The 72,089-nt window shown below is 36.0% G+C and overlaps 1 protein-coding gene across 2 annotated transcripts; it reads right to left on the minus strand.

Moving 5' to 3' along the window:
- Positions 1 to 42,027: 42,027 nt before the first annotated feature.
- Positions 42,028 to 51,101, minus strand: LOC109151901 (protein NETWORKED 1B-like). 2 transcript variants are annotated; one of them, XM_019299498.1, is made up of 5 exons: positions 50,713 to 51,101; positions 50,023 to 50,107; positions 49,668 to 49,914; positions 44,296 to 48,533; positions 42,028 to 43,494 (listed from the first exon to the last, which is right to left on the minus strand). In XM_019299498.1, exons 3-5 carry the CDS (start codon positions 49,765 to 49,767, stop codon positions 42,247 to 42,249), a joined length of 5,586 nt encoding a protein of 1,861 aa, XP_019155043.1. In that variant the 5' UTR covers positions 49,768 to 49,914; positions 50,023 to 50,107; positions 50,713 to 51,101; the 3' UTR covers positions 42,028 to 42,246. The 2 variants fall into 2 exon arrangements, with proteins under 2 accessions (XP_019155043.1, XP_019155044.1); XM_019299499.1 differs by lacking the exon at positions 50,713 to 51,101 and having other exon boundaries at positions 50,023 to 50,168.
- Between the last annotated feature and the right edge of the window lie 20,988 nt (positions 51,102 to 72,089).

Here is a 72,089-nt window from a genome sequence, read left to right on the forward strand (position 1 = left end):
TTAAGTTATCATTCAATTTGGGACAAATATTAAGTTTTAATTTTCTATTTGAATTTTAATTTAATATTAAGGTGCATATTAAATTTCCTAAAGTATTGCAATTTATTTCAGACATGTGGATTAATAATATATTAATTTCAAATCCAAGCATGCTTGTATATTTATAATCATTTTACTGATTAATTATGCATTTACAAAAGCATGTTTTAAGGATGAATTTAGCATATTATTAATTCATTGTATATAAACTTCATTATTAAATATCACTCAATTTTAGATCCTTAGGTACTATGACCTATTAAGGTAGCTTGTTTTGGTTTCCCCTTAATTTTATGCACGTTTTAGTTTTATGTGTCTCTAAGACTTTAGAACCTATTTTGAATAAGCTAGTTGGTGCCTATCTTGGGTCATTAAAGTATGGATCCCACCATTTTGATTGAAATTTAAATAATAATTGTAGCTCCTTTTGATTATAACATGTTTATTTAGTTTTAATTATTACTAACTACGATGATTCATCATTGGTAATAATATTAAGTTTTGAGTCTATTTCAGTATTAGACCATTTTTTCCATCCATGTTATAATTCACTTGGGTCATTGAGGTCTATGAGTCTAATTTGAGTGATTAAGTGCTATAATTATTGTCTTGGTCTGTTTTGAGACATTAAGGATTACGGATTTAATTGTTATTTTGGCCATTAAGAATTGCAAACTATTGTTTAAGTTGATTAATTTTTAATCTATCAATAGTTTTCAAGGCCTTAATAATAATATTAAATCTTTAATTTATGGCAAAAACAATATAGTTGGTATATTGTTTGTTTAATGGTAATTTGGTTATTACCTTAACTTCAGTCTCCCTTAGTATCATAATAGTCATGGTTAATTATTATGTGGTAAATTGAGATTAGTATTTGACATCCCTTAATTACTGGTATTAAGTTCAAGGACTAATCTCATTTTATTACTTTTCATAATAATTATCATTTCATGGTAATATGCTATATTTGGTACATTGGCATGATTACCACTTCATTTTACATGACTATTAATGTTGGTAATTAAGTCTTACCAATAAATTTTTTAACGTACCATTGGACGCTGCATCGAGGCTACTAACACCGATAGTGAAGATTGGAGAATTCTGGAGTTTTTTTTTTTCTCTTGTGGATCATCATCGTTGTTAGCTCAATGGGGAGATGCGGTTTGCATCATTGAGGTTAGCTATTAATTATCTTTTAGGGTTGTTATTGATAATTAGTGCTGCAGTTACAGTTAACCGCTAATTTGGACTAGTCACATATTTTATTCTTTAGAAAAATAAAAACATTTAAAGGTGAATTACCATACTTCAGTTTGTCGTTTTAATGTTAGTAGTGATTATAATGTTACCTATTACTATTAATAATTAATTAATGATGACATTAATATTGTTATAGTATTCAGCTATATACCTTGAACTGTTTCTAAATAAATGTGACAATACTCCAGTTAAGAAAATATTTTTCTTGACATTAATGTTTTTCGGACTTCAAATTTTATTTAGTTTTCAAAATTTCCTAAAACGTTTATAAATGTTAGCGGTTTTAATCATTGTTTTTCTATATTTAGTCTCCTACATAATGTGATAATATTATTATGACTATTTATTGCTATTTTTGTTATTTGTAATTTTGCCATTCATAATAATATTATTATTATCTGGGTTATGGAGAGTGATTTTGAATCAATTTAGTAATTTTGGAAAAACATATTTTCTAGGCAATTGACTTTTTCTATTTATTCCATAATTCATTTAGTTATTTGAATTATGATTTTAGTTCTTATTGCCCATATTTGGTTAAGTATGAATAGATGGATATTTGGTTTAAATTCATACTCTTTAGTTGGTTCATGCTCTTTAGATTGTTTTATGCATTCGATCACATTAAGTGCATAATATTAAGTTTAATTATGCAATTAGGGCTTGTGAGATTTTAATTTACAAATGATAGCATATCCTTTTGGTTTGATATTGTTTGAATTTGTAAATTCAGTTATTTCTCATGAATTTGATCTTTATGCATTAAAACATTTTACCATGGGCTTACTAAAAAATTTTAAAGTATATATTCAGTACATTATTATTCAAAATGTTGGGTCTCTTTTGGTTTGGACTCATTGGTGTTTGAATATTAAGTTTATACTTTGAAATCTCATATTGTAAATTTGCCTTAAGTTATGCAATTTATTTGGAATATACGAGTTTAATGTTTAATTTTATGCATATTTGTCCTAAGCATAATATTATGTTTTTTTTTAATTATGCAATTTTATTATGCCTTTAGCAAATGCATACTTTGGGATGGAATTATATTAGTTCCTATTTAAGTTGGACTTATGCATAAACTTTAGTTGCGGTAGTGCCTGAATTTAAGCACGTTTAGTCCGCTAATTTAGTTCACCATTTAAGCTTCAAACATAGGTGAACCTTACAGTTTACTGGTGTATACCCTACAGTTTCAGGTTCATACCCCCAAACAGTTATACATAATATTGTTAGACTAAATATATCACATGCATCATATAGTATGTGATAACAGGACCGACTAACCTCCCGCCATAGTTCTTGAGACGGTTGAGCGATCCGGACTGCTGTAGAGATAACGAGTATTTTGTCTCTCACTTTACTCAGCTCTCTCTAGATGGTGTATGAGGTACGTAATGTGAGCAGTGAGAGGACTAGTGACCTTATATAACCACGGACCATCATTGTGTAAAAATCGAAGTGTCCAACATGGAAGTAGTTATACCTACCCTTGTAGAAACCAAGATCGGGAAAGTTCGAAGCAACGAATTTGGAAGTAATAAGATCAAGATGGCCATACCAAGAAAAGCTTGGGCATTCAAGGTACCTGGAAGGGATGAACATCGTTGTTGGCAAGTTGTCCGACCCTGCGAAATGAGAAGAGGTTGAGAAGTAGTTGGTAAATGAGGGTAGCGTTTATCCTATCCGGCATACCTGGAAAGTTATGGTTAACATGAAGACTTTGGGTAAGGAGGTTCGACAACAAAGAAGAAATGAAGCCGTAACCGAGTTGCAAACAACCATTGGGGCCACCAGAAGGTTAGAACTGACAAGAGCGAAGCAAAGACGGATCTGATCACCGAATGCTCTTAAGTTGCAAGTGAGATGCTGTGCCAAAGATTCTTGGTAAGAGATCTACCTAAAGCCATGAAGGAACAAGAAGTAGCTAATTTTGTGTGGGAAGTTTGAACAATAAAAGAAAGGGCAGTTAGAGATCGACCTAAGGACCGATTCTACCGTTGGACCTTCATAAGTAGGTCATGCTCGTGTGGCAACAAAGTCAGGGAAGGCCTACCGTTAATCAAGACAAGAAAAGACCAAGTGGTTGTAACCGACTACCTTATGAAGATTGCAAGTATATCAACTGTGAACAAGGCTCGACCTACTGAGCTTCTGGTAAAGACATGAGCAAATCTTTAAGTAAGGAACCCTGGGTTATCTCAAGATATTGGCTTGGTAAAGACTTCAGATTACGAAAAGGTTCTACCGATTGCGCTTGGCTTAAGGTTGCAGTTGAGCTCTACGATTCAATCAGCTAAGAGGTGGTTAACGAGAAGGAACCATACAGATCAAGTAGGCAAGTTGGGAACTTGTGCTACAGACTTACGAATGCCGTGGATTGTGCTCTAATGATGGATCAAGTTTCCCTTTCAGTGATGGTTGTTGTCAAGCATTCAAGGGACTCCTTACAAGATTTTTGTGAGACTTAGAGTGCCAAAGTTCACGATGCTAAGGAAGGTGCAAGGAATACGTGGGTGTTTAAACCTCGATGGTCTTCAGGTACAACAAAGACGGAAGTTGGGTTTGTAAATCACCGAAGTCCTGAGATGACAAGAACAGACAACCGGGTGCGCTTAAAGAAAGAAGAAAGACTTGATCAGTGCTCTAACCGATAATGGTTTAGCAAACCTCAAGTCGAATCTCTAAGAAGATCAAAGAAGTTTGCTAAGAGCTTTGTTACCAACGCAACGATGAAGACCGATAAGGGAAGCAAGTCAACTCACAGTTGCCTGGTCCGTGTGAGTTTCGTTCGGCTGTAACGAAGTTGAAGAAGAAACCAGCGTTTGAAGAAGGGTTTGTGGTGAAAATGTTTGTGATCTCAGCTTACGAAGAGGGTCCGATAAAGATCTTAGCTTTAGAACGCGTCAGAATCAAGGTGAGGAACCTTCAGTTCGTCAAAGGTGCAGTGATCGAAGCGTCAAGTCGAAGAAGTCGCCTGAATCGAGAATCCTTAACCCTCTTTAAACCGTCTTTCTATCCTCTTCTTGTCAAACCAATTGTCTCTTTCCGAGAAATCTTTCCTATCTCTTCGAGCGTCGTTCTTGTTTCTTTCTTAATTTGATTCTGTACAGGGTGACAACCTCGTTTTCCTAAGTTGTAACCTTGAAAATCTCGATTTCCTCTCTAATCTATGCTATCCTTGAGCCTAAATCTAGTACCCTACGTTAGGAAATCCTTAAAATTCGTTCAAACCTCTTTCTTGACCCTTCACTTCAAACAATTTTGTGCAAGGTGGCAACCTTATTTCCTAAGTTGCAACTTTGATGACTTTGATTCTATTCCTAATTAACGTTGTCCTCAAGTTTGGAACCTAAACCCTCATCCTCGTTTCCTTTCCAACCGTCGTGTCCTTGAGTTTATTATCTAAACCCTACATCCTTTCTAACCTATCGAACCCAATCTTTTCCAAGACCTAGAGTATATATATATATATATATATATATATATATATATATATATATATATATATATATATATATATATATATATATATATATATATATATATATATATATATATATATATATATATGCCCGAAAAATATTTTCTCTATATACTATCGTATTTTTGTGACACTCGTAACCCCAAAATGATTTTCCAGCTTCGGGGATGAAGCTTCTTTTAAGGGGGTGAGGATGTGACACCCCGTATTATCCTAAAAATAAATTATAGTCCCGATATTAAATATTTTAATAAAAATAGTTATATAGCTATTTATTTTAAAACGGGCTCGGGTCTATCTAGTATTGTGAACTAGTGTTTAATACCCAAATATCCTGAGCCCAAATTGGTCTTAAAATCCTAAGGAGCCTATTATTTATTCTTGACCCAAAAGATTTACCCAACCCAAGTTTAGCCAAACCCATGAGTATTTGTAAATATATGTGTGTGATCATTTTTGTATGCCCAAGATATATGTATATATATTATATGGTCCTTGACCCAAAAAGACCTCCCTAACCCAATCAAGCTAAGCCCCAACCTAATCTCATACCTACCATCCATAGTGTGTGTGCTTGTAGTGTATCTTTCTTTTCCTAAATCTCAGTAGCAGCTTCACCGTCCATCTCCTTCATGTGAGTTCCACCGTCTTTTTAGCTAAGTCAGCGATCATCCTCTCCCTCTCTCTCGTTCTTTATCTCTGGCAACCAAACCCCCATTCCCGTTCCTTTCTCTCGGCCAAGAAGTGTTGGTGGAAGTTAGAGTGTCGACAAACGAGCGTGAGAAGCCGCATCGCGAGTTAGAGTAAGCACCTCTAGCGGGTAGTGTTCCTCTGGCGTGAGTAAAGCAGCAAGCTTTCCCCTCCGGCAGCAAGTGGCTTGGACGAGGTGTAGAGCTCTCCGGCGTTCCCTCCTTCCCCGACAAAGCAGAGCAACGAGTTTGGCGGTGGTCCCTTTCCTCTCCGGCGATCCCTATTCTTCCGGCGAAGCAAGTAGATCGGCGGCGTGGGAGGCTTTTCGGTATGGTTTGTGTCTCCATGAAGCAGAGAAGACATGGGCAGTAGCTTGGGCAGTCCGAAGAGGCTCCCGGCAGTTCATGGTGGTGTAGATGCGTGACGGCGGCGGAGCGGCGATGGTTCTCCTCTCTGGCGTCCTCCGGCTGTGTCGATGCTCTCCTCCTCTCCCAGCGTGTTAGGAAGCTCCGGTGAAGCAGAGTAGGCACGGGTGGTGGCAACACCCGTGTTCCACCCGCGGGGTGGTGTGCAGGCAGAACGAAGAAGAAGATGGCGGTTGGTGAGCTGCTTCCTTCCTTGTTCTTGTTGTTTAGTTTCTTATTAGATTAGTTTTGTTAAGTTAAATCCTTAAGTGTAGTGTTGGTTTAGTGGTAAGGAGAGTGGTTGTATTAGTGAGTGTGCTAGGGTTTAATTCTCTCTTTTAGCTTAATTAGTCAAGGTTTAATTATTAGTTTTACCTTAAGTCTTGGTTAATTGGGTTATCATTAGTTTGTTAATGTTGTGATTAGGTTAACAAAAGTATACCTAGTTTAGATGGTTGAGCTTGGGGTTAATTTTGAGATAAGCTAGGGTTCAAATCCCTTTAATGGCTATTAATGTTTTAATAGCTTGTTTTAATGAGTAAAGGACCGTTTGATTCATAGGTTCCCGGTAGCTTGGTTTTTGTGTTGAGCCTAGCCTATGTTGGCGTTGGTTTTTGGTTGGATAAGCGAATGAGGTAACCCATTCTCTACAAAATCTATTTTGCTTACCTATATGATGATGTATTGGATTCTACATGTGATTTTGCTATGAAATGTGAGTGTTGATGCATTGTCTTGTGAAAATGCATATCTAGAGCTTGTTATTAGGGTTCATGTATGCCATTGCTTGGCTATTCCTTTTGTTCAAGTCATTTTGTTGTATTTGGTGAGATTTGGCATGTTTTGGACTTGGAGTTGAAAATCCCCGAAGGGATTATTTTGTACAGGGTAGTGTACCCGCGGGCGGAACGGCGGGCAGAGCTCCGTGGTGTCTTGAATCGTGCTAAGTGTTCAACCTTATGATTCGTTGAACCGTGATGAGTCTTGTGTGTTCTTCGGAACTATGTTTGGTTTACCCGTTTGATAAGCATGCTAGTTTGGTATTTAAATGCTAGCGTGTGTGTTGTTTGTCATTTCCTATTGTCGATGATGACTTGTGTTAATCATCGTTGTTGTTGGACTGTGATCCATTCCTTGATTGAGTACGGTTTCATATCTTCGTTGTGATCCGTTGATTGATTCCTGTTGTGGTGTGGTGTGTGTGGCTGTACCTGGATTGCAGGATTAATGGTATGGGACATTAGTCTCCAAGGTACGGCAGTGGTCCTCGTGGTGGCCATGACGCGATTATGGAGTTTGTGACCATTGTTAAGGTTCACGTATTTCTTGGGTGGCATGTGTTGCCGTGTGTGTGATCGGTACCCTCGTGTACTATGAAATTGGTGGTCTTGTTGGTGGTTGTTGGTGGGGGATGACGGTCCCAGGAGGGAAAAGGTTGGACTTGGATGTACAGGGGTCCTGGAGGTAATGGTTGGAACTGGACATAAGGTTGGGTGTAGCCGTAAGGTTGGAACCGGGCATAAGGAAGGCATCTCAATTCGTGATGGGTGATGTCACGAAGGCTTGTGTAGCTGTTGTTGTGTATTCCTCTATTTGTGACATGTGTTGTCACAAAGGCATGTGTTGCCAATGGTCGTGTCCTTATTCTCTGGTGTTATGCATGTCGGGTGTTAATCTACTGTGTGATGGTAGATTATACCTTGAGCCGTTGTTGTGAGTCGTTATTGCTTCTTGGTGTCTTGGGATGTGTTCCCTTATCGTTATTGTGAGTGCATAGAGTCTTGTGTTGACTTCTGCTCTTGGTTTTGAACAATTCTGTTTTGCAAATGATTTTACATACGTATATCCTACCTATGTATGATATTTCACAGGTATTGGTGGGTTACCAGCATTATTCGCTGACCGGGCATCGTCCCATTTCTATTTGTTGCTTTACAGGTTGGGTAGCTTTGGAGAGCGCGCTAGTGGCCTGTATATAGATTAATCTCTTCCTTTAATAGTTGTTGAGGCCTGTGCGCCTAAGTAGTTGATTTGTTAGACTGCTGTAGTTGTAGTATCTGCAGGTGCACCTATGTTTGTTATAGGTGTGGCATAGCACCTTCCGGTTTGTTTAGTTAGCTTCTGCCTTGTTTAATCTTAATGAGTAGACTTTATCCCTTTTCTAAGCTTTAATTGGTTTTAAAAGTTGTTGAAAATCGGGGGTGTTACAACAAGAATCTGACATAGGGGCTGAAAATGATCCTGAAACATTCTCTCAAGCCACAAATTGTGCACAGTCTGACTTATGGTTAGAAGCCATGAAGGATGAAATGAATTCCATGAAGGACAATGGAGTTTGGGATCTTGTTGAGTTTCCTAATGGGGCCAAGGCCATTGGCTGTAAATGGGTTTTTAAGACTAAAAGAAACTCATTAGGCAACATTAAGAGATACAAGGCCCGGCTTGTTGCCAAGGGATTTACTCAAAAAGAAGGAATCGATTACAAGGAGACCTTTTCTCCTGTATCAAAGAAAGATTCACTTCGGATTGTTCTGGCATTAGTTGCACATTTTAATCTTGAATTGCAACAAATGGATGTGAAAACCGCTTTCCTAAATGGTGATCTAGAAGAAGAGGTTTATATGAAACAACCTGAAGGTTTCTCTTCTAGGGGTAGTGAGCATTTAGTATGTAAGCTTAAGAAATCCATATACGGTTTAAAACAAGCCTCCCGTCAGTGGTACATCAAGTTCGATGGGATAATTTCTTCATTTGGTTTTGTTGAAAATCCCTCAGATAACTGTATATACCAAAAGGTGAGTGGGAGTAAAATTTGCTTTCTTGTTTTATATGTGGATGACATCTTACTTGCCACCAATGATAAGGGGATGCTTCGTGATGTGAAACAATTTCTTTCTAAGAACTTTGATATGAAGGATATGAGTGATGCCTCTTATGTTATTGGCATTAAAATTCAGAGAGATAGGTCCCGGGGTATACTGGGTTTATCTCAAGAAACCTATATAAACAAAGTTTTAGAGATATTTCATATGCAAAATTGTTCACCAAACACTGCTCCCATATCGAAGGGGGATAGATTCAGTTTTGACCAATGTTCGAAAAATGATTTGGAGAAAGAATCCATGGATCGGAGAACATCCCTTATGCTGCAGCAGTTGGATGTCTTGGATATATTCAAGTCTGTACGAGGCCGGATATTGCTTTTGCGGTTGGAATGCTAGGGCGTTACCAGCAGAATCCGGGGTTAGACCATTGGAGAGCTGTAAAGAAGGTTCTAAGGCATCTCAAAGGAACCAAAGGTTACAAGCTTGGATTTAGGCAGATGAACAATTTAGATCTTATCGGTTATTCAGACGCGGACTTCGTTGGCTGTGTTGATTCTCGAAAATCAACTTCTGGGTGCGTCTTCATTTTGGCCGGTGGGGCTATCTCATGGAGAAGTGTTAAACAGTCCTTAATAGCTACTTTTACCATGGAAGCCGAGTTCGTTTCCTATTTCGAGGCTAATTCAGAAGGTGTTTGGCTAAAGAATTTTATCTTTGGGCTTATAATTATGGATTCTATATCTAAGCCATTGAAAGTCGACTGTGATAACTCAGCTGCAGTCTTCCTAGCTAAGAACAACAAAAGTGGAAGTCGAACTAAGCACATCGACATCAAGTTCTTAGCAATTAGGGAGCGTGTCAAAAATAAAGTTGTATTCATTGAACACATTCATACTGAGTTGATGTTAGCAGATCCCTTGACTAAAGGCATACCACCATTTAAGTTCAAGGATCTGGTTCAGAAAATGGGACTTTCGCCCAATTTGTAATTTGTATATATACATTCAGTTTAATAAAATTCTTTGACATTCAGACATTTTCTCAATTAAGTGTGTACACCTTCATTTGCTTTATATTGATGAGAAAATGTACTTCAGGGACTTGGAATAAACATAGGGTTTATTTCGTTGGGTTTTGTTTCCTAATTAAGTGCTCAATGGCAGATTGCATTTGATCATAATGGATACTACTCGTACTAATGAGAACATATCATTATGGTTGGTGTTTTTCTGTTATTGAGTGGTAGTGCTTGCACCAAGTGGGAGAATGTAACGTTTATCCGTTACTATTATTATAACATTAGGATAAGTTATGATAATATTAAGTATTTGATATGTGGTGCAACACTAATAACCTAATAGCTAGACTACCATTATGATTAGAAGTCTAGTTAGGGTTTAGGAGACCTAAAGACAATCAACCACAATGATGGCCAGTGGTTATATAAGGTCACTAGTCCTCTCGCTGTTCACATTACATACCTCATACACCATCTAGAGAGAGCTGAGTAAAGTGAGAGACAAAATACGCGTTATCTCTGCAGCAGTCCAGATCCTTCAACCGTATCAAGAACTATGGCTGGAGGTTAGTCGGTCCTGTATCACACAGTAATATGCATGTGATATATATTTAGTCTAACAGTTGTATCATAAAGTGATGAAAGTTTTGTTTAAGTGCACCATTTATGTATTACTCTTTTAGCATTAAAGAGTGAGATAGTATGATTACATGATAGTATATGCATTGAGTTATTATCCCACTATCACCTATACCCAAACCTATGTTTTATGTACTTAAAACTATCTATCCATATTTGAAAAACCTATATCCGTGACTCAAAACTCTTATATATATATATATATATATATATATATATATATATATATATATATATATATATATATATATATATATATATATATATACATACATGAAACCTATTTTGAAAAGAAAGGTTTTCAAATGCTTATACCACCCTATTTTAAAAGAGTGAGGAAAATGTATATTTTTGGAGGACCCGATTGGACTATGGTCCCTTTCAGCTGAAATGATGGAAAGAAATCAGGAAAAGAAATGATGAGATGATATTATGAGAAAGAATGATTGAGAATGATTAAGATTGATATGAGTTTCCTCTAGTAATATAAAAAGAATATTATTTTCTTGAGAGTGAGAGTGTTTATACCGAATGATATATTTGAAACTATCTTATTATGATACTCCTTTTACTCATGACTACGAATTAAATACAGTTATTACTTAACCTTATTGGTTTACTTATAATGATGGTATAAAACTAGTATTCTATACTTATTTTCTCACTTATGCTTTCAATATAAACTACCCCTATTTACCCATTCTCATTACTTTGCAATCATGTGTATATATATTGTGGGTAATTGATATTTACATGATAGAGCATGTGTGTGGTTATGTCAATATATATATAGTGAGTATATATATGTAAATATGTGACCTATCTATATCTATACTTGTATGATCCTATTTGATCCTATGTGTGTTGATACGTGTTAATATCAAAATTACTATTTTCCAAACCTATATTATTTTACAGGGTTGAGTGAGTTATACTTAACATTTTGTGCTAACGGTTATTTTCTATGTTTTTCTTATAACCCTTTTCAGATTTGGTTTGATGCATGACGAGAGCACGAATAGAGGCTTATTCTTGATAGTTTTATTGTTTTAGTTTGGCTATTAGTAATCCTTTGAGACTGGTGTTATGTTGTTAGTGATGTGACCTTTAAGTCTTTGTTTATAGACTTGAATAGATGTTAATGAAGTTAACCTTTTAGATCGATTTGTGTAGTAGAATGGTTATGAAATTTTAAGTTAATCTATTGTTGAGTTGTGGGTTGTTTAATGATTAGAAGTTTGGGCTTGTCTAACCCTTATTGTTAAATATTGATTAAGTTGGGATCTTAGTAGTTTAGCTTGGTAGTCATCCAATAATGGGTGGCTACGACGGTAGCATTCCCCGTTTAGTGTTTATTCCGTTGTGTAAGCTTGTAATTTATCTAGGCTCTAGTGTTAGAAAACGGGGGTGTTACAATCATAGTCGACAAATTAAATGCAACCCTAAACTTCAGGAAATAAGCAATAGTACAAGCGAAACTACCAATCATAGTCACCTTGTTTTTGCATGGTAAAAGACACTCCTCCACAAGTACTATCAAAATTCTTTGCTCCCCATTCAAGGTTGATTTCTCCGGTCGAGTTTCAGACGTGATTCCTTCGTTACTACCAACATATACTGCAAATACTGATAATAACCTGTCGTTTCAGTGGCAATGTGACACCCCGAAATCCAAATTCGATTAAGGGATTAATTATGTAATTAATCATATTTCAATTTGTAATTTAATTCCTTAAATTCCTGAAATTCAATAGTCGGGGACTAGTAATTGACTAGTCAACACCAAAGTCAAAGTTGTACCTTGAGCTTTGTAAGGAGTTCCCTTGTTTCCTTACACCCCTTCATGTTAGTAAGGGTATTCTTGACCTTTCACCTTGTGTTAGTATTGTAACCTAACCTAGTAAGAACACCCTCATTTCTTTCCTTACACTTTCCAAATTCTAGCTCCACCTTCTCTCTAAAAAGGTGGGTAGCTTTTCTTCCAAGCCAAGTTGAAGCTTTGCCAAGACTTCAAGAGTTGTCTCCAAGATTCTACCTTTCATACATTTGGGCATCTAGGAGGGTAAGATCCATGGTCATCTTGTGTTTTTAGTGTTTTCTTAGGTGTCTTTTCTTAAAGATAGAATCTTTATGATCTTTTGGTGTGTTTTTGAAGTGGGTTTGGAAGGTGAGCTCTGATAGGAGCTTGGTGAGGTGTTAAGTGAAGGTTTTTGGTCTACAAGAGGTAACCCATGCTCTACAAAATCTATTTTGCTTACCTATGTGAATATTTCTTGGATTCTACATGTGTTTTGCTATGAAATGTGAGTGTTTATGCATTGTCTTGTGAAAATGCATATCTAGAGCTTGTGTTTACGGTTCTTGTATGCCATTGCTTGGCAATTCCTTTGATTCAAGTCATTTTGTTGTATTTGGTGAGATTTGGCATGTTTTGGACTTGAATTTGAGTTTGGAGATGAAAATCCCCGAAGGGATTATGATAAACATTATTTTTAGTATAATTTTAAATAATCTTTTCATAGTTAATTTGCAATAATTGATTAATTTATATCTATTTCTATTTATTATTGTCATACGTGGCTTTGTTAATATTATTCTATTTTAGGATTGTTTTTATTAAATTTGACTATTATTTGAATCAGAACAATAATTTCTTACCCTCTATTTAATAAGATTATTATTATTATTATTATTATTATTATTATTATTATTATTATTATTATTATTATTATTATTATTATTATTATTATTATTATTATTAGTTTGGTTAATAAAATAAGTTAGTCATTCACGCATTCCCTAAACATCTTCGACGAACGAACGAGAGAACCGGAACTTCCGTACAAACTCGGTCATCATGGAGATCCGAATACCTTGGAGACGCGGTTGATAAGGGAGCTCGGAGAAGCCGTTGTGTTAAAGCACTATAAGTTCATGTTTGATTGGAGGAGGAATCATCAAATTCACCCCGGAGCGATTCCGAAGACGAAGGCGGCGAACCTGGTTCGGCGTCAAAACTTATGCTCTCTCGGCTAATCTGTCTTCGGCGTAGCAGTTCTGGACAACTTTATTTCTAGTGGCGTCATTCTGCTCGGCAGCAGCACACGTACAGTTCATAGCAACAATACCTTTTCTTTAATTTATGCTTTACTATTGGTATTAGTTTATAGTTTAATTGAGGTAATTCTTAAAAGATGTGCTTTATGAGTTGATTACTGCTATATATTTACATGCATTGCTAATTCATCTTTATTGTTTTTAACTTCTTTCCTTTTGATCTTTACTGGTGGCAATTCACTTTGGATTACTCTTTGGAAGCTGCAATTGCATGAAACAATTTCATTTGGCTTAGATCTCTTTAATTCTTTTTAGTTGTTTAATTTATTTTGTGTTCTTTTTATTTATTTAATTTATTTTGTCTTTAATTCCTGAAAGATGATGTTGCATATATAAGATAAGTGTTGCAAATTTCTTTATGTTTTGCTAAATATTTTATTCTAGGAATACGATTCTTTTTGCTATTAAAACTTCGTATTAATTTGTTTAATTTTGCTAATCAAATTAAGTTTTATCTTTTAATATATTAGTTTGCATTTAAGCTGATTCTGATCTTTTATATTCGTTTTTAGCACTTTTGGAGCATTAAAGTTAATTGTTTTATATTCAATTTATTAAATTGCATCGTACAATTCCCTGTGGGATCGACCCTTGCCTTTGCACGCTATTGCTATAGTGACTCGTGCACTTGCGAGGACTATTTAAAATTGTCCATCAATTTTTGGCGCCGTTGCCGGGGAATTGTTTATTTTGCAATTTAATTTTCTGTTTTTTTTTCCTTTCGTTAATTGCTTGATTTTGTTCCCTACCCCTTCATTATTGTCCTTGTTTTCATTTTTAATCTTGCGTTTTATTTAATTCATTCGTCTATTTAAACATTGCTTTACATTTGTTTTTCTTTCCATGCTCTTTCATTTTTAATCTTGCATGATTCATTCGTCTATTTAAACATTGCTTTACATTTGTTTTTATTTCCATGTTCCCTTTATTTATTACATTTCTTAATACTAGTTGATTTTTTTTTCCAATCTCTTAATTATTATTGTCATTTGATTTTTTTTCCCTTCAATTTAATCTTACTCATTAATTTGATTCATTAGTCCATTCTACTTTCTCAAAATTCATTTTCATTCTTAATCACACAAATATTTGAAAAATTTTACATTTTCATATGTATTCTTTTTTGTCAAACCAAAATAATTCTTATAATAATGATTTTGGACAGGAAAATCCAATTAATGTTTTTAATCAAAGGCCTGTGCCCGACTCATTTTATAATTCTTATAATTCGAGTTGGGAAAATCATCTTAATATTTCTTGGGATGATAATCAAAATAATTTTCACCCTAATCATCATAATTTTTATTTTGATTATAATCAAAATGATTTTCAACCGAGTCATTCTGATTTTTATTGGGATAATAATCAAAATGACTTTCAACCAATTGACCCACCACAACCTAAAAAGCCATCTTTGGAAGATTCTCTGCAGGAGTATATACAGACTTGCAATAGGCGGCAAGAAGAACATGATCAATGGTTCTAGATGCAACAGATGAAACAAGAAGCTTATGAGCACCAAATGCAACAAGAAGCTTATGGGCACCAGATGCAACAAGAAGAAGATGAACAACGATTCCAAGAAAATGAAGCTTGCTTTAAAAGAATAGAAGCACATTTAGAGCAAATTGCTAAATTTGTGCAAGGGCACGTGCCAGGTAAGTTACCTAGTCAAACTGAAGAGACTATGAGAAGTGGTGAAATGATTGAAAACAAGTTACACGATAATATCACTTCTAAACAAACTGAAATAATTAAAAAATTACATAATGATGTTGATATTATTGTTGAAAATGATGAGCCTCAATTGCATAAATCTGATAATCCTTATCTGCCTCCCATGCATTATGTGCCCCCAATCCCTATTCCTGTTGATGAAAGCTTTGAAAACACCAAACCGTTGCAAAATGAATATTTTGAGGTAGAGGAGCCTTATGTACCACCCGAGCCTTATGTACCCTCAGTTCCATTTCCAAATAGGCTCAGAAGTTGTGTGCATGAAACGATAGGTGCGGAGCTACAAAACGAATTGCCCCTAATCCCTTTTGATGTTCAAAACGATAAACTGACCAAAAGTGTGCTTGATGAAACTGTTGAGTTTTCAAATTTTAAATCTATGAATTTTCCTGTCAGATATAACCAAGTTTTTGCAGTTAATGGGTTGAATTTTGCTAATGATGGTAAGTTGGGTTTCGATAAAATTCAAAAAGAAAATCTTTTGAATGGCGTTGATAAATCAGTTTCTTCTTGTTATTCTCAAATTACATGGCTGAATGAAAGTTCCACAAATAAAAAATCTAATAAAGGAGGACTCTCTTTGTCTTCTTTTCTTTCCTCTCACAACATTGGGGACAATGTTGAAAATAAGCGTGGGGAAGGGTTTTTACCTACAAATTATAAAAAATTGAAAATTTTCAAAATTTTTAATTTTCTTATGTTCATTTTCTTAAATCTTTTTATTTTAAAATTTTAGCATTAGCTTGAGTTTTACCCTTATAAGTCTTTTAAATATTCGTTGATAAAAAAAATGCAGGTTTTTGTCAACTCTTAGTGTGTATATTGCTTTTGACTATTGTTAATTTCTTTATATTTTGAATAACTTTGTCAAAAAAAAAAAAACCAAAAAAATCAAAAAAGGAAAAAAAATATAATTTGAAAATCACAAATACCTTTGTGTTCTATACAATTTCTTTAGTAGTTAATATGTGTCTTTCACCTTATATTACCTTTATCAAATTCTTAAACAATTGTTGAGTGCTTTAAATTGTGGTGTAGTGTGTTGGTTCAAGGATCATCTGTATGGCATAAGTGAGGTGAAAAAAAAAAAATTTGAAAAATATGAAAAATAATAAATGAGAGTGTTTTATTTATTTATTTATTTATTTTGTTTGCAATAAATAAGAGTTTCTACTCCGCTGAATCAGTCACCTATACACATGTACCATAAATAAATAAATAAGTATTGTGGCCTGGTTTATGAGTACACACAAAATTGAAAACCCAAACAAATCTGGCGTAAAATGGCGAGGTTTTTGGGGAAGTTCTCTTTGGAAAAAGTCAAAATAGAAAAATAATGAGTGAACTTTGGAAGAGACGAGCAATTGCATTTCAATTTTAATAAAGGCCTTGATCCTTATTTCCTTCATGTTTTGCACCTGCACTGTGATAGAATATTTCTGAATTTGATTTAGGTTGCATTTGGTGAAATTTTTCATAGTATTCTATTGAGTTTTTGTATAGTTCAGATATGGGGTGTCAGCACACGAGTACAAGTTTTATATTTATTTTAGTTGTTAAAGTTTTTAGTTTCTAGTGAAATGTTTTATACATTCTTTGAGTTGGCACTAACTCTACATTGTTCAATAAATTTGAAAGACCATTCGGGTAAAAGCTCAATCTAATACTTGGTATGATTTTTAATTTCTTTTCTTTCTCTTTAATAAAGATTTTGCTTGATGACAAGCAAATAAATAAGTGTGGGGAAATTTGATAAACATTATTTTTAGTATAATTTTAAATAATCTTTTCATAGTTAATTTGCAATAATTGATTAATTTATATCTATTTCTATTTATTATTGTCATACGTGGCTTTGTTAATATTATTCTATTTTAGGATTGTTTTTATTAAATTTGACTATTATTTGAATCAGAACAATAATTTCTTACCCTCTATTTAATAAGATTATTATTATTATTATTATTATTATTATTATTATTATTATTATTATTATTATTATTATTATTATTATTATTATTATTATTATTATTATTAGTTTGGTTAATAAAATAAGTTAGTCATTCACGCATTCCCTAAACATCTTCGACGAACGAACGAGAGAACCGGAACTCCAGTACAAACTCGGTCATAATGGAGATCCGAATACCTTGGAGACGCGGTTGATCAGGGAGCTCGGAGAAGCCGTTGCGTTAAAGCACTATAAGTTCATGTTTGATTGGAGGAGGAATCATCAAATTCACCCCGGAGCGATTCCGGAGACGAAGGCGGCGAACCTGGTTCGGCGTCAAAACTTATGCTCTCTCGGCTAATCTGTCTTCGGCGTAGCAGTTCTGGACAACTTTGTTTCTAGTGGCGTCATTCTGCTCGGCAGCAGCACACGTACAGTTCATAGCAACAATACCTTTTCTTTAATTTATGCTTTACTATTGTTATTAGTTTATAGTTTAATTGAGGTAATTCTTAAAAGATGTGCTTTATGAGTTGATTACTGCTATATATTTACATGCATTGCTAATTCATCTTTATTTTTTTTAACTTCTTTCCTTTTGATCTTTACTGGTGGCAATTCACTTTGGATTACTCTTTGGAAGCTGCAATTGCATGAAACAATTTCATTTGGCTTAGATCTCTTTAATTCTTTTTAGTTGTTTAATTTATTTTGTGTTCTTTTATTTATTTAATTTATTTTGTCTTTAATTCCTGAAAGATGATGTTGCATATATAAGATAAGTGTTGCAAATTTCTTTATGTTTTGCTAAATATTTTATTCTAGGAATACGATACTTTTTGCTATTAAAACTTCGTATTAATTTGTTTAATTTTGCTAATCAAATTAAGTTTTATCTTTTAATATATTAGTTTGCATTTAAGCTGATTCTGATCTTTTATATTCGTTTTTAGCACTTTTGGATCATTAAAGTTAACTGTTTTATTTTCAATTTATTAAATTGCATTGTACAATTCCCTGTGGGATCGACCCTCGCCTTTGCACGCCATTGCTATAGTGACTCGTGCACTTGCGAGGACTATTTAAAATTGTCCATCAGATTATTTTTGGGCATAGAGGTGTACCCGCGGGCGGAACGGCGGGCAGAGCCCTACCCGCCGCCCACCCACGGGAACGTGGCTTGTGGGAGTTGGTACCCGCTGGCAAGACCACGGGTAGGGGCCTACAGTGGGTGTACGATCGGGATTTGTTCCCCGTGATTCGTTTGACTCGATATTTGGTCTTTTGACTTCCCGATGTTCTTTTGTGGAACTATTTGAGTGTGTTCTTGATGTTTCGTATGTCTAGAACTATATGGTAGGAATCCATGTAGGTTTTGGTGTCGTGAATCGTGCTAAGTGTTCAACATTGTGTTTCGTTGAACCGTGATAAGTCTTGTGTGTTCTTCCGAACTACGTTTGGTTTACCGGATTGATAAGCATGCTAGTTCGGTGTTTAAATGCTAGCGTGTGTGTTGTTTGTACCTTCTCATTGGTTGATGATAACTTGTGTTATTCATCGTTGTTGTTGTTGGACTGTGTTCCACTCGTTGATTGAGTATGGTTTCATATATTCGTTGTGATCCGTTGATTGATTCCTGTTGTGGTGTGATGTGTGTGTGGCTTTACCTGGATTGCACGATTAGTGGTATGGGACACTAGTCACCAAGGTATTGCAGTGGTCCTCGTGGTGGCCATGACGTGATTATGGAGTTGTGACCTATGTGTCAGGTTCACGTATTTCTTGGGAGGCATGTGTTGCCGAGGCATGTGTTGCCGTGTGTGTGATCGGTACCCTCGTGTACTATGAAATCGGTGGTTTTGTTGGAGGTTTATCGGCGGATTGGGACGACGGTCCTCGGAGGGAAAAGGTTGGACTTGGTTGTACAGGGGTCCTGGAGGTAATGGTTGGAAGAAGATATAAGGTTGGGGGTAGCCATAAGGTTGGAACCGGGCATAAGGAAGGCATATCAACTCGTGATGAGTGTGTCACGAGGGCTTGTGTAGCCGTTGTTGTGAGTTCCCTTCTTGTGACGTGTGTAGTCACAAAGGCATGTGTTGCCTTGGCATATTTTGCCGTTTGTTGTGTCTTTATTCCTTTGAGTTATGCATGTCGGGTATTAATCTATTGTGTGATGATAGATTATGCCTTGAGACTTCTTGTGAGTCGTTGTTGTTGTTTGTGGTCTTGGGATGTGTTCCCGTGTTCTTGTTGAGAGTGTTGAGCCTTGGGTTGACTATATGTGTGTGTGTATGTATGTATGTATTCCGTTTCGAAAATGGCTTTACAACTTATATCTTATCTATGCATGATATTTCACATGTATTGGTGGGTTACCAGCATTATTCGCTGACCGGGCGTCGTCCCATGTTTTATATGCTTCTTTAAGGTGATGCTTAGACGAGTGCGCGGTCTAGTGCCAGCTAATATAGCTCCCCTTATATGTTTTGTGGCCTGTGAGCCAATCTAGACTTAGTACTCTATTGGATGGTTGTAGATTTTAAACAATGCAGATTTTGCCTGTGCGTTCACCCTTGGTTGCGCGTGGCATAGCACCCCGTTTCCTTTGTTTTATATATTTCGTCTTTCAATCTTCCGCTGTGTTTGGTTTTTTGGTTTAAGATATCTGCATGTTTTAAGGCTTTAAATAGCATGGTTTTAGGGGGTGTTACAGTTGGTATCAGAGCCTAGGTTTGAGCCTAGGAGGGTAAAGTCTAGACTTTTTAAGTGGCTAAGTGTGGTTTGAGACCTTAAAGTGACCTTAAGAATCTAAGTGTTAGGCTTAGGACTCTAGGTTGCGCGGTGAGCTGAGTGTTGCTTTCAGTTATTTGCTTGCTTGTTTTTTTTTTTTTGGTAACCGTGTTGTTGTTGAAGAAGTCTGTGATGCCTCCTCGTCCTAGAGTGCCTACCCTGGAGACCCCGACGAATGAGCAGCTTGCTCAGAACCTCCAGCAGCTAGCACAGACGATGCAGACGCTTAGCGAGGCCTTGCTGAACAACAATCACCCTGTGCCACCTCCTCAACCTACTGGGCACACGGATATGGGCCGTTTGGTGTCAGGTCACAGGCCGCCGACCTTCGCGGGTGAAGAAGACCCGGTGGTTTTAGAAGAATGGATGAGAGTGTTCGACAAGATCTTGGCGGTTGTGGGTTGTCCCGAGGAGAGAAGGGTAGAACTGGCAACGTTCTACTTCTGCCATGAAGCTGATCTGTGGTGGGTCCATGAGGGTCCGACCTTCCTTGAAGAGCCTGAGTTCGGTTGGTCTGCGCTTAAGGATAGGATGCGCGAGAGGTTTTACCCGGCACACGTGCAAGCCGCCATGTACGAGGAGTTCCTCCACCTGCAGCAAGGATCCCTGTCTGTGGTCGAGTACCACAAGAAGTTTTTGGAGTTGGCGCGCTTTGCTCGGATGCTCGTGCCTACGGAGCTCGCTAAGGTCAAAAGATTCGTTACCGGCTTGAATTATGAGGCTCGAAAAGCTTTGACAGTAAGCAGGTCGAGTTCTCTTAAGGATGCTTATCTGAGTGCCACGGATCTGTACCGTGTCCAGCAGCTCCAGCGAGGATCTTATGAGCAAGCAAGGAAAAGGACCGAGAGTGGAGGCTCTTCTACCATCAAGAAGCCACGGCCGAGTTTTCAAGCCAAGAATGTGTCATCTTCGACTCAAGTACCCAACCGGATGGAGCAAGGGAATCAAGCTAAGTTGTTTCCGTGCCGAAGATGTGGGAAGGTGCACGCGGGCCAAGATTGCAATGGCCAAGCGTTCCGGTGTTACCGATGCGGAGATAGGGGCCACAAAGTTGCTGAGTGCCCTCATCCAGCCAATCAAAGAGCGCTGCCGCCACCCCCTGGAGTCGGAGGAGCAGCGGGAGGTAGCTCGAGCCACGGAGCAGCTGGGGCCAGGCCAGCAGGGAGAATCTTTGTGATGGGGCGTTTGCAAGCAGAGTCCGAGGGTTTGGTGGAGGAGGAGCTAGCAGGTAATCCTTTCCTAGCCTACCCTTGTCTTTTGTGCGCATCTTGTTCTTTGTTGCCTTGAGTGTTGTCTTGTGTTCCTTCGTTGTCTACTCGAGTTACTTGGCTATCCTTGTCATATTTCGTTGATAATGATTCTTTGGAGTTAAGTGTAAGCCCTTCTTGATAGATTATTTCTCTAGTTTTGTGGGTAAGTGTCGTTGTGAAAGTAGTTATTTATCTTTTAAATAAATCATGCTTGGAATGATTCTACAATCCGTGCACTTGGAAATTCTTGCAAACTTTCCTTTGAGAACCCTCTAAATTTTCTAAGTATCCTTTTTTTTTTTTGGTGGAATTTCCAAGTATCCTTTGAATGTGAGAATAGAAAACCCATGCAAAAATCCTATCTTGTGTAGCCTAAAATCCAAGCAAAATGTCACCTCTTGAGTTTCAAACCCAAGCCTATTCTTTGCTAACCCAACCTCTAAATCACTTAAGCTAATTATCTTTCTTGGAACTTACTCATTTTTAATTCCATTTAAACCTTAAATTCTCACTTTACCCAAATCCCCAAATTAAATCATCTTTTTTCCCAATTTTTTCCCAAAATCCCTAATTCCCAAATCTCTCTTTCTCCTTTCTTCCCCACCCGTGAACCCCTGAGCACCCCACCCCACCCGTCGCCACCACCTGCAGCTGCCGACGCACCACCAGCCGTCGCCACATCGCCGTCCGCCGGAGCTTCGCCGCCGATCTGTGCGTGTCGCGACGCCGAGAGAGAAGCGAGAGAGAGGGAGAGTTGCCGGGAGTGAGAAGAGAAGAAGGAAGAGTTGTGGGCTTCTTTTGTTGAGATTTGGGTCATCTCCTATCATGCCTAGAAGGTCAAGTTTGGCTAGGAAAGCGGAATGGGTGGATGCCCATTACCTCGTTCTTGAAGGTAAAGCTTTTGACCCGGAATCTTTTTCTGATTCTTTGTTGGGAATGCTTAGATTCCAAGGTTTGTTGGATGGGTTTCTCGCCATAAGGGCCGAGACTTACCCGAGTTTGGTTAAGGAATTTTATCTTCACATGGTTGTGACAAAGGATGGTGATAAGCTTGAAATCACCTCAAAAGTGAGAGGTGTGAAGATAGTTCTGTCTGAAAAGAGGCTGGCTCAGCTTTTGAGTTTATCTACTTCGGGAGTTGCTCAATATAGCGGTAACTCATGGATTAGTACGGATACCAAGGGGTACCGGGACTATTTGAGTTATTTGTTAGGTCGCACGAGTGGTTTCACTCAAGCTTCAAGGCCGGAGAAAAAGTGGTTGTCTGCGGAACAGGGGATCTTGGTTATGTTGGTCTCGTATTGTTTGTTACCCAATAACAACAAAAGTAAGTTGTTGGGAAACTTGGAGTGAACCTTTTCCTTTTGCCTCAAGAATATGGTCAAGTTCAACCTGCCAGCTTTGATGTTGCAACATATGGTTTTCTGCCGTGATCATAACCAGAAAAGCCTACCGTATGGGATGGTGTTGAGCTGGATCCTGGTTAGGAAGGGTGTGAGTGTGGTTGGTTGTCTACCGAAGGCCATGGGAAAGTTGGTGTTGGATGCCACCAATCTTCGAAGTTGTAATCTGTTTCAATTGGATGATGGTGATTACATCACTCTTGAAGAAGTTGCAAGAAAAGCCCCTGCGGAGAGAGCCGAGTTGGCAGCTGAGCTTGAGATTCATGCCGGGAAGTTGAGCCTTGCAGTCCAGAGTTTGGGTGGTGATGAAGAAGATGTGGGTGAAGCAGACCGAGAGGAAGAAGTGGAAGCAGCAGAAGCCGCCGAGGCCGAAGAAAGTGATTCTGAAAGTGAAGAGAATCGAAGAAGGAAGGAAGCTCGCACCAAGAGGGAGCATGATGCCATGGCACATGAGGAGCGCATTGTCGCTTTGCTTCGTCAACAGAACCGCATGATCGAAGAAGGCTTCACGTACATGAAGACGCAGTTTATCGCAGTGCACCAGAGGCTAGACCAGATCGAAGCCAGTTCAAGCCGCAGAGGAGAAGATGAAGAAGAATCCGAGGAGTCCGAGGAGTCGGAGAGCGAGTCCTTCTAGAGTGGAGTTGTGGCCGTCTTGTTGCTCTTCTTTAGTTGTTGTTATCTTCCTAGCCGTTGTTACCGTTTGGTTGTTGCTTGCTTTTATGCTTGTTCTTGCTTGTTGTTTTGTTGGATAGTTAGTTTTGTAGTTGGTGTTTGGAGTTAGTTGTTTAGCTCTTAGTTGTTGTCTAGAAGTTGGTGTTTGTGTTGGGACTAGAGTTCGTTATGCTCAATATAACCGTTTGCTTAGTTCTTGCCAATCCTTGTTTTGAACTCATTTTTGCCTTGAAATCTTGTGGAATCTTTTGGGGTTTTTAACCAAAAGAGGTTGTTCTTGACACTCTTGTCACATTGATGTTCCTTTTTACCGTTTGTTCTAATTTGTCGTACCCAAGCTTCGGGGACGAAGCTTCTTTGAACGGGGGAGAATGTTACACCCCGAAATCCAAATTCGATTACGGGATTAATTAAGTAATTAATCCTATTTCAATTTTTAATTTAATTCCTTAAATTCCTGAAATTCAATAGTCGGGGACTAGTAATTGACTAGTCAACCCCAAAGTCAAAGTTGTATCTTGAGCTTTGTAAGGAGTTCCCTTGTTTCCTTACACCCCTTCATGTTAGTAAGGGTATTCTTGACCTTTCACCTTGTGTTAGTATTGTAACCTAACCTAGTAAGAACACCCTCATTTCTTTCCTTACACTTTCCAAATTCTAGCTCCCACCTTCTCTCTAAAAAGGTGGGTAGCTTTTCTTCCAAGCCAAGTTGAAGCTTTGCCAAGACTTCAAGAGTTGTCTCCAAGATTCTACCTTTCATACATTTGGGCATCTAGGAGGGTAAGATCCATGGTCATCTTGTGTTTTTAGTGTTTTCTTAGGTGTCTTTTCTTAAAGATAGAATCTTTATTATCTTTTGGTGTGTTCTTGAAGTAGGTTTGGAAGGTGAGCTTTGATAGGAGCTTGGTGAGGTGTTAAGTGAAGGTTTTTGGTCTACAAGAGGTAACCCATGCTCTACAAAATCTATTTTGCTTACCTATGTGAATATTTCTTGGATTCTACACGTGTTTTGCTATGAAATGTGAGTGTTTATGCATTGTCTTGTGAAAATGCATATCTAGAGCTTGTGTTTAGGGTTCTTGTATGCCATTGCTTGGCTATTCTTTTGATTCAAGTCATTTTGTTGTATTTGGTGAGATTTGGCATGTTTTGGACTTGAATTTGAGTTTGGAGATGAAAATCCCCGAAGGGATTATTTTTGGGCACAGAGGTGTACCCGCGGGCGGAACAGCGGGCAGAGCCCTAACCGCCGCCCCACCCGCGGGAACGTGGCTTGTGGGAGTTGGTACCCGCGGGCAGGACCACGGGTAGGGGCCTACCCGTGGGTCCACCAGAAGGGTACACTTTGGTGTACGATCGAGATTTGTTCCCCGTGATTCGTTTGACTCGGTATTTGGTCTTTTGACTTCCCGATGTTCTTTTGTGAAACTATTTGAGTGTGTTCTTGATGTTTCGTATGTCTAGAACTATATGGTAGGAATCCATGTAGGTTTTGGTGTCGTGAATCGTGCTAAGTATTCAACATTGTGTTTCGTTGAACCGTGATGAGTCTTGTGTGTTCTTCGGAACTACGTTTGGTTTACCCGTTTGATAAGCATGCTAGTTCGGTGTTTAAATGCTAGCGTGTGTGTTGTTTGTACCTTCTCATTGGTTGATGATAACTTGTGTTATTCATCATTGTTGTTCTCATTGATTGAGTATGGTTTCATATCTTCGTTGTGATCCGTTGATTGATTCCTGTTGTGGTGTGATGTGTGTGTGGCTTTACCTGGATTGCACGATTAGTGGTATGGGACACTAGTCACCAAGGTATTGCAGTGGTCCTCGTGGTGGCCATGACGTGATTATGGAGTTGTGACCTGTGTGTCAGGTTCACGTATTTCTTGGGAGGCATGCGTTGCCGTGTGTGTGATCGGTACCCTCGTGTACTATGAAATCGGTGGTTTTGTTGGCGGTTTGTCGACGGATGGGGACGACGGTCCTCGGAGGGAAAAGGTTGGACTTGGTTGTACAGGGGTCCTGGAGGTAATGGTTGGAAGAAGATATAAGGTTGGGGGTAGCCATAAGGTTGGAACCGGGCATAAGGAAGGCATATCAACTCGTGATGGGTGATGTCACGAGGGCTTGTGTAGCCGTTGTTGTGAGTTCCCTTCTTGTGACGTGTGTAGTCACAAAGGCATGTGTTGCCTTGGCATATGTTGCCGTTTGTTGTGTCTTTATTCCTTTGAGTTATGCGTGTCGGGTATTACTCTATTGTGTGATGATAGATTATGCCTTGAGACTTCTTGTGAGTCGTTGTTGTTCTTTGTGGTCTTGGGATGTGTTCCCGTGTTCTTGTTGAGAGTGTTGAGCCTTGGGTTGACTATTACCCTTGGTTTTGGACTTATATATATATATATATATATATATATATATATATATATATATATATATATATATATATATATATATATATATATATATATGTATTCCATTTTGAAAATGGCTTTACGACTTATATCTTATCTATGTATGATATTTCACATGTATTGGTGGGTTACCAGCATTATTCGCTGATCGGACGTCGTCCCATGTTTTATATGCTTCTTTCAGGTGATGCTTAGACGAGTGCGCGGTCTAGTGCCAGCTAGTATAGCTCCCCTTATATGTTTTGTGGCCTGTGAGCCAATCTAGACTTAGTACTCTGTTGGATGGTTGTAGATTTTAAACAATGTAGATTTAGCTTGTGCGTTCACCCTTGGGTGAGCGTGGCATAGCACCCCGTTTCCTTTGTTTTATATATTTCCTCTTTCAGTCTTCCGCTGTGTTTGGTGTTTTGGTTTAAGATATCTGCATGTTTTAAGGCTTTAAATAGCATGGTTTTAGGGGGTGTTACAGGCAATCCATCTATCCCTATCATACGTGTCTACTCCTCTTAATGGCAAATCAAATCACTTAGCTAGTTTTCCAGGCCTTTAACTCAATTGTATTTCCCCTCCTTTCTTAACTTGAGTAGACAAATTTCTATAAAATTCCTTCACCAATTCCGAGTACACTACTTCATCAATTAACAAATATTTCCCCAAAAATCCTTGAAATTGCAATATATTATTAACTTCATCAGAAAATGACCTGGGTAGAATGTTTTACCTCCAATTACTGAGTAGATTGTGTCATCCTCACTTCCTTCCCCAACATGTTTTTTTCCCCTTGACATCTTGTTTTTGAAGATTTTGGACTTGGTAGACTTCTTGAGAGGATTCTAGGTAACTAAGGAGTGATTTTGATAGGATTTGGTGAAAAATGTGGGTAGAAATCAAAAGGAAGAAGAAGAAATTGAAGATAGAGCTATGGAGGAAGTGAGAGAGAGAGCACGGCAGTGGGGGTTCCGCAGGGAGGAAAAACACAGCTAGGGACCACCAATTGTCTGCCTCCTGCTGTAGGTAGTACACTAATGCATCAACATGCTTGCTAGGGGGATAATTAATAGCTTCAAACAACTTGTCAAAGGAACGAATCCAGTCCTCGAGTACTAGGGGGTCCTCTTGTCCCAAGAAACTAGGAGGATTGCGCCCAGCCACTCTTTTCACCGCATCTTGACAAAGATGTAATGCGTATGTGGTGAGTGGATGATTAGGATAGGAATAAAGATTTCGGAGATGTCGTTCTCAAAGGATGACAACTTGGAAGTGTTGAGATGCGGTGAGTTAAAGAGTCAATCCAAGCCTTTCATGTACAAGATTCACAAAGAGCATAGCGCACATGGTTCAAAAGTAAAGAGAGCAAAAAAATACACAAATTGAGAATCAAATGTAAAAGAATGGGAATAGAATTGCTCATTCATTGCAACATGCCTCTAGTGTCTTAGGTAGGATTTGTGGATAGCAATTATTGGACTTCAAGCGAGGTTCTTACCAATGTCGTTGCCATTTTAGGTCTCAACGGCCTATCATAGGTCAAGGAAGCACCCAAGTGACAACATTTCCCTATGAGACAATTTATCAAACACCTTATCTACACCTCATTCCGGACTATGTCTTCTCGGATCTAAGGCGGGAAAAACAAGTGGAAATGATGCTACATCAATAGAGCAATCTCTTGCCTATGATGAATGATCCTAGATCATCTATAGAGTTGGGCCTAACTCACAAGACACAATACAGGCTTCCACTTCCAAAATGAAATCAAACAATAATCACAATTCACAAATTCAAATCAACAATTCAATACCACACTAGCATATTGCAATGAATTCACAATTCAATCCCTAAAATTGCTTAGCCACTCATGCTAGCAAATTGAATACAATTAAATTGAAGCAAAGCATGAAATTGAAATGAGAAAATAGAAAGATTACCACACCCCAATCCAAAACTGAATCCAATCCACAAAAGTAATCCAAAAGCTTCAAGGTTTGGGATTGTTGTCAAGACTCCTTCAACCTAGATTCGTCTTCAATGTAAAATGTTCTTGAGATGGCTAAAGAGCTACAAATAAAATGTACAAGATACACAAATGATCCAACCCCCTAACACTCTAATTTTCTCCTCTTTATCTCAAGTTTTCCTGGGCTTCTTCCAAGACTTTCTCGCCTCCCCTGTCACGACCACGCCACGATCGTGACCGGGTCACTTAAGGTACCCAGAGTCCCGGCCACGATCATGAGCGAGTCGTGGTCGGGTCTGATTCTTCCTCACGACCCCACCACGATCGTGAGCGGGGTTCTGCTGCATTTCTCCATTATCACTCTTCCTTGGTTCCTCCAATTCAAGCCCATACAACATCCTTTAAGCTCAAGAATCCTTCAAAACACTAAAGTATGCATATTATAGGGTGGGTTTTGCAACACATTAGCACATTTCAAAGCATTTTCCTGATAAATCACCCACAAAGAACTCCATGTAAGCATAAAACAACCCCGAAATGACCCTTAAAAATAAGAGTCTTTGGCACAAATCACAAGTTTCCACACTTTATTCTTGCTTGTCCTCAAGCAAGTTATCAATCAATGCAAGGTTCATAAGTACCCAAAGATAGCTCAAGATAACCTCAACAATCAAATGGTCAATCAAGAGAGTTGAGTAAGAAAACGAAGAGGGGAAATCCTTCATATCATCAAAAAAATGTAATAACCATGTGACATTTTTGCAATTCAAAGAATATTCAAGGAAACAAAAACCCTTATCAATTGGTTTATGAATAAGCTCAAAAGGAACGCTCTCTCTACACATTGATCAAGCATGCACTTCCAAAATTTAGTTCACCTTCTATTCTCCAAAGGCTTTCAAGTCGAGCCCACTAGTGGGACTGATGTGCACAGAACAACCAATTTCAATTCCAATTGCCTCAAAGACCCAACACGTAATGTAAAGTGAAGGTAGGACATGGGCCACTCCCCGCAAATTGCTTAGCGGGCTCTCTTTTCTTCTCAACCCCCTAGGATAACGTCATTGACTCACCCGACTTCTCGTGGAGCTCCACGCCCTTTTGAAGACGTGCAATGAGTACCCGAATCCTAGCGAGGTGGCTCACCTCCTCTCTTATTTTCTCATCTCCTAGGATAACATCATTGGGACAACCGACTTCACGTAGAGCTCTACACTTTTTCGAAGACGGTGCAATGGTTGCCCCAAATCCTAGCAAGACGACTTCCCTCCTATCTTTCCTCTAATTGGGGTGGCCATTCTTTTTCCTTTGGCTCTTTTTTTTCTTTTTCTTCACTTGACTACCCTCATGCATTTTACTTAGGAGTAGGGGGATCACTCAAACCTCGCCAAAGGCTCACCTTTTTCCCCATCCCATACCACGATTTTTCCAATTCAGGGTCTTGCCTAGTTTATCTTTATCAAGTTAGAATGTGCACATTCCTACTTCGAGAGATCTTTGACTAAGGTCCAAGCAAAATAAAAGGTGAACATCATGCAAGCACACAAGAATATAAACCTACTTGGTTTCTATGCAATCCTCACTTGGTGTAAAGAGGCGATTTCCAAAGAATATTCCACAAATTAAACTTTTTGGCACATAATTAAACCACATTTCCAAGATGATATGAACAATGACGCACTCTCCCTCCACGCACACAACCATTAATCAAGCACCATCCAAAAGTCAAGATTTTATCAATAAAGCACAAAGTGCATCCTTTCCACACTTTAAATCAAACATCATCCTCGATGTTTACCATGAGGACTAGGTGGAAAAAGGACCACGGATCACAGCAAAGTGAACGTCCCTTTCCACACTTTAGAAGTGAGCACGGAACTTGGGGTGAAAGTAAAAACCTTTGTGGATGAGAAATGAATGTAAGTGATAGAAGTGATAGCAGTGATGACTCCCTTTGTAGAACTTATCCCTTTTTTATCAATGTTGCATCCCAAAAATTTGCCACATCAAGCCCATTCAAATCACAATCAACCAATGGTAGCGGCATATGTGCAATCAAGAATAAAGAAGTGCAAAGGAGAAGAGAACTACCCCAAATATGAACAATATTTTTATGTGTGCGTTTTTTTCAAATGCTTGAGGTGCCTCCCAAGAGCGCCACATTTAACGTCTTTAGCCCGACTTAAATGCAAAAGAGAAAAACAATAAAGGCTAAAAGAAAACAAGTATCACATGAAAACAACCAACTAAAAAGATATCAAAAGTAAAGTGCTAAAATGTAAAGTACGGAATTAAAATGCAAGAAAGTAAAGTGCATGAAATGAAAGAAAACAATAAAGGCGGCACCCCACGCACGGGGCACCTAGTGTTCATCAAGTGGGACAAGTAACCAACGTAACCAATGGAACATCAACAACCCTTCTTCAAAATCGTGGAACCTTTCATTGCATATCTCCACCATCATAGGATGGGGGATGAAGTGTTGAGTGAATTGGACTTGAAGGTCCTCAATAACTTGCCCATGTCTCCGGATCTCCTCCCTTTGGGTTCTCAATTCGGCCATGTGCTCAAGGTCAAATTGGTATTGAAAGGATTGCATTTACTCCCAATCATGAATAATGGAAAAGTGTGAAGGAATGTCGGGAATACTTGGAGGTGATGTAGATGGGGCCTCTTCTTCCCCTTCCTCAACCGGGGTTAGTTTTGCCCGATTGAGGTCGACCATAGTGGTGGATGTCATGGAAGCAATCATCCCTTCTAGCCTCATCTTTCCCTCCAACTCAAGACCTTGGCAAAGCCTGGTGAGTAAGGGTCCTATGAAAATGTTGGCAGTGTTATCTTGGCTTTGCCTGATCAACCACCTCTTGCACACCACACCCATGTTAATAGTCTTCCCCATCTCCATGCTCCACAAGTGAAAAAGGTCGGTCTGGTAAACCTTTTGTATGTTAGAAATTCTCCCCGTGAAGTTCAACACCAACGCGAACCTTATTGCCTTCATGTCATTCCTCACAATGTACTTGGCATTTGACTTTGCCGCATCCCAAGCCAACACACCATTGCATAGCCTCATCCAATAGGATGTGACCTCTTGATTAGTGTAGAAATTGGTCCTATATCCCAAGTAACTCGAGGATCTTTACTCCCCTTCGGTGTGTTAGCCCAAAAGAACTCTGATGCATAGTATATTTGCAAACAAATAATACTCGGAGTACGAGTTATCGATCCACAAGGAAGTGGTTGTATCAAGCACTAGTTACTAATTTATTCATCAGAGCTAATCCTAACAATTTTTTAGATGATTGATTTGCATAAAATAAATAAAACAGAGATTCAAGATTTTGAAAACAATTAGAGAGAAGATGAGATTCCTGGGATTCAAGTATTTAATCACCTAGTGCCAAATCTTAAAGGACAATACTAAAATCTGGGTTTAACAAGTGTGAGGATGCAAGGTGGTATAGAGCTACTCTCGTAGTCACTAACACAAGTGAATTTCCACTCTCGTGGCTTAAACACCCAATAAAACAAGATCAAGCATCAAGAATTTAGAGAGCGTGAAGATCAAGTGTGAACAAATACTCAGTTGAGATTATGCGAGACACGGCTCATGAATGAGATCCCATAGGCTTGCCCTTCTTACTCCCTAGATCAAATATAAGAATGCATGCTAAGATCAAATAGGACTTTATTAAGCTTGTAATGGGGCTATGGGTGATGGCTAACAAAAACAAGTGATATGGAAAAATAAATCAAAAAGAAAGAACGTCACAATTTATCTAAACTTTTCAAAATTTGGAAGAGATGAGATAATCATAATTTCAAGGAGCAAATTTCTTTTAAGAACTTAGCAACTCTTTGGTAAAGTGGGGGTCCAAACTCAAAAACTTTCAATCTTTCTTTATTTTTCATTCTTTTCTTTTCTTTTCTTTTTTTCGATTCTTTAATATATATTTTCTCTTCTTTTCTTTGATTCCTTTCTTTGTATTTCTTTTGGATATAGCAAGATAATTTTAATCCAAACTTTCATGACCCCCACACTTGAACATTTGTAACATTAGCTGTTTTTTTTTTTTTCACAACTCCATAAAAACTCTTCTTACAGAAATAATAAAGATAAAAGTTTCATTCTCTCAAGGGTGGAAGGGAAATATTTGGCCAAGGGCTAAGGGTTATAATAATGGGGTAAATCAAAGAAAAACAATCACAAAAAGGGGATAAGTGCTTAGCACTTATTTAAACAAACAAAAGGCACAATGGGGACACAAAGGATAAAAATATATATATATATGGACATGTTTAAAGGCTATGGCTAACAAAAGATGGCCTAAATCACTTCAAAACATGCAAAAACTTAGACATCACTTAGGGAATAATGAGGCAAGTTCTAGCAAAACACCCATGACCGGAATCTCACATAAGCTTTCACTAGCAATGCATAACACACAAGATCAAGAATTAATCCAATTTATTAAGTGGTTAACAAAGCTATTGGCAAGGTAATAGATCAATTATGTGTTACACCTCAAATCATCAATCACAAATTGAGATGCAGCAAGCACCACTAAAACAAACCACTAACCGACAAGAGAGAGAAATTGCAATTGCATGCTAAGACAAGTAACTTATTCACCAAAAATAGCATATGAGTCATTCAAGCAAAAGCAAAAAAATAATAAATAAATAAATAAATTTTAAAAATATCCCCAAATCAATGACTCCTCCCCCACACTTAAAAATTTGCATCGTCCCTGATGCAAAATAAAAGAAAAGGAGAACAAGAGAAAAGAGAAAACTGAAAAGCAATAAAATAATCACGACTAGAAAGCAATAAAACTAAAATAAAACGAATCTAGAAAGTAATAAATAAATATGGAAAACAATAAAAGATAACATGGGGTGCCTCCCATAAAGCGCTAAGTTTAACGTCGTTAGCTCGACATTACCTCTCTAGCCATCAAGTGATTGGAGAAGAAAAATCCCCCTCTTTCCATCAATTTTCTCTTCCAAATATTTCTTCAAGTGGTATCCATTTATAAACTCTCTTAAGCTCGAACCCTTCATGTCATCATGTAAGGAACCACATTCGCCCGAATCAAGAATTATGCCCCCATTCTCTTTTCCTTCTTTTTCAACATTCACTTGCTCAACAAGTAATGAGAGTCTCGGATCATTCACATGAACCAGCAAGTATTGAGAGTCATTGGATATATAGATAGGCAAATGTGTGTCATCATTCTTAAGAACTCCAATGCCTCTCAAATTCAAAACTTCTCTAAAGTTCCCCAAGGGAAGTGTTCTCCATTGGTGAGACATCTTCATTCAAATCATGTACTCCATCAAAAACTTCCTCGTTTAACGAGAAACTCTCCATGTGTTCCTTGCCACCATTGCCTTGCAACTCTACACTTTCCTCCCAACTTGGTGTCTCCATCTCAACGCATTCATCCATAACCTCATCATCATCATTTTCGAGGTTTTCACCATCCTTCTTATTTTTCTCAACCTCATGACCTTCATTTGGCAAGAGAAACTCTTCTAGAACCTCTCCATTAAATGAATCTTGAAGTGGCTCTTGAATTATCAAATCTTGCTATCGAGCCATCATGTGATCAATTTGAGCCATCATGTGATCACTTTGAGCTTGTAGCTCCAGAAGTTGAGAGTACATTTGCATTAACTTGTTAGTCTGTATGGACTTCATATCAATTGTTGGGTCAAGTGGTTGGCATTCTTGTTGAAACTCTTGGTATTGAGGCTCTTGAACTCGCCCTGGATATTTTTAATTGGAATCCAAGATAAAGCAATTTTCCGCCTCATGAGGTCCATCAGATATCATGCACCATAAGGGTTGTGGAGTAGGTGGTGTACATCTTTGATAAGTGGCTTGACTCATATCGGCACAAAATCCTTGAGTGGGTTGTTGAGGAACATGGTTGGTGGGGTGGAGTATGTCATGGAATATGTCGTGGAATATGTGGCAATTTTCCACCACGTGATTCCCACCACAAAAGGAGAATCATTGAGGTTGTGATGTTTGATATGAACTTTCTTGAAAATATTCTTGACTTGAGTTGGTGAAATTTGAGAAAGGGAATTGTTTCCATTCCTCCATATTCTTGATTCATATTCCAACTCATCTCATAACCTTGAGAAGAAGGGTAGAATGGTGGCATGGTTCCTTGAAATTCATATCCATCCATAAACTAAATCACACTCAAAACAAGGAACTCGTTATGGGTTAGCAAAATAAAATAAAATAAAATAAAATAAAAATAAAAAAATAAAAATGGACTAGTCTCCTAGAATAAAGATTTCACTAATGTTAATACTGAAACGCCACTTCCCCCCGGCAACAGCGCCAATTTGTGCAAGATGAAATGTTACTGGAAGTTTTCGACGCGTCGAGTTTTCTGTTGAGTCATAGGTTGTAGCACTTCGAGTCTTCTTTCCAATGGCGTAAGAATCACCTGAATCGGACATTTCTAGCATGAGATATGATCAAAATACTAAGCTGTCGCCGAATTCAACGAGAATTACAACTCTTCGGTCTTTTGATCCACTTTTCCCTTGTTTGATTCTTGTGATCAAATCCATTGAAAGTACCACTATTTGGCTTTCTTTGAAGCATTTTAGCCACCTCCTTAGCTTCACCTTGACTTTGTTTTGGCTTCAAACTCGTCCTAGAACTTCCCTTGCTTTTAACTTTGACCTAAAATGGTTCAAAAACACTAACAAACACCGTAAAACATTCAAAACAAGTGTGAACCATAATTAAATGATAAAATAAAGGATTATGCCAATAAATTACCAAAATCATGAACTCAAGCCTAACAAATATAATCAAATCAATGCTAAAAATGTGCACAATTGGACGCACATCAAACTCCTAACTCACTCACCAAAATTTTGTATTCTTTGTTGAAAAGGATGAATGAGATGGATGGCTTGTTATAATATCTCTCTTTCCATGTCTTGAGGGTTGCCACAAATTTATAAACCAAAGGGGCATAAGTATGCCCTCTCCATTCAAAAACCTTAGACCATTAGGGGTGTGAGATCAATCGTTGTACCCCCTCGCGACATCCAAAAGAATCAAACAAAGGCATGTCAAAATAAAGTCCTCCTAACATCGGTATACTCCTCAAACGAGCTACTTTTTCCATGTCCATGGCACTCAATTGCAACCTCCTATTTCCAGGTAGTGTGTCTTGTTCTTCCTCTTCCCAATTTTCCTCGTCACTCCAAGGTTCCTCCTCTGGCTCTCGGCTAGAACTAGCAACATTATGTTTTGTCTTCTTTGCACACTCCTTCCTCCTTTGCATGGTTTCCTACAAAGTCTTAAAACAAAGAATTCCATTCTCCATGATTTACAAGTGAATATTATAGCACAACACTCAACAATCCTTTCCACACTCCAAAACAATAACAACATAAGACCTGCCTCACAAATTTATCTTCTTTTCCTCTTAATTTTTCGAATTTCCCTCTCTTTTTTTGAACATTCTTCTCAAAGATATCCACACCACTGTCATACTCAAAGCATAGCAAATAGACCAATCATCATATTCAAGCAAAGATTTTCAAGTGTATTTCATATTCATGATCAACAAGTCAACTTTTTCTTCCTCAAAGTATCAATGGAGTCAAGGGCATGTGAATCATTCAAAAGTGAACAACAAGTGTAGTAGAAGTGAAATTCTCATCACAATGGATCATGGAAAACATATATCAACACAATTGCAAACTCAATTTCAATCTTACAACAACTTATGATCAAACCCATTTGTGAAATTCCCAAATTGACAACTGGAGTTCTTCAAAGTTTTACAATTTCAAGAATACAATCAATTATCTAAAAATTTCCACCATACAAGTGTTCTACCATGCAAGATTAATCAAAATATTCAAGTCTCCCTCACCAACAACTATGGAACAATGTAGACTAGCAATGCAATTTCATGAGAGAGAAATCTTCATGAACTTGAAGAAGCAAGTGTTCAAACAATTTGTAACTCTATTCGATAGAAGTAGAAAGAGGCAGAGTAAACTCGGTGTTGAGTTGGAAAACTTGAGAAGCCCAAGGCCGGCTTGGTTTTCAAGGCTTGGACGTTCTTCTTTGTACTCAAGGGAATTAGTGCAAACCTCCTTAGGATATTTAAGGAGAAGAGTGGAGTAAGCTTGATTTAGCCGAACCACTATAAAAATCTCTCTCTCTCTCTCTCTCTCTCTCTCTCTCTCTCTCTCTATATATATATATATATATATATATATATATATATATATATATATATATATATATATAGGGTCTGGATCAAGGTGAGGACCTAATCTTAGGTGAGGACGTGAGGACTAATCTAGACCATTAAATCAGAATGATGTATGGCTGAGATTGAAAGGAACAAATCACACAGATTAAGGAAACAAATCCCTTTAAAATATTAAAATATATAAATTTATGGGTAAATCAGTCTTATTAGAAGATGTGCAGTCCTATACAAAATCTTGTGCATATACAGAATGTTGTGCATCGGTAACTTTATTGTTTTTCATTCAAACCCCAGCAAAAAATCCTACAGTGGACATCCCAATGTCCTACGATGCACTGAACTATGTGCACTAATGCACAACTCTCCAGCTTACGGTACACAACTTACAACACTAGGTTGCACAATAAGCACACACGAATGCACAATCGTACTACCCAGGCATTTGTACATATACACGACCATCCAAATATAGACAGTATTATACTCAAAAGAACGAGCGAAAAAAATAAAAAATACTGATTAGTTTGCATGAGCGAACACTCAATCAATGATGAAAAAATTGCGGCTCCAAATTCAACGGTGATGATCCAAGAAAATAGGAAACCAATTTGGCAAAGGATTACACATGCGTTCACACTTAAAAAAATAGAAAAAGCCACTACTACCAAACTTTAACAAAAAAGATCAATCCATGTCATCTCAGGAACTCAAATCTAGGCTATCCAAATTAAAAACAAAAAAAAAAAACAAAAAACAAAACAAAAAAAAAAAAAAAAAAAACAAACGCACAAGATTAGTCCTCACCTAATCCGGACCATATATATATATATATATATATATATATATATATATATATATATATATATATATATATATATATATATATATATATATATATATATATATATATATATATATATATATATATATATATATATATATATATATATATTAGGGTTGAGTTCAAATGAGGACAACAATATATAGAGGACTGTGAGGACAAATAATGGGCACACAACAAATTAAAACCAGGCACACAACTTAATACATAATGGCACACAATAATAAATGTAAACATCAGGTTTCGAACCCAGGCTCTATAAATTAACAAATCTAGCACGGGGCATACAAACTGTGGCACACGATTACATTCAGCCATGCACACGACATATCGGCTAATGGCACACACTATATCTGTCATCACAGTCCTATATATATATATATATATATATATATATATATATATATATATATATATATATATATATATATATATATATATATATATATATATATATATATATACTTTACTGATTATCCTTCATATTCAATCATGATTAAATCTTAACATTTTAAAATGACAAAATATGTGCAAACCACTTAAAAAGGGTTAACAAATTTCCGTTATGCATTATCTAGTTGAAGTGACCTTTCAGTCTGCTTGAGCGAATCGTCAAAATTTCAAAACCCTACAAGTCTATTCACCTCGCCCCCCCCCCCCCCCCTCCCCTCCCCTCTAGACTTGTACACCAACCCTTCGGGACCAACAGTAACTCATACCAACGTTAGTTTAATGAAGTATAAATTGCTTGTTGGTGGGATTGTTTAGGAGACTTTTGCCATTAGTTTAGGATTTCACTATTCCACTTCTAGTCTAGGCTCTCAATTCTCTCCAATTGTAGAGAGAAGATAGTTCTAGGGTTCAAGTTCAATTGACAACTCTTCTTTGATCTTGGAGCTTCTTCTTGCTTGATTGGACATCATGTTGGATTGATTACAATTACTCTTGAGCTAAGTGAATTTCCTGCATTTCATTCTTTAATTTCATCATCCATCTCCATATCTAATACACTCATAAAATATCTAGACCTTGTCTTCCTCACCACTCCACCCTCACTCTCATTCACGCCATTTCCTCTTCCCCTTCCCTACCAAATATTCATCCTTCATCAATCTTCAAGAAATCAAGAAAGATCTATCTTTTATAGTCTTCCAAGCTAGATAATGGTAAGACATGTCCTTATAATCCATTTTCCTTCTTTGGTTCACCATCTTTATGATTCTTCCCTTTTTTCTATGGTGGGTTTTGGGTTCCTAAGATAAACAAGGAGGAGAGATCTTAATAGGTTGAGCTTTGGAGACCTTGGTTCGGGTTAGCTAGCTTCAAAAGGTAAACTCCATGTCCATCAAAACATATTTCCAACTTATATAAATGTTCTTGATGTTCTTGAATCCATTGAGTATGAACTTGTTGACATTCTTGAGCTCTTGATTTGGGAGTATTCTTGTGTTGACTTTGTATCATATCTCTTGTTCTTGAATTCCTTGTTGATATTGATAGTGTTCTAGCTTTGTTCTTGAGTATTCATGATGATTTTGGTTATGGTTTGATCTCTTATTCTCTACTGAGTTGTTGATGAAACCTACTGTTGCATTGATCTTTCTTTCTGCTGAGTGACTGTTGGCATGTTGTTTTTGTCCTTGCGAGTGCGTGTCACGGGTAGTTGGACCCCGTGAGACAACCCTACTAGTTCATTCTTTTGGCCTTGCGGATGGACCTCGTAGGTGGTTAAGTCCTGCGAGACAGACCCGCTAGGTCTATTGCAGGCGTGAGTCGCGGGTAGGTAACACCCGCCACTCCTACCCCGTTGTGTGCACTGTCCAGTGCATTACTCCTTGGTCAATATTTGGTGCATTCTTGGTCATCTTTTAGTGCATTGTTGGTCAGTCTTTGGTGCATTGTTGGTCAGTCTTTGGTGCATCTTAGGAGTTAATTCCAGCAATGGTCCTTCGACTATTGCGATTTTCCAAAATTGGTCCTCAACTTTTAATTTGGACAAAAAAGACACTTGACTTTCTAATTTGTTCCACCAATGGTCCTTCTGTTATTCATCCTTCTCTTAGCTGTTAGTTTAGGGTGCAAAATGGTATTTTAAAAGTCCCATGAAGGCTGAAATCCAGCTGCACATATTACTGCATCTGAATCTTCACCTATGGCATCAGCTAATTTAGTAGTTCCCTCTGTTACATCAGCTTTTACCTGAAATCAGATCATTCAACAATAAAAGTTCTTATCCATCCATCCCTCTTAATTTTTATTTTTTATTTTTGCTTTTCTTGGACATAACATCAAATGAAAAACAGTTATGTTAGAAGTAAACCCAAATGCCACCGCTAAACTGGCTGAGAACGAAAAGTCTCCTTAGCTCACCAACAGAATCTTGTGCCGGTTACTGTAGCCTTTATGCTCCAACCCCACCACCTCCGACAACCAAACCTTGTAGTCTACTAAATGCCCTACACTTTCAAGAACCAGCCACCGCAACAGTAATATCAGTGAAGCTGCAAGTAGAAGAGATTGTAACACCCCCTTTTTTCTAAACTCTAGAGCCTAAAAAATAAAGCATCCTAAATAGGATTAACAAGGGAATAATTAAATAAGCTAGGATATAAAATCCAAATCAATAACTGAAGGGAATGCCACCGCCACAATTACCCACTCTCGAGTAACTGCACAGGCTAAAAACTGCTACTACTGGAGTCACTGCTCAACATAACAACAAAAAGGGAAAGCAATCCCCAGTGTCTACGCACCAACATAAATTCGGTAGTCTAGCTACAACCATAGTAAACAAAATGTCTAAAACGGGATGGAAATACTAAGTCTAGCCTCTACGGTATACTAGAGCTACACTCTACTATAGTGAATGCACGCTCTCATCATACAATAGATCCACCTGAAAGGGGTTATAAAACACATAGGAAAATAAACTTGTTGGCAAAAAAATGCTAAGTATAAAGCCAGAAGGAGCGCCAATAAGAAAATTTAAATGAATCTGAATTCAAAAAAGTGAATTCATAAGTAAGAAACTACTTCAATAGAAAGAAGTGATTAATTACTAATGAACTCGAGCATTCTAGCAACCTGTCAACCTCAACAATCTTTAAAGCGAGACAATAGTAACACATGGATCTGTGAATACTATTCTTGGGATTAAAATAGTGGTTGGTGACTAAGTATTACAAGAAGACTGCTTGACTGATGCTTATGAAGAAAGGTCATAATATTATGCTAGCAAGGGGACTCTGTGCGCGATCCTTGTAAGCGGTGAAGTAGCAATGGGACTTGGTGAACGATCATTGTGAAAAAGTCAAGTAATAAAGATACTTTGTTGAACGTCTCTGTGAAAAGGTTGTTTGCACTTTGTATATTTGTGTAAAATATACATTAATAGATTTCCTCCTTTGAGATAAGACGAAAAGTAAATTAGGAAAAACCACTATAAAAATTGTTACTCCCTGTACTCTTTACTACTTTGCTTTACTCTTTACTACTTTGCTCTACACTCTGCTATTTATATTCAATATAATCTGTAACAAATTCACACACTCAAACAGTTAACAGACTTCATTTGTGTACAAGTTAAAAGACTTCCACTATACACTTCTCGCAAAAATTAAAATTTTATAAAGTTTATTCAACCCCTCACCCTTCTAGACTTTATCTTACCCAAGACCATATTAGAGTTCACCCAGTGTGAATTCAAAATGTCATACTATAAGTTGCATTTGCACTACTTGTGATGGGATTGTTATGCCGTGGAACCGTGTCCACCTTGCAAGGTGAACACGGTTCTATATTCATAATTACTGAACTCGATGTTCATAATTATAAAGCTCTATGTTCATAAATTTTGAACTTCATATTCACAATTATTGAACTCTATATTCACAAATACAAAACTCTATGTTCATAATTATAAAACTCTATGTTCATAATATTTGAACTTCATATTCACAATTACAGAACTCTATGTTCATAATCAACTCTAAGTTCATAATTATAGAACTTTATGTTCATAATTTCTGAACTCTATATTCACAATTATGAACAATTTTGAAACCGTGTCCACCTACCTTGCTGCAAAGTAGGCGGACACGGTCCCACAACATAATTTGCCCCTGTGATGCTAACAATTTTTCACTAACAGGGCGTTTGGTTGGAGAGGGAGAATTATGTGGGAAAGGAATTGTAATTCCAAGGGAGTTGAATTACTGGGAATAAAGTGGAATTTAAATTCCAGTGTTTGGTTGACAGGAATAGAATTACTGGGAATTTCAATTCTAATGTTTGGTATACATGGGAATTGAAAGGGAATAAGTAGTATAAAGTCAATAATATACATTATTGTTGTTAGACATTAATTTTAGGTTAAAAAAGGAATGGATAATTTTGACTCATCACTATCTTTTTTTCCCAGGAATTAAAATTCCAGGGGGAGACAATCGTTATACCCTACACCACGGCGCACATAGCACTGTGCGCCGCGCGCCTCCCAAAACGACGTCGTTTTGGGGTCGTTTTGGGAGGCGCGGTAGGAAGTTGCTGGGATTATGTGTATTTGTTCATACAGTTATGTGTATTGGTTCATACAGTTATGTACATTTTTTATACAATTATGTACATTCTTTTTATACAATTATGTACATCCGAATCAGAAAATTTGTCTGTATTATGTTAATAGTTGATGTGTATTATGTTAAAAGTTTATGTTTATTATGTATTATGTTAGATTATGTGTATTATCTTTTAAAAAGAGTATGTATATTTTGTTATATAATTATGTACATTCATGTATACAATTATGTGTATTCTAGTATAACATTATGTACATTCTTGAACAGCGGGTTTTTTTTTAAAGAAAAAACTACTGTCATTCACTGGGGCGGGAAATTTAAAAAAAAAAAAAAAAAAAATTAAAACGACGTCGTTTTTCATCTGGGCGCATAGTGCAACGCGCGCTGTGATGTAGGATATAAATTGCCGGGGGAGACATGGGATTTTAATTCCATGAAAATGAGGGAATTGCAATTCCATGCAATTCCCTCCAACCAAACTACGGAATTTAATGGCCTTTGGAATTATGTGAGAATTAAGTGGGAAGGGAATTTAAAATCCCTCCAACCAAAACGCCCTGTAATAGTTTTTCTATGGGCCTAAAACTTGAAGAGAAAATGAGGTACTAAAATAGTTTGACCTGAGTTGTACATTCATCATATCATATAAACAGAGGCAGACAGGAAAGCATTCAACCTTCGAAAGTTCAAACATGGGACCTGCAAATTAATTTCCCCAATAGAAGTAATGTAATAGTCTCCTAAAAAAGCAATTTTAAGGAAAAGACTTTCATAGGTGGAGTTTATTTGAATTAGATAACATCTAGTTCTTAGAGTTACTCTAGACTAACAAATTAAAAGAAATGATCTGATCCTGCCAAAGCAAATATAAGGACCATTGTCGTTCAAAACGCTAAACACAGTTACATGTGGCTTACGCTGCCTCGGCCACTCCCACTGCCACTGCTTGAGGGTCTAAAACATCCACAGAGATGAGCCTTCTTCTTCCGCTTTTCGCTGTCTCTTCTGCCAATGTATATGAAGTCCTTGAGAACGATACCCGTTTTGGTCTTGGAAAATCGGCTTCTGGCTTTGTTCTTCTTTTCGTCCTCCAGTTTCAGCAATACATATTGGATCTTCTGAACCTCGGTTTGTAATCGTCCAATCTTCTCGGACCCTTTTCTTGCCTGCTCGGCAACTCTCCTATGCCACACATTCGAGACCTCCTTCATCTCAGCTGAAGCATTTGCACTGGAGAAGGAACCCTCCTCTTCGGTATTTTTCATCAACTGACTATTCAGATTCACTAACTGGACAACGGTTTCCTCGACCTCCTGTAACTGCTCCTTCACCGTATCAAAATCAACACTCTTGGATTTTCTCCCCTTCCGATTCGTCTCCAATCTCCTTCTCAGGTTATCTACTGTCACCTGAATACTCATCAATTTCTCAGCGTCAGACGTGAGTCGCTCCAGAATCCTTCTGTTGTTTATTCCTTGATTTGGCTCGGAAACAGTCATTGGTAGCTCTAATTTATCAACTCCCAGCTCCTTCTCCACTTCTAAGTCGGTGGGTGGATGTTTGTTCTTCCACTCGGTACTTAGCCGATTGTAGATTGCATTATCAACTCCCAACGGTGGCTTCTTTGACCCTCTCACGGTTTGAATAGGACTGCAGCCCGCTGCAGTTTCCCATAACTCGAGCATCTGATCATCGATCCTGTATGAACCAGTAGCACCTCTCCTGCGATTTTTTTGTGGTGAGCCATCGGAGACATGATCGAGTGGTATGTCTTTCATCATTGTTCCACTCCTGATTTCACAAGATTTGGGCTTCGTCTTCTGTGAGCTGACGCTATCCATACACTCATCCCTACTTCCTTTACTTCCCTTCCTTTCTCTACGCTTGTATTTTTCTCGGTCCAAACTGTGCTGAGATTTTAACGCCTCAATTTCACACCTTATACTATTTTGTCCCGCCTTACTCTTCATGCCAGGTTTCTTCATCTGTTCCACCACCACCTTTTCAACAGCTTTAATCCTAGTCCGTAATTGCTGCAAATCTAGGACCCCATTTATCAAGGCAGATTGATTATCCATCGGCTTCTCAGAGATACTTTCCAATTGTTTGTCACAGCTATTTTCATTCGGATGAACCTCAACTTCCATAGCCTGTAAAAATGTGTGAAGAAAAATACTCAGTGATCACAACGTTTTCATTTTAGCAGCTTATGTGACATAACTGAATGAATCAACCACAGCCAAATGCTGCTTTTAAAGCTTTGTTTGCATTCTAGTAATCGGAGCAAGAGTTAAAAGAGCAAGACAATAATGAAAATAAAATTAGATACTTAATATGAATCCAAGCCCACAAGAAGCTAAGAACTTAAGGTATAAATTTAAGTACAGTTTTCAATATCATGAATGACATAAAAAGAAAGTTATCGTTGATATCCCAGTAAAAAGTCATACAGATTCTTCGGTATGCCTGTCCTTAACATAGAATAAACTGAGCACCAGAGCTAGAGAAACCATTTCCCCCATTATAGTACTAAGAAAATTGAAACAAGGTAATTTTTTTATTTTTTTTTGGTCAAGCCATGAGGTGTCCTGAGTAGGTCCTAATTGTAGGAGGCACCTTTAAGCCCGTACCATACTCAGACTAATCCCCATTCGCACCGGGCCGGCCCAATTAAGGGGCAAAGTGCTGGCCAGATTGGTTTTTCCATACGAGAGGGGGTTCAAACTCCCGACCTCTCTTAAGGGATGAGAGTGCACGGCCACTCACGCCAACCAAGCTGGTTGAAACAAGGTAATTTGATCCTATGTTGGTCTCAGTTTTAAGAAGCATCTAATGTTTTCTTCAAATTGACCAGTAAAACTAACACCACAGGAAGAAAATGCAGAAAAGTTGCGAGTTAAAATACGCAACAGCAAAGGAGTTATCAGATTTTGTAAAATGAAGTACAATACCTTTGGCTCCTCAACATCAGATACATTGAGTTTTGACTGAAGCAAAGCACTATTTTCAAGGGATGCTATGTCTTCTTTGAGAGAAGCTATTACAGGAGAATATGACTGTACTTGCATTTTCAATTCTCCAATCTCACCCTCCATCGAACCAATTTTTTCTTTCATTTCTTCAATCTCCAAACTTTTGGAAGCATTTTGGTCCATTAGACTTCCACATACTTCAGAAACCTCGTGAATCTTATTTTCAAGAAAAACTTCATTGATGGAAGAGATCTGGAGATCAAAGTAAAATGCTGCTGCCTCTGCTTCCCAAAGTTCAAACTCCTGGTTTTTATCTTGCAGCTCAGAACTCAGATTCTCTTCTCGAACTTGTTGTTCCCCAATCTCTGCACATAGCTTATCCAGTTTGCCCACTAAGCTTGCGTTCACTTCTTTAAGGCACCCGATTTCCTTGTTCTGAATTTCATTATCTTCCGTTAGTTCAATTACCTGCCTCTCCAGACTTTCCTTTATGTATAGAGATTGTTGAGAATGACATTTTAGTTCTTCCAGATTGCTATACAATTCAGAGTTCAAGTTCTCTGCAGCCTCAAGTTTCTGCTCTACTTCCAAAAGCTCCGTTTCCTTCTGCCTCACAATTTCTTTTTCACTTGAAACTTCCATTTTCAAACCATCATTGTATTTTTTAACTTCTAGCAGCTCCATCTCCACCCTTTGAATCGATTCCTGTAGGATTAAGTTTTCTGCTTCTTTCATTTGCAGCTTCCCCCTCAAAATTCCAACCTCTTTTTCGAAGTCACTGATTACACCCTGCAAATTTTGTGCAACTGCAATAGATGATTTCAGCTCTGTAGATTTCTCATTACTAAAACTCCTGAAAATTGTGGAAAGGTTAATGAGATCTAGTGTCTCTAGAAGAATTGTATCATTTTCCTGCTCCACAATCCACTTCTCTTTGCCAATCTCTGAGATCTTTTCCATCAAAGATTCATTCTGGTCTAGTAATTGAGAATAATCATCCTCTAATTCAAGGTAATCTCTCTTCAAGTCGACATGTTTAACACAGAGACTCTCCACCTCAGCTTCAAGCATGGCACTTTCTTCATTTCCCTTTATCAGTTCTGATTCTAATTGCCTGTTCATCTCCAGAAGTTTGCACTTGTCATTTTGCACCATAACAAGCTTCTCTGCTGTTATTCTGAGCTCCTGCTCCATAAATCTCTTCTGTACTTCCAATTCCATTCCATCTGATTTCAGTTCTGCCAGGAGAGTTAGCAGAACTGAGTTTTCAACAAACAGCTGTTGATTATAATCCTCATACTTTGTGAGGGAGCATTTCATATCCTCAATGCTGCCAAAAATATGATGCAAAAAGATTTGTTCATTTTCAATTTTGGCTTCAGAGATGCATCCAGAACTAGTTTCCAGAGCCTTGAAAACTTGAAATATCCCTACTCTCAGCCTTCCAATTTCATCTAATAAGAGCTCCGCTTCAACCTGCTGCTCAAGATTTTCGTTCTCTAACTCAGAAATCAGTTTATCAGCCAATTTTGAGGCCTCAACATGTTTCTGACAATCACTCACCAGAGAGTGATTTTTCTCTTCCATGTCTTTTATGAATTTCTGCAGGACAAAAATCTCAAAATGGGCTCTTGTTACTTTTTCAAGCTCCTCTTCATATTCTTTCTTTTTCCACTTACTTTCTTCTTGTAGGATATGAATATGGTTTTCCAGGCTAGTCATACGAGTCTCACTCTTGAGTGCAAGACTTGAACGTTCATGTTTTTCAGTATGAATTGAGACTCTTAGTTCTTCTACCTGTGAATGCATGGCTTCTTTTTCCCTCTCTAGCAAAGCATGTCTTTCTTCCAGCCCAGAACATCTTTTCTCAAGGCATTCTACTCGCCGTTCAACATTTTGCAACTCAAAAGCTAGGTTGTCCCTTTCAGCAAGAAGATTGGACTTCTCAGTTTTTAACAATTGGCAGATTTCCTCTAAACCCTTTGATTTTTCCCTGAGACCTTCAAGTTCAACTTTTGCACCATAAAGTGAGCTTTCAAGAACTGCATTTTTCTCCAGGAGTTTCTGCATGTTCTCAGTTACCATTTGCAGTTGAGACAGCAAAGAAGCTTTTTCGGCAACAAGAGCAGATTTTTCAATCTGGAGAGTTTGGCAAGATTCTTGCAATGCCTTCACCTGCTCATGCGATCCCTGCAACTCTCTATTCACATCAGAAAGAGAGCTCTCCAAACCAGCTTTCTTACTCAAAAATTCCTCCATATTCTCCAACTTCCTGCGAAGAACTTCTTTCTCGGTACTGTCATTCTCATAGGTTTTTCTTAGCATCGAGTTTTCTTCCTGCAAGCTCCTTATTGAAGAAACAAAACACTCTGGGTCCAGACCGACTGACCTCACCTGCTCAACTAAAGTCTGGTAACTGTTGCTCAGGCGACAAATTTCCTCCTTGAGACAGGAAATCTCTTGGTGAAGGGAATTACTTTTCTCCATTTGTTGTGCAACCTCCTCTTCAAGCCTCTCTTTCATCCTCCTCAAGTTAAGGATTTCATTTTCCAGATTTTTTATCGTAGTAGTTGAAGACATTTTCAGTTCATTCAAACTGCAGTTTTCAACCTTCACCTGCTGAAGTTCATCCTCCAAACCACCTTTACAAGTTTCCAAGTCCTTCAGCACTTGAAGACCATTTTTCAGCTCCAATGCCAGAGCTTGCTGCTCTGCTTGAGATTGAGAGTGCAAATTCTGCAAAATCTGGAGAGAAGCTTCAATTTGTGCATGACTTAGGCATTCATGTTGTAAGTCAGTCTGAAGTTTCTCGAGCTCCATAAGCTTCTCAGAAAGTTCCTGGTCTTTCATTAGAATCTTCTTTGCCAAATTTTCCGCCTCTACACGCAACGATTGATTTGACATCTCCAATACAAGACACTTATCTTCGGCGTTTTTAAGTCTTGCAGCTTCAACAAGAATCTCGCCATTTAGGCGCTTGACTTCCTCCTGGGCACTGTAGAGCTGGCTCTCAAGCTTGGATATTTTTTCTAGGCAGTCTTTACACTGAGAATCCGACAGTTCTTTCTCCTTGTTTAGCTCCATAAGAGCCTCTTTCAGTCTCTTGATCTCAGCTTCAGCACCATCAGCTCGATCCTTAAGCAATCTGGAATGCTCCTCCGCCAACAAGATTTTCTTTTCCAGATCGGAAACCTTTTCCAGACATTGTCTGTACTGGCAAAGACACGCTTCGTTTTCAGACTCCAATTTGCTGATCTCATTTCTTAGATGTTGAGCTTCAGTTTCTGCCTTAACTGCTCGTTCATTTTGGTCTTCCATATTCTCCTGTACTTGAGAGATATCACTCTCAAGATTAGATATCATTAGTAGATATTGCTTGCTTTTGGCCAGTTCAGAATCTCTTTCAGCCTTAACCTTACTAAGGGAGTCCTTCAAAACGTGAAGTTCAGTTTCAGCATTGCTTGCTTGTTCAATGATCGTCATGGAATCCTTCTGCGCCTGAAGTAGCTCCGACTCTGCAGCTGATAATTTTTCGAGGCACTGCTGATACTGAAGGAGGAGAGATTCCTTCTTTGCCTGCATATCAGCGAGTGCTTCCTTCAAGCTCTGAACTTCCGTTTCTGCTTTGCCCGCACGCTCAGTCTCGGAGAGAAGCTTGGCCTTGAGATCTAGATTTTCATTCGATATTTTCGACACTTCATTATGAAATTTATCTCCTATATCGGAGAGGCCTCTTACTAACCCTCCATCCATTAATCTTGAATTTTTTGAAGTATCTTCTCCTTCCCCGATAATCTCGTTTAACAGTTTCAAACCTCTCTCGCTGGATCCAGTATCGGATTCGCCAGGATATGTACCAATCATCTGAAAAGCATTTATCCAGGACGACGGATTCTTATGAAAGTCATCTGCTTCGGGCATTGCACGGATCGGAGTGTGTGGTTCTCCCTCGAGCGTTGAAGCTTTTGAAGGTGAATCTTCAGCCAGAAGAAACGGCATTTGGTTGGGGAAAGCCTCCGACATCGCTTTGTGTGCATGCCGGAGCTCACCTGTTACATGATCGTATCTTTCAGCTAATGCGCGGTATGCTCGATAGAACTCCTCAACCAATTTCATCAGCTCGGGTCGTTTTTTATAATACATTTCAGCTCTCCGTGCAAACGAATCCGCATCTTCTTCAATCAGCTTGATCATTGCCTTTACTTTAGCATCCATATCTGTGACAAAACATCAACGTAAGGTCAGTTAATGCTTCATAATTTCATAGTACAAGGTAAACAACATATATTAGCAATACATTGTACGGGCAATGTGAGATTGTGAACATATCAGCTATGGGCAGAATGAACACTCAGAAACCAGAGAATAAAATACAGCATATTTTAAAGCATTATCTTGAGGCAATAGATCAATTTAAAGCCCAACAAAGTAAACTCTTCTAATTCATAACCACTTGGGGATAAATAGTGTTCAAAACTCTTCTAAAAAGTAGGACTAAGCCACTAATAGTCAATTAATATTATTTCGATATTGCCCTTCAAAAACATATGGTAGACACGAGCTACTTGGTGTCAAATTTGTAATAGCACATAGTATGACATTATGGAATAATATAATATATCTAAAATGATAATTTTAAGTATTTGTAGGAAATAAGTATATATATACACAATTACACATACACTTATATAAGGGGTGGGAGAAACCCCCATACCCCAAGTATGAAGAATTCTCCGGAAATTCCCATACTTGCCACCTTCCCTGTAAATAATTCGGGTATGGGTACAGGTATCATGTTAATCTTAGAAGCATCAACTACTTTTTGGTGTAAACCACAATGTGGTCACGGCGGTCCAGGTCCACCCGGTTCGCTCCGAAAAGCACAGAAGCTGGCCCAAAGGGAATCGTCACTTGTGGGAATGGAACCCCAGTTATCCCAGAATTCTCCCCCAAAGAGAGCTCATTTGCCACTTGAGCTACCCTGTTGGGTTAGAAGCATCAACTACTTGAAATAGCATTTCCAGAGACATTAAACCACACATTTGGAAGGGTCAAAAAGTGTGTTTGCAAGTCAAATACAGTGAAAGACTCAGCTGGAAACATCGAGCTACACAGTGAACAACCGAAACCATAAAGCAAAGTCTGCAGAGGCTAGTTCCATAATAAACACCGCAAGATTTGGTGAAATTGAATAAAGAGCCCTCTAAGCACTGGAACAATATCTCAAATAAATATGCAGAAAATAAAAACAATTAAACTAAGGCATGCCTGTAATTTTAGGCGACAAAAATTCCAAACTTTTGAAGAACATGAGAAGGAAAGAAGTAAAAAGAATGTGAAAAGCTGCTCACCGGTGAGGTTATCATGAAGCCATTTCGAGTTCTTTGGGACGTGGCTATCCCACCACCAAGAATACAACCGCCTCGATTCAGAGTGAAGCAAAGATGCCATGACTCCAGCAACGAACAAAAGCACAAGTGGTTTTGGCCTAGCGAAATCCCGGTCTTTGTACAAGCAATAAAAGTAATGGATCCAGGCCAGTATAAGAACTTGTATAACTCAACTAGAGAGAGGGGTTTGTGGCTTTAATTCTTGCACCTGCCAAAGATTTTTAAGGGAAACTGCATTAGAAGGAAGTCCAACATGCACAATTTTTCCAAGCAGTAAAAAGTGTTGGAAATTACTGCAATTAGCACTGCAAGTTACCTGCTCAATTAATCACAAGCTAGACAATAGCAGCAAGTATAACTTCTCACTTCAACTGTTTCAAAGCTAGCAAATCAAGTAAAATCTGAGCCAAAGAAGAAGAAAATGCAGAGTAAAATCAGATCATAGATGGAGCAAAACAAAATGGGTCGCATAGATACCTTATTTCACATATCTAACAAAAATTCACCCACAAAATAACTCTATTATCAATAAAAAGTACAGAATCTTCTCCAACAATACAAGAAATGTTGAAATCATTCATATTAGTACATTAGGAAGAAGATAAAGGGAAAAAAAAATTGACATCTTAAATTAACTATAAACACACATAGGCCTAAAATGAAAGGGTAAATACCAAAACCCCCCCAAAAAAAAAAAAAAAAAATTAAAAAAAGATTTTAATCAAATGTATATGAACTAAAACTGCAAACGAGTAATCCTTCTAACCACTCAGATAAACAACAAATAAACATTGAAATCTGGTAGAAAAGCAAAACACACTCAAAACCCAGTTCTTACATACACCCCCCCTGATCTAAACACTAAAAGTCGTTCACATTGATGAAATTTGAGAAACCGGCGTGAAAACCAAAAACAAAAACAAAAAACAAAAAGAAACAGACATATGGGTCACTAGAAAGCAAACAAAAATCGGATCCTTATAATAAAATCCAGATGAATACTCACCAAAACAGCAAAAAAAAACTGGCAATTGGTCAAAAGAATCTTGATCAGCAGCTGTGATTGACAAAACCACTTAGCTGCTCTGCTCAATTTACTTCCACACCATTCTCTCTCCCCCGCTCTCTGTGAACGTCATTGGGTCTCTCTCTCTCTCTCTCTAACAGGTGGGCATTTGCTTTGCAGTTTCTAAAATGCAGCTTTCAATAAGGCAAGTGTATATGTATGTACAGAACTACATTTATATACTGTATGTACATTCCCTGAATCGCGGTGGGGTGGGATGGGGTGGGTTCCGGGGATAAAGAAGGAGATTTGTTGAGATTCTATAGAAATGGTTTTTTTTTTTTTTTTTAATGAGAACACTGTAAAGTGCTAAACCGAGAGGACTAAATTATGGTTTTTCTGCAAAAAGTGATTATGTTTCTTCATATTTTTGTCGATACTTTATACGATATTACAACTCTTATTACGTACTATAATAAATAATAATGATGACTAGGTATGGGGACGAATTTACTATTCTGGCCCTACCTTAGGATGTCAAAAATGTTTTTTCTTGGGTTTCTCTTTTGGTTTTTCTTTTTTGTTTCTTTTTTCTTTTTTCAGTAATTACCTCCTTGCCTCCTGCCTCGCCTCCTTGTCTACCCATATTATTTTGTTTTTCTCGGACCTATAAGTAAGGATTCTACTTTAAAGACCTCTTATTATTACATTATTATCTGGAATTCTTTTTTATTACAAAGAAATGGTGACACCCAAACTACTAATCGCCTTCTCTAAGACTTGAACCTATCACCTCTCACCCATTATCATCTAGAATTCTTGTATTATATAATTTTATTTTAATTCTTATAATTTATTTAAAAAAATCTATGATTTCAAAAAAACGTATCATGTTTACTATTAAAAATAAAAGAAACAATGACATTTTTCTAAATAATTATCATTTTATTTACAAAAATATCATTGTTCTTTTTAAAAATTTTCTATAATATAAGAATTAATAGATTTAAAGATAAATTCATTCAAATAAAATTTATAGTAACCACACATGACAAATCATATCTTATATGTCTTAATTTTAATGTTTTAGTAAATTATTTCAAAAACAATAAAATTAAAAAAGATCTTTAAAAAAAAAAAAAAAAAAAGATCACAAGGCAATTTTTTTCTTTATATATTATTTAATTATTATACATTAGGTTAACGTGTATAAATATTAAAATATATAAAATTAAAGTTGATATAAGATTTCATAACTGTTAAGCGTCTTGTGCTCAGATGGCATGTAGTGATTTCTTTCATGTGGGAGGTCATGAGATCGAGCCTTAGTAGAGGCGATATTGACTCTGTGTGTTACAATGTAATGTAATAGAGTCAATAGCATTCAAAAAAAAAAAAAAAAAAAGATTTCATAACTTATACAAATTTTAATATTGATAGCCTTTACTCGTATGCGTATACACGTGCAAGGTTCATTTCTCGAGCACGTCCGATTGCCTTGTATTCGTCCGTTTCAAGCCAAGTCAAGAGATGGTCCCTTTTTAGGATTACTAATAGTTGCACTTGCACCCAGGATAGGATTCCCAAGCTCATTTGATCAGGAAGGCCGACTATCCCGAGCACCGAACCTTCATTATTAGAAGACAAGTACAACCCAATCGCATTGCCTGATCATGTCATAATAATGCAAATATCATAAATCTCGTAACACATGGAATTACTATGGTCGTTCTATTGCGACCTTGTGACCGATGCATGTAAGACACATGGTTAACATGTTGTACGCTCAGCATGTGTTCCCTCCAGATTTCTATATAAGGCGCATTAAATGCCTGAAGTGTGGACTTTTGTACTTAGGAATATACTAAACCTAAGTTCGGGAATGTCTAACCTCGAAATCTCATATCTAGCTGCCCGAGTTCATACAACGTGATTGAATACAACATACCTGTGTATTTGTCCCATCAAATAATATTAGCAAACAAGTCAACATAATAAATAGTTAGACTTAACCGCAATAGAACATTGATTAGGTCGAATTGGAAGTATTAATAAATTATATAACTTATCAATTTGTGTAAGTCTTGTGTGAGACCGTCTCATATGAAACATGTAATATATTTTAGGAAACATGTAATACTTTTTAATGCACTCATGAAAAATATTACACGACAACGAGCTGAGACAGTCTCACACAATACTTATTCTTTCAATTTTGATCCCCAACTATAAAGGTATTTTCACTTTTAATTCTTAACATTGATCAACTATTAAATTTGACTTTAAATATGTTCATTTTTTAGTTCAAAGTATTCAAAATGCACTTAATATTTCATCTTATTATATTTGAGGCTATTTTAACATTTTGAATTAACAGTGATACATTTTTAAAAAATTTTAAAAATAGTGAAATAGGCTCTTGAACTTTATTCGAAAGTGCAATTACGCCCACGCCCTTGAACTTCAAAACAGTGTAATTAAACACTCAAACTTAATTTAATTTTTTTTACTTGTCGTGAACAGTGGTCAACGGCCATAATTTTACCGTTAACCTATTGGTTACCGGTGAATCAAACTTAATTGACTTATTTTGATAAATTTGTGTATTTAATTACACTTTTTTGAAGTTTAGGGGCCTAATTGCACTTTCCAGTAAACTTTAATGGTGCATTTGACTCTTTTAATTTGAAGAAATCAAATCTAATAGATTAAAAGGTGAAGGATCGAATGTGAAATAAATTAAAAATTATATAAGTTGTACAATAATGAATAGCTATATATGGTATTAATTAATAGAAAAAAAATAAATAAAATAAATAAATAATAAATAAAAAAATAAAAAACGATTTCAAAAAGGAAAGTAGCTAAGTAGGGGAAGGGAAGGTAATGACTAATGATGTTATTCCGTAAGTCCGTATTTATTAAAGGGCATAATAGAATGTGAAAAAAGCTGCTAAAAAGAGGGGTTACTCAGCTTTCTCCTTTTTTTCTCATTACATTTTTTTTTTAATTTAATATTACCCTAACCTTTTTTTTTTTTTTGAAAATTAATATTACCCTAACCTATTTTAATTATTATTCATTAATCAAATTAATTTTTATTTATTTTATTTTATAATTTTTTTTGGCAATTATAAAACTTATACTCCGTACATTTTATACACTAATGCTAAACTAAATAGGGTAATTTTACCTCTCACAAACTAACCAAATTATGATGTAGGAAAACCATAGGCATTAGTTTTCCTTTTTTTAATTTTAATTTTAACTTTACGAATGTCTAGAATTTGTAACATCATGGAGCCAGTAGTCTAGACCAAACTAAATATTATTAGTTTGAATTACAAATACCTCAAATCATGTTTCGTTAAATCAAATCATACACAAAATAAAATGGACGGAGTAGTATTCTCTTTTTCTCCCTGGTAATAGTTAAGTTACAATATATTAAGAATAACGTTACCCACCCTCCTACATTTTTCTTTCTAATTTTCCCTCTAAACGTGACTTTATTTGATGGAATTCTTTAATATTTGATTATAAATATGTGGGGTCAATTAATTCATTGCACTCAATGAATATAAATTACGTTGGAAGATGAAACTTTTGAGTGAAAAGTAATATTATTCATTTGTTAATCAATATTTTTTATACAACACAAGAGAAATATAAAAACAAAAATATATATATCGTGATGAGATTACACCAATACAATATTACAAGGAAGCCTCGAAAGGAGTGAACGAGTGGATTGGATATGATTTTCATACTTAAAGATTACGAATTCAATTTTTGTTAACACCCTCATGGAGTGTTTGGTAGAATGGAATTACAATTCCATTCCTACCAAACAATGGGATGTACAATTCCATTATTTGGTACCAGGAAATTGCAATTCTTTATTCACTTTTTCCTTTTCAATCTTCATCAATTTCTGTCTACTGAATAATAAAATTTGAATTCAAACATTATTCATTTGCCACAAAATTACAATATATTTCACCTCTAATTCAATCATTCCAACCAAACGCTTCATCATGATCGAGCATGTCTCAGAAGTATTCTTAGTACGATTTGCCTTCCCTATGTAATTTACTAATTATTACTCCAGTATACAAAATCAAAATTTACCTTTATCGAATACACATCATCAGATAATGGTTATGAAGTTTTTCTCGTCAGAAACAAAAAATACAAAGAGTATTCAAAGGATGAAATATAATAATCAAAGCAAGAGGCAGTTGTTAATCAATATTTCTAAACATAATAATCAATCACTATACACTAACTCTATAGTTTGATTTAAAAATCAATCAGAAACATAATTTTCAGTCACAAAGCCGACAATTGTCATGTCTTGAGTTGCAATGTACATGTTGCTTGAAAATGTCAAATTTGTGATTGAAAAGTTGGATGTGATGATTTTTAAAGTCAAATCGGGACAATGGATCTCATTTTCAAATTTTCAAATTTTTTATGATCATATTATAACTTTCACAATTCTGATTACCAAACAAAAAGTATTTAAAAATACTTTTTATGTTTAGTTTCTTATGATATTCAATTCTAATTTTTTTGTCATGTCTATTACCCAACTCTTTCTTCATTATTTATTTTTTAATAATTTTTAAATTTAATTTTTTGTGTTTAATAATACTTTTAATGTAGTTTCTAAATATATAAATTTTACATATTAATATAAAACTTAATGTTTTGAAAAATTGAATTAAAAATAACTTTAGTCGAGTCTCGTTAACCAAATTAGACAAATAAAATGGGACGGATGGAGTATTTATCTCATTCGACTTGTTATATTTACTATATTGATCAACTATACTCTTTCTTCCTGGATAAATTTCGTTCATGTACAATAACATATAAACCACACAAGAGAGGTAGATCGCACTAAGAAGACCTTGTGTGACGGGCTCGATCAATAAGATGCTAGTAAAAATCGAACTCATAACTTTAAAATACAAGAATCATGTTCTACAAACTGGGGTACCTTTTTGGGTATTTTTTTCATAATTTTTAAATTTAATTATTTGTGTTTAATATTACTTTTAGTGCAATTTCTAAATATATAAATTGTATATGTTAATACTAAATAAAATATTACATAAATTTAAATTGTAAATAACTTGAGTCAAACCCGTTAAACAAATTAGACAACCAAAATGAGATAAATGGAGTACTATATATTTTTAAAATAAAATAAAAATTATTTGTATTCATTAAATATTTCTCCATATAAATTAACTATCTTTATTTAGAGTTAATTAAATAATATGACATATTAGGAGGTTATTTTAAGAATGTAATATCATATAAAAATCGTTCTCCAATTATTCATAACATTTCTATGCTGCCAACTTGCCAAGCCACTTTTATAAGGAAAACATTATTTGTATTAAATTATATATCATTTAATTGGATTCTTGCAAAAGTCATAACTATTTGTATATAGCTACCAATAAATTAACTATTCTTGCAAAAACTTAAACAAATAAAATTATATCAAAGAATTCAAAATTCAACTTTTATATGTTACAAATAGCAACATCCATTTATTTATTTATCCATACAGTGTCCAATAAAATATCTATCTATTCGCAAACATCTAAAAAATTTTCTTTTCAAAACTTTAAGCGCACTAAAGGTTGCACCACATATTTATTTCATTCTACTAGTGTGTTTTAAAAGTTGGAGTGATGTGTTACTTTAATAATTTTTTAAATGACCATTTATATATGTAAATAACAATTGGAGAAATTAAGGGTGTGTTTGGAAATCAAAAAATAATTTTTAGAAAATATTTTTTGAAAAATGAGTTATTTTTTAAAAAGCATTTTCATTTTCTAGTGTTTGGTTGCATTCTAGAAAATTATCTTGGTGTGTTTGTTTCATTTTACGAAAAATGAACAGAATTGTATAATTAAAATTTTTAATTATTTTATTTAGAATATAATAATAATAATAATAATAATAATAATAATAATAATAATAATAATAATAATAATAATAATAATAATAATAATAATAATAATAATAATAATGGTGGTGATGGTGGTAAAGTTAGTGTGGTGGTGGTGGTGTTGGTTATAATGGTGGTGTTGGTGATGGTAGTGGTAGTGGTAGTGGTGATGGTGGTGGTGGTGGTGGTGGTGGTGTTATTTGTTATATAATAATAATAATAATAATAATAATAATAATAATAATAATAATAATAGTAGTAGTAGTAAGTGGTGGTATTGGTAGTTGTGGACTTGTGGTGGGTGGTGGTGGTGTGGTAGTAGTGGTGGTGGTGTGGTGACAATGGTTGCGATGGTGGTGGTAGTGGTAGTGTGGTGGTGGTGTGCTGGAGATGGTTGTAGTGTTGGTGGTGGCGGCGACGGTGGTGGTGGTGGTAGTTGTAATGATAGTGGTGTGGTGTTAGTGTGGGAATTGGAAAATGACTTCTCCTAAAAAAGATGGGAAGTCTTTTTCCAATAAAATGAGAGTATTTAATTTGGTATGGAAATTGGAAAATCACTTCCCCTAAAAAAGAGGATAATTCTTTTTTCAATCAAATGAGAGTATTTAATTTTCCTTTGACTCACATTTTCTACTATTTACCAAACACTGGAAATCTAGAAAATAATTTTCAAGTTTTCAAACACACCCTAAAATAAGGGAAATTCTATTTGCACCACCCTAATTGCTATAGGTGGTGTAAATAGAAAATAGATATTTGCACCACCTTCATTAAATTTAGTCAAACATTATACTTCTTTTAAAAATATTTAGTATTTATTTTTATTTAAAAATCAAAACATAAAAAAAAAAAAAAAAAAAAAACCTCCCTCACCTTCTACCTTAAACATTAAAAAAAAAATTAATTAAAAAATTATTAATAGAATTTCGTAAATCACATTTGATCAGGGTGGTGTAAATAGCAATATGAACACCCCAATGACTATTTACACAACTTATAAAATTGTTGAATTTTTTTTTATCATTTTTACAATTTTAATGTGATTTACACATACTTTTAACTAGAGAGTGGTACAAATAGTAACACCCCTAATCCCCAGACTTAAATGTGATTCATTTATTATTAGTTTATGTTTTTTTTTTTTTCTGGTGGGCATATTTTAAATGTGATTCATTTATTACTAGTTTATGTTTTTTTTTCTGGTGGGCATATTTTTCTTTTGAGTACGACTCTATTACAATGTAGTATCTTTTTTTTTCTACTGAAACACAAAGAGCTAATAACGCCTCCACTGAGGCTCGAACTCACAATCTTCCAAATGAAAGTCCAACCCGGGTACCATTGGACCACATAGTCCTGGTTATTACAATGTAGTATCTATTTATACATACTTTCTCAATCTACTTTCTTGTGTCTCTCGAAGCACGGCAAAGGAAAGTACCTTGTCTTGCATCAAAATCATCTTTAACAATCAAACAAAATTTGCCCGACTCCTTTTACAAGGAGGCACGATTGACCGAGTGCCGACTCCTTTTTCAGAACTCCGGTCAACCCATCCGATTCCAGCATTATGTCCTCTTTTCCCACTCCTTTTGAAAGGAGGTACAGTTGACCGAGTGCCGATTCCTTTTTCAGGATTCCGGCCAGCCCATCCGCCTCCTAACCTTATAACTTCTTTGCCCACTTCTTTTTCAATGAGACACGATTGACTGAGTGCTGACTCCTTTTTCAGGACTCCAATCAACCCTAATATCAACTTTTCTCTTGACTCCTTTTATCTCGGTGGACATGTTAGTAGCTTGAAATCATCTATATATATATAAAAGTAAAATCCTCCTATTTCATTTTCCCGCCCAAACTTCTGTAGTAAAACTTATTTGGTAACTAAATGTAAAATAGAAATTAATTAAAATCTATTAATTGATAATATTGTTTCCATATTCACGTATTAACCTAATTGGTAAATCTATTAATTGGTTAAAATTTTTCCTTATATTTATTTATTCATTATTTTATATTGAGTAAGTATATATAGAGATATAGATATGTATACTAACATACAACTGTTACGGCTCCAATGTTTATTCTTGCCCAGGATATTTCTCCATTGAAGACTTGCAGAGCTATTAGACTGCAATTGGTGTGCACCTATATGAAGTCTCATAGAGAAAGGTGAGTGAATCCATAAAATCTAGAGAGTGCATCTCTTCACGATCAAGAGGTATTTTTTTTTTTCAATTTTGCTTTTTTTATACGACTCCAATGTTTATTCTTGCCTAGGATATTTCTCCATTGAAGACTTTCAAAGCTATTAGATGGTGATTGGTGTGCACCTATATGAAGTCTCATAGAGAAAGGGGAGTGATTCCATAAAATCTAGAGAGTGCATATTTCCCGATTAAATGGTATTTTTTTTATTTTGCTTTTTTCTAGAACTCGTGTTGTATATGAAATTGGGAAAAAGATGCATTACAAAGTTGCTTCCTATACTGCAAAAATAAATTACAAAATAACACTTTTCTTTTTTACTTCATTGTAGGAAACTTCATGCTCATATACCAAGGGAACATGTTGGTAAGTACTGTAAGCTTTTCAAACAATGAGAAGTTTATGCCATTAAAAATTTTATGGTGATAAGTATTTTCTATATTTTCAAAAAATGCACTCATTATTTTATGTTGTAATAATTCCACTATGGTACTTTGGTTAAAGAATATAAAAAAAATGACAACTTTTCTAGACAAATTTATTTATTGAAATCATTTTCATCTTTGAAGTCTGTAGATGATAAACAATTCGTTGGTAAGTTTCATTTACAATTTTAATCTACATCTGAATTCTTTTTTTTTTTTTATTAACATGTTTGACGTTATTGGTAGGGTCGTTGAGATATACTCCCCATTGGATAAGATCATTGCAGGGAAGTTTTCTTAACTTATTGATTTTCTAATTGTATGTGGATACAAAGTAAATTATCTAATTTTGTTATTTTTATTGTATTTTGTATATGTATTTTTTATTAAAAACTCCGTAGTTTATTTGTTTATAGGGACAATCAATTGAAAGCTACAGTGTGGGATCAACATATACCAAGGCCAAGAGTTGAAACTTTTTTTTTTTTTTTTTTTTTTTTTTTTTAATTCTGGCCTTGCAAATCCTATGGTTGTTCTTATGCAATTGTGTAGAGTTAAAAATGATACGAAGAGTTAATCTAAACACAAGTATTTTAATTTTTCTTTATATTTGAAAGTGTTTGAATAAGGACAAGTAATGAATGTTCTTTTTTATTAGCCAGTTATGTCAAGATATGTAACTCTTTGATACACAGCTCCTTTTCAATCAGGATTTTCAGAGTTTTGTGATTTTTTGGAAAGGTAAATTTATTATGTCTTAATCATTATCATAATGTTTTTATCATGAGTTCTACTACATAGACTCCCAAAATTCGACTCTCTCATTTATACTCCCTGGGGTGGCAAATCAGGATTGGCTATTTTCATCATGTGGGTCCACAGAAAAATGTCTACATCAAGAGCATGTGAGAAGGAGTACAAGTTGGGAGTTTAAAATGGGAGTACACCAAGTATTTTCCTTTTATCATTTATTTTTGTACATATTTTGTTTATGATATATTGTCATTTTTTTTTCAGTTTATGTGTTGATTAGACCCCTCTAATAAAAATTATGGATATTTATGAGATGATTGAGGTAAACAATAGCAATAATTTTTATTTTTTTTAAATTGATGCAGTGGCATCAAATTAGAAAATCATCTTTTTCCACTTTTTAAAATGATTTATTAGTATAAATTGTCACACTTTAAAATGTATTTTTTTAATGTTAATAAATAAATTAGCTTAAAATAATACATTAAAATCTAAAGGATAAGCAAAGTATAATTTAAAGTATAAAATAAAGTCAAAGTTGTACATGTTTGCAAAGTGATGGAGCATTGTAATAGTCTTAGTGCATCCAAATAAAGGCATCATTTAACTGATTATTTCTTTCTTATCTCACATTAAAGGTTATATATATAAAGTATTAGTAATGACATTGGTACTGCTAAATATGTATATAACTAATTATTTATTGATTTAGGATCAAAGAGTGGCCTATATGATCTTAGAGCTCAAATTTTACTTCCAGATATATTAGTTACATTTTATAATATATATATATATATATATATATATATATATATATATATATATATATATATATATATATATATATATATATATATATATAAAGTAAAATCCTCCTATTTCATTTTCTCGCCCAAACTTTTGTAGTAAAACTTATTTGGTAACTAAATGTAAAATAGAAATTAATTAAAATCTATTAATTGATAATATTGTTTCTATATTCACGTATTAATCTAATTGGTAAATCTATTAATTGGTAAAATTTTTTCCTTATATTTATTTATTCATTCTTTTATATTGAGTAAGTATATATAGAGATATAGACATGTATACTAACATACAACTGTTACGGCTCTAATGTTTATTCTTGCCCATGATATTTCTCCATTGAAGACTTGCAGAGCTATTAGACTGCAATTGGTGCGGACCTATACTATAATTAAAAACAAAATCCTATTTATTTGATTTCATGTCCAAACAATAGTAAATAGTAAAGGTAAATTAAAAAAAGAATGAAAAAAATGAACATAAATATTTCACAATAATATTCTACATCATCAATTAAAAATGGAATGGAAATTAGGTAAATTGGAAAAGAAATGAATATTAATAATTTACTGAAAATTAAAAATGAAAAAAATGAATTGAAGTTAGGTTAATTGCAAAAGGAAATGAATATTAATAATTGACTAAAAATAAAAATGATCCATAATTGACTAAAATGAAAAAGAAAATGTTCAGATCATTACATTTAAATTTTTCAAAATAATATTATACAGTATAATACATCAAATCACAATTATGTCATAAATCTTTCACAATTTTAAACAATGAAATGGAGATTAAAAATAGAACGCAAATATTTTAATAATAATATTCTACATCATCAAGTAAAAGTAAATTAAAAATAAAAAAGAAATATTTACATAATAATATTCTACATCATCAATAGTAAATGCATATTTTAAACAATAGTAAAGGTAAATTAAAAATGAAACAAAAATTAAAAATGAAACCGGAATATTTCAATAATAATATTCTACATCATTAATTAAAAATGGAACGAAAATTAGGTAAAAATATCACTGCATCTGATATTCTAATTGACTAATTGAATGATAATAAAATAAAATAAAAAGAATAATTGGATGAAAATGAATATGACATTACAAATTGACTAAAATATAAAAAGAAATGAATACTAATAGTTGACTGCAAATAAAAAATGATCCATAATTGATTAATATGAAAAAAAATAAATGGTTTAATCATTGCATTTTAATTAAAAATGGAGCGGAAACTAAAATTTGACGGAAATATTTCAATAGTATTTCTACATCATAAATAGTAAATGCATATTTTAAACAATATTAAGGATAAATTAAAAATGGAACGTAAATATTTCAATAATAATATTATACATCATCCATTAAAAATTAAACGAAAATTAAGTAAAAATATCACCGCATATGATATTCTAATTGACTAATTGACTAGAAATATAAAAGAATAATTTGCTGAAAATGAATTTGATATTACTAATTGACTTAAAATATAAAAGGATCGCTAATTGACTAATACTCTACCATTATATATTTTCACCCGAGTCACCTATCCTGATGGACTGAAGGTGTTAGTTCTATACGATGATGGACAGGATTGCGTTGCTACAACCAATGTCATCTACAAACAGATTTCAATAATGTGTAAATACAATCGTTGATATTATGTTTTTTTTTAAATGACAAAATTGCTATATAGCTAGACAAATATATATATATATATATATATATATATATATATATATATATATATATATATATATATATATATATACACACATATACATACATATATATATATAAATATATATATATATATATATATATATATATTCCATACAAATGAATTAAGATAGCAATTCATTCCTATAACTGAGTTGCTAGAGAACGAACATATTTGTCTAATTTATAAAAAAAAAATACTAAACAATGATAAATAAAATATCCAAAGTTACAGCATCGCATGCGTACATCTACACATTAACTATTAATTTGAGCAATTATTTGCTCAAATTCAAACAATGATAACATCAAAACACATAAATAATCCAAAACATATCTTCAATTGCACTGTATAATATTTGATGTTCTAATTTAAATAATTATATATCAATCAAAATACTTTTAATATATTATAACAAATTCATCCCGTGCATCGCACGGGCGAAAATACTAGTTATTCTAAATCACTCTTCCGGACCCTAAAAGAATACTATTTGTTCTAAATTTTAAATCATTTAATTAAAGTGTCAAAACTATTTATATTCATAAGCTATTAATAAATTAAGAACAAATTAATCATATAAAACAATATCAAATTTCATCATAAAATATTGAGAAAAGTGTCAAATTGGCCCCCTAAGCGATCGGATAGTGCAATTGAGTCCCCTAACTAAAAAAAGCTCCATTCAGATCCTCTAAACCTGTTAAATTGTTCAATTAAGTCCAAGGTGACTTGTTTAACAGGTTAAATCTTCACATTGTTGACACATGTCATTTTAAAATATATTTTTTTGTTTTTTTGTTTTTTTAAATGATTTATTTATCTATTAAAATATATATTATATATAATAAAATAAAATAAATAAATAAAACACAGTCACTTAATCAGATTTGTGCGTATTCAAAAAAAACAGCTTTGTTTTTTTTTGTTTTTTTTTTTTAAATTTTATTTTTATATATAATATATATTTTAATAAATAAATAAATCATTTAAAAAAAAAAACAATTTAAAGTGACACGTGTCAACAATGTGAAGATTTAACCTGTTAAACAAGTCACGTTGGACTTAATTGAACAATTTTACAGGATCTCAATGGAGCTTTTTTTAGTTAGGAGACCCAATTGCGCTATCCGGTCAACTTACGGGGCCAATTTGACACTTTTCCCTAAAATATTTGTACAAGTAGCAACATCCATTTTTAAAGATTCACTACAAGAACTTCATAAATACAAAGTCCACTAAATTAATGACCTTCAAATAGTGTAAGTTTATAATTTAGAATCAGGAATCACTTAATCTGGAGGGTGTAATTGAGTAGAAATGGCTCATTCATTCGTAACCAAAGGTCAAGGGTTTGATCCTTGACTTTGGAAATGGAGTAGCCTTAAATCCGGAAACCCGGGGTATGTTATTCAATTTCTTCCCCTTAAATAATTAAAATAAAAAATATTTGCAGAAGTCTGAAAATATTTCTTTTCTAGTTAACTTTATAAATAGTCTCTTGACTATTGACATTTATCAATTTGTATTCAATTCGTTGATTTTCAGTTGGATCATAAATGGTCCATTGACTATTGATCTTTACTAATTTACATCATCGACTTTCAATATGTCCATAAATGGTCAATTGATTATTGATTTTGTTCCAAATTTGGTCTTTCAGTTAAATATCTATTTAATAAACATTAAATTTAATAATAATGTAAAAATTAGCTTGTTGTTGAGATTGACAAATTGAGTTCATAAATTTAATACATTGTGTTCATCATTGTGAAAGAACTAAAATTTTTACATTATTACCCTTAAATTTAATGTTTATTAAAATTATATTTAACTAAAGAACCAAATTTAGAAAAAAAAAAATCAATAGTCAAGGGACCACTTATGGTTAAATTGAAAGTCGATGAAAAAAATTGATAAAGATCAATAATCAAAGAATAATTTTTTTTGAGTATACCCAGGGTTTCCACCGACGAATACAGTGACTAATCCCCTCGCTAAATTGTAGGCACCTCTTTTGGGTGGGACAACTGGCCTGGCTGAATTGTAAGCACCTCTTTTGGGTAGGACAACTGGCATGGAGATTTAAGGCTGCTCCATTTTCAAAGTCAAGGATCGAATCTTTAACCTTTAATTAATGATGGATGAGTCCCTTTCACTCAACCACACCCTCCAAATTCAAAGAATAATTTATGATTATATTCAATTAAAAATTAAAGAATAAAAATTGATAAATAACAATACTCAATAGACCATTCTTGAAATTAACTCTTTCTTTTCCAAAAGGATAGCCCTACTAAAAGTTGAACCATATCTTTATTCATTCATTTCATTCTAAATGTGATTCTATTATTATTAGTTTTATATTTTGTCCGTTGGGCATGTGGACGCGTGAAAGCTTCGCTGGCTAAATCAGGTATGAAGCAAAAGCAGTCCTAAATTGGTAATTTTTACCTGTCCATAATTACTTACTAGACTTTGTTCTCAATATTCTTCAGTTAATATAATTTATCTAAGAAAAAAGTGTCAAATTGACCCCCCTAAATTGAGGGGATAATGCAATTGGGTCCCCTAAGTAAAAAAAGTTCCATTCAAGTCTCCTAAATTGATAAAATTGTTCAATTAAGTCCAATTTAACTTGTTTATCAGATTAAATCGATACGGTGTTGACATGTGTCGTTCTTATTTTATTTTTAAAAATAAATGTTTTTATTTATTAAAAATTAAAAATATTATTTATTATAAATAAAAATATTATTTATTATAAATAAATTAATTAATTAAAAAAAAAAAAGAACAGCCATCGGCTGTTCACGCCGAACAGCCACAACTGTTTTTTTTTAAAATTAATTAATTTATTTGTTTATAAAAAATAATATTTTTTAATTTTAATAAATAAAAAACATTTATTTAAAAAAAATAAAATAAGAAGGACACGTGTCAACATCGTATCAATTTAACTTGATAAACAAGTCAAATTGGACTTAATTTAACAATTTTACCGATTTAGAGGACTTGAATGAAGTTTTTTTCACTTAGGGGACCTAATTGTACTATCAACTTGACTTAAGGGGCCAGTTTGACACTTTTTCCTTTATCTAATTAATTTATAATCACATGAAATTGGTTAGTTTAGGGATTCAATTATAATTTTTTTTTAATGTTCAGTGGCCTAATTGCATTATGGATTTATAGTGTGCAGTTCGATGGCCTATTTGATCCTTATTATTTTTTTTCTTTTTAGGGAAAATGACGGGTTTGGTCCCTGAGTTATAACCGTAGTGACGATTCGGTCCCTATGTTATTACCGTATCCATTTTTAGTCCTTGACGCTAGTGGTGTGTTGACAAAGCTAATTCCAAGGGTAAAGAAGTAAATTCCTTAATAAAACTTGTAAACTTAGCCAAAATACTTTCCTCCAAAATCGACAAAAGTCCTAAGTTGCTTATGTAATCAGTGAAGAAACCATACTCCCGTTTTTCTAAAAAAATCAAATTTCAATATTTCAATTCTATTTTTTTTTTTAAAAAAAAACTTAAATTTTTTGACAAATACAAAAATTTGCTCCATAACATGGACAAGCTTGGTATCTTTTCCCTCGATTAGCATAACTCCATGACATTTTGATGGGTAATAAATCATCACATCTACATAAAAAATTATCCTCAAATTGAGGGAAAGATGAAGTACCACAACTAAGAGATGACATCCTATAATTAATGACTAAATTAGTTCATCAATATGGAGAGTATTTATTATTTATTTAAACATATAAAATAGAGAAACAACTTACCTATGAATTTCGCAGCTTGGAAGTACACGAATTTGAGATTTCAGAGCTTGGGGAAGAAAATTAAAAAGACCTTCGATTGTAGGTATAAGAAGAAAAGAATGACTGTTGCGCAATGGGTTTTAACATAAGAAGGGGATTATAATTTGAAATTCCTATTTGACCCCTCTATTATTAAATTGTTTTTAAGTTTTCCGTTAGCTACAAACGGAATTTTACGCTAGGGACCAAACTCGCCACTTTACTCATAACTGAGAGACTAAACTCAGATACAGTCATAACTTAAGGACTGAGTCGGAACTTGATTATAATTCAGGAACTAGAGATTCAATTTTTTTTTTTTTTAATAGGCTGGAAAGATACAAAGGTCCCGAAGATTAGTAAACACCTCTGGTAGAGATGCCCCTATCTTCTCTCTACAAGAAGTCCTTTACGCCATCTAGGGGGTCATCCAAATTTGAGGTCCCCCATTTATAAAGATATAGTAGACATAGATGGTGTTTGACAATTAGCCTATATAAACACTATAATAACCTACAATTACTAAGGGTAAATTCGACTTTTACAACGGAAATATAATAAATTGATATCTACTCAAAGTATTTTTTTTTTTTTTTTCATTTTCAGCTTATTGACATTAATAAGCTGTTGGAAAAAATAGCTTAAAATGACATAAAATGGCATGTTAAGTGGCTATTTTGTGGTACAATTATCAGTGGGGTCCACTTCCGATTTGGGTCGGGTCAAAGTGGATTCGGATTCTTCGTAGTGAGACGAAGAGATCGATATATTGTACGCTCAAAACGGATAATGGGTGAATGAGATATTGATTCTCAAAGTAGACCCATTTGAGTTGGAAAATGAAGGGAAAAAGTGGCTTTTGTCCCACATTGCTTTGGAATGAAGATTTTCCCCCCTTATATACAAGAGCTCTTTTAAAGCTTGTAGAATTGTATAGCATAGAGGCTCTCTCGCGCGGGGGGGGGGGGGGGGGTGCAAATCAAATTCCAACTAGCAGAGATTGAAAAAGGCTTGCTTCAAGCCCGGGCACGAATGTCGTCCGGAAATTGGCTGGCCTTGCGGGCTAAGTTATGCCAAACTTCGGTATAATTTCCCAACTGCTATAGCCACTTGGTTCGGCCAGAACCGAACCGAGAGCACCTACTCTCGTGCTACAAGAGATCACGAGAGGTTGTGGTGCACCGAGAGTTCAACTGCTATAGCCACTTGGTTCGGCCAGAACCGAACCGAGATCACGAGAGGTTGTGGTGCACCGAGAGTTCAACTGCTATAGCCACTTGGTTCGGCCAGAACCGAACCGAGAGCACCTACTCTCGTGCTACAAGAGAGCACGAGAGGTTGTGGTGCACCGAGAGCAAAACTCTCGTCGGCCAGAACCGAACCGAGAGCACCTACTCTCGTGCTACAAGAGAGCACGAGAGGTTGTGGTGCACCGAGAGCAAAACTCTCGTGCAACAGCCACATACTCTCGTGCTACAAGAGAGCACGAGAGGTTGTGGTGCACCGAGAGCACAACTCTCGTGCAACAGAGTCCACGAGAGGTGCAAGGGCCGAAACTGGGTGAGGTCGAAAGTTGAGACCGAACCCTGTACGCTAACGGTCTGGAACCCGAAAGTTCTGACTGTTGAGGAGATTGAATTCATCTGTTACGGAATTAATTGTCTATTAATTCCAATTTTGAATCCTGAATTCAATTCCCAGGTAGTGGCCTGCTGTTATAGCTGTTGGAAGGCAGCTTTAATGTCATTTTTAATTGCCATAATTAAAAGCTATTAAATCCTTCACCCCTATAAAAGGAGGAGTTGGGCAGTAGAGTTTAAAAAAAAAAAAAACAGAAACATAGAACACGAAAGTTCGTTTTTTTTTTTTTTTTTGGCTTCAAAACCTCTCTGCTTCTACTCTTTCTTGGCCTACTGTGTTCATAGCCATTGTCTTGCTCGCCGGATTCCTTGTTTGAGTGCTCAAACATTGAATCATTAGCAAGTTTTATCCTGGGAAGCCTAGGCCACAACGCTCCTAGCATCTTTGGGAGGTGGCAAATAAGGTTTTAAGGAAAGAGTGCTCACTCGACTCTTGCAAAAACCCAACACCAAACACTAGCCAAATTTCTTCAACTTTTTCTTCCCTTCTTTCCAGAAAATAATAATCTTATTTTTGATTATTATTTGTGTTTTTCCTACCAACGGTACCAACAATCTTAAAACCTTATTACTTGTTTTCCCGTTGGTGGTCTTCTCCGAATTTCCTTGAAGAAAATGGAGCATCCCGTACTGCCAATTGATGGGGAGGATAATGTTGTTGCGGACAACAATGGAAGAAACGGCAACAATAACGTTGTTGCGGATAACAGCGGATGGAATGGCAACAATGTTGCTAATTCCCAAGCTACACCAGTGAACGTTGGTTCACAAGATGGTGGGAGCACTGAGGGATATATTCCCATGTCTCGGGTACCTACGGTACCGAGTGGTTCGGCTGAAAAGCCGGAGAAGTTCACCGGTGTTGGTTTGAACTTCAAGAGGTGGCAACAGAAGATGTTGTTCTACCTAGCAACTCTCGGCCTGGCAAGGTTCTTGTCCGAGAGTGTTCCCGAGTTGAAGGAACAAGATGCACAATCCGTGATGGCAGTTGGCTATTTGAAGGATTCGGACTTCTTTTGCCGAAACTACATCCTGAATGGATTGTGTGACACGCTATATGATGTATATCGAAAGATAAGCACATCAAAAGCGTTGTGGGAAGCTTTGGATCACAAATACCGAAGTGAGGATGCCGGCTCAAAGAAATTTGTAGTTGGCCGATTCCTCGACTTCAAAATGGTTGATTCAAAGACCGTGCTAAGTCAGGTAGAAGATTTGCAATTAATCTTTGACGAGATCCGTGACGAGGGCATGGTGCTAAGTGAAACCTTCCAAGTGGGATCTGTGATCCATTTGTTGCCTCCAGGGTGGAAGGACTTCAAGAACTACCTTAAGCATAAGCGAAAGGAGATGAATCTGGAGGACCTGATCCAGCGACTCAGGATTGAGGAAGGGAACAGGATGAATGATAGGAAAGTTCCTATTGTTGTTGGCGCTAAGGCCAACGTTGTGGAGCACGGTAAGAGCTCCAAGAGGAACAAGAAGGACAAGCGAAAGCTAGGTCCGAAAGGTGGCGTTACCAAGAACAAGTTTCCTGGTGAATGCTACAATTGTGGCAAGCATGGCCACAGAGCATCTGAATGCAAGGCTCCAAGGAAGAAGAACAAGAGTTCTGAAGCCAATGTTGTTGGAGATAGCAATCAGAAGGAGGTCGAGATTAGCCTTTCGGCTATGGTGACCGAGGTGAACCTCGTGGGCTCAAACCCCCGTGAGTGGTTCATTGATACCGGTGCAACCAGGCACTTGTGTTGCAACTGAGAGATGTTCAACACCTTTGAGACCATTGAGGGTGAAAAGGTGCGGATGGGAAACTCTGCTTAGTCTGCTGTGGAAGGCATGGGCAAGGTGGTTCTGAAGATGACTTCCGGGAAGGAACTAACGTTGAACAACGTGCTGTATGTTCCTGAGCTGAGGAAGAATCTTGTGTCTGGCTCTCTGTTGAACAAGCATGGCTTTCACATGGTGTTCGAGTCAGACAAAGTAGTTTTGTCCAAGTTAGGGATGTTTGTTGGTAAAGGATATGTAACTGATGGGCTCTTTAAGCTCAATGTAATTCCTGTTATCAATAAAAGCAAAGTTAATTCTGTTTACTTGCTTGAGTCTTCCAGTTTGTGGCATGGTAGACTAGGTCATGTTAATTTTAATTCTATGCGTAGATTAATTAGCATGGACCATATTCCTAACTTTCAAATTGACACAAATAACAAGTGTGAAATTTGTGTTGAGGCAAAACTAACGAAAGTACCTTTCAAATCGGTTGAAAGGGAAACTGAACCACTAGAATTAATCCATAGTGATTTGTGCGATTTTAGATCGATACAAATGAGAGGTGGTAATAAGTATTTTATCACATTTATCGACGATAGCACACGATACTGCTATGTGTATTTGCTTAAGAGCAAAGATGAAGCCGTTGATAAATTCGTTCTTTATAAGAATGAAGTAGAAAACCAACTTAATCGGAGGATTAAGAAGGTTAGAAGTGATCGAGGTGGTGAGTACGAAGCACCTATTGGTGACATCTGTGCGAGTGTAGGTATAATACACGAGCGTACTGCACCTTACTCACCTCAATCGAACGGTGTTGCCGAACGAAAGAATCGTACATTGAAAGATATGATGAATGCGATGCTTATAAGTTCGGGCCTACCTCAAGATGCTTGGGGTGAGGCGATTTTGACAAGTAACTACCTTTTGAATAAGGTACCCCGAAAGAAGCTCGATAAGACTCCTTATGAGCTGTGGAACGGTAGGAAACCTTCCTACCAGTACCTGAAAGTGTGGGGGTGTCTTGCCAAAGTTTTGGTGCCAACACCTAAGAAAGTAAAGATAGGTCCTAAGACGGTGGACTGTATCTTTATTGGCTATGCACATAATAGTAGTGCTTATCGGTTCTTAGTACACGAGTCCCATAATCTGGACGTACACGAGAACACGATAATAGAATCAAGGAATGCATATTTTTTCGAAAATATATTTCCTTGTAGGTCCAACGAGGGACCAAGTACGTCAAAATGAGCGTTTGACGAAACTATGGATAATGATAGTGGGGAATCCGAGAGAGAACCCGAGCTCGAGCCAAGACGCAGTAAGCGGTCGAGAGTTGGAAAATCATTCGGTCCTGATTTTCTAACTTACTTGTTAGAGTACGATTCGGGTACTCTAACTTGTTTATTAGAAAATGAACCCGATTTTCTATCTTGTTTGATAGAAAACGAGCCTCGAACGTATGTAGAAGCTGTGACTTCTACGGAAGGACCAATGTGGAAAGAGACTATAAAAAGTGAAGTGGATTCTATCCTACAAAATCACACTTGGGAACTTGTTAATCTTCCCCCGGGTAGTAAACCCCTAGGATCCAAGTGGGTCTTTAAAAGGAAGATGAAACCTGATGGTTCCATCGAGAAGTATAAGGTTAGGCTTGTAATCAAGGGTTACAGGCAACGCGAGGGCCTCGATTACTTCGACACGTATTCTCCCGTGACGAGAATAAACTCCATTAGGATGATACTTGCCATAGCCGCGTTGCGGAACTTGGAAGTTCATCAAATGGATGTGAAAACCGCTTTCCTAAATGGCGAATTAGATGAGGAAATCTATATGGAACAACCCGAAGGGTTTGTGGTTCCGGGCCAAGAAAGGAAAGTGTGTAAGTTGGTTAAATCGCTCTATGGTTTGAAACAAGCGCCTAAGCAGTGGCACGAGAAGTTTGACCATGCGATGTTAACTAACGGGTTCAAAATAAACGAAAGTGACAAATGTGTCTACGTTAAGGAAACGATAGACGGCTACGTCATTCTTTGTTTATATGTCGATGATATTCTCATCGTTGGTAGTAATGATCGGATGATCAGGTCTACCAAGAACATGTTAAACGCGAGATTTGACATGAAGGATATGGGTTTGGCTGATTTAATCCTCGGGATTAGAATCATTAGAAGACCTGATGGTCTCGTGTTAAGCCAATCACATTATATTGACAAAATCCTTGAGAAATTTAACAAGGATGATAGTCAAGTGGC

Source organism: Ipomoea nil, unplaced genomic scaffold, assembly GCF_001879475.1.
Source record: "Ipomoea nil cultivar Tokyo-kokei standard unplaced genomic scaffold, Asagao_1.1 scaffold2297, whole genome shotgun sequence".
NCBI lineage: Eukaryota > Viridiplantae > Streptophyta > Magnoliopsida > Solanales > Convolvulaceae > Ipomoea > Ipomoea nil.

Excerpts from the sequence above, each read along its gene's own strand:
- LOC109151901 (XM_019299498.1), bottom strand. The coding sequence starts at position 49,767 with ATGGCATCTTTGCTTCACTCTGAATCGAGGCGGTTGTATTCTTGGTGG. Across the intron at positions 48,534-49,667 it reads GCTTCATGATAACCTCACCG|ATATGGATGCTAAAGTAAAG; the intron begins GTGAGCAGCTTT and ends GTTTTGTCACAG. Across the intron at positions 43,495-44,295 it reads CTGATGTTGAGGAGCCAAAG|GCTATGGAAGTTGAGGTTCA; the intron begins GTATTGTACTTC and ends ACATTTTTACAG.